General features: G+C 41.1%; 1 protein-coding gene across 1 annotated transcript; it reads right to left on the reverse strand.

The window, feature by feature from the left end:
* Positions 1–1,960: 1,960 nt before the first annotated feature.
* Positions 1,961–60,500, reverse strand: LOC149308926 (kelch-like protein 4). Its single transcript, XM_089536705.1, has 12 exons — positions 60,389–60,500; positions 59,415–59,833; positions 30,033–30,209; positions 27,919–28,055; positions 25,879–26,075; positions 19,837–20,049; positions 16,895–17,081; positions 15,960–16,184; positions 14,960–15,122; positions 12,003–12,215; positions 9,261–9,432; positions 1,961–8,038 (listed from the first exon to the last, which is right to left on the reverse strand). The coding sequence occupies exons 1-12, from the start codon at positions 60,407–60,409 to the stop codon at positions 7,979–7,981; spliced, it is 2,184 nt and encodes a 727-aa protein (XP_089392831.1). The 5' UTR covers positions 60,410–60,500; the 3' UTR covers positions 1,961–7,978.
* Positions 60,501–72,089: the final 11,589 nt, after the last annotated feature.

A 72,089-nucleotide genomic window follows, 5' to 3' on the forward strand; every position in this document is an offset into this window, starting at 1 on the left:
TAGTCCATCCTGGGAGCACCTAAAAGGCATACCTGCCCCCTCTACTTTTTCTGCTGCTGTACTCCTTCTAACCTTTTTAAATGCCTCAGTGGAAAAATAGCACTGGTGGCAGCTCTCTTGCCCTTTCCCTCAATGGGGTGCATCCAGTGTGGTGTAGTGTTTTGAGCTTTGGACCATGACTTTAGAGACCAGAGTCTGAATCCCATTGGAAACCCACTGGGTGATTTTGGGCAAATTACTCTCTCCCCCTTAGAGGATGGCAGTGTCCGAAGTGACTTGAAGGTGCACAACAACAACAAGGAAATGATTAGTGCTTGCAGGGGGACTCCCAGCAAACTCATTGCTCAGTTGCAGTGATGCCATTTTTTAATCCACTATGCAATGCTGGATCTTTAACAAATTCTTTACACCGGGATGGGCAACAGGGAGCCCTGGTGGCGCAGTGGCTAAATGCCAGTACTGCAGCTATTCACAGCCAAAAGGTTGTGAGTTCAATCCAGGCAGGCCTTCAGGGTCCACTCAGCCTGGCATCCTTCCATAGTTGGCTAAAATGAGTACCCAGCTTGTTGGGGACAATTAGCTTACACATTGTAAACCACTTAGGGAGTGCTTAAGTCCACTGATGATGATGATGATGATGATGATGATGATGATGATTATTATTATTATTATTATTATTAACCTTTATTTAGAAAGCACTGTAAATTTACACAGCGCTGTACATACAATCTTTTTAATTAGACGGTTCCCTGCCCTCAGGCTTACAGTCTAAAAAGACATGACACAAAAGGAGAAGGGAGTGGTGGTGGGGAAGGGGATGAGGTCCAACAGTTCTTCTCTACCTCTGAGGCCAGGACCAAGGCAGATGGACTGGAGGGAGGACTTGGCTTCTTGGAGCTAGCCTGCCTCTCTCTCCCTCAAGATGGTGGCTGAAGATAAGCAGTATAGAAATGTATTTGCTATTGCTATAGAAATATGCTTCCTAACTAAAGGGACCCGGGGATCATACTGGCCCTGCAAGGAACCTTGGAGAGACACAGTCTTCCCTATCTCTTTCCCACCCCCACAAAAACCAGATTCACACACACACACCCAAAGAAAACCTTGTGTGCCCTCTAGAAGACATGGGGGTTATTTCTCCATCAGTTTTGTTTTTAAAACAAAACATAAAACTCCTGGTTGCTTTCAGCTGAGGAGAGGCTTATCTCCATTCCCAGCAGGAAGTAAACTAGGGATTATAAAGTCTTTTAGGGGACCTAAAATGGCCTGGCGGCAAAAATATGATTCATTTGCTCCAGAGACAATTTAGGGTTTTGGAGAGCATTGAAGGGAGGAGTTGTTTCTTTTTAAAATGAATGCTGCTTGTAGCATTGAAGCTTCAAAAAACTTGTGTGGGGGCACCGTTTCCCAAGCTCTTGTTTACATCCAGATCTATCTTAAAACATTTATTCTCTGGCACTATGTAGGGTGTTGGTTGGTGGTTGAATAGCAGCAGCAGTGGATGCTAAGGAAAAGAGAATCATTTCAAAACAGAAACAGAAGACTTTATTTCAACCACATGCCATAATTCTATATTATAAATATAAGTTTTGTTTAATCATGTGAATGTAACAGCTGTTTAAAAGTAACAACGCACACCTTTTCCCCATCTCCTTTCTCCCTTAAGAATCTTATGGTCTTCCCAATTATTTTTTCTTATTTAATTTTTTGCAATTTATATAATAGTACAAAGACCATTTTGAAAACTGTGTGTTAGCTAGTCATTAGGTGGGATGTTACAGACTGCCAAAATAAAGCTGCTTCGGGTCTCTTTGGAGGTATGCTATTTAAATGATGCATGGGTCCTAAGAGTCCAGAGGTCGCACCAAAGCCACACTCCATTCCTAAGCACTGGAGGGCAGCTTTGGTGCAGCTTCCGGATTCTTAGGATGCATGCATCATTTAAACAGCATACCTCCAAAGAGACCCAAAGCAGCTTTATTTTGGCAGTCTGTAACAGGCCATACTTATTTTAATTATCTATGTAGCACAATTTTCTTGGCTTTATATTATGTTCATTTGAATGCATCCAAAGTTTTGTGTTCCACAACTGAAGAAATTGACTAGTCATATCAATATAACGCACACGTTTTCACTCTGTAGGTTTCATTCTTCAAATGTGATTATATTAGAGCTTTACTGGCAAAAGGGTCTTAATGGTGATTATTCCAGAAGGAGCCAAATCATTAAAATGCTTCTGACAGATGGTTTTGTGAAGCAAAGACAGTTCCAGGAACCATCAAACACACAGTGTTTGATCTGAGAACAGCAGCAGCATGGTTTGTCATGGTGTAATTTTCCTTAGAATTGCCCCCCCCCCTCCCATTTATTTATTTATTTTATTTTATCTTTAAATTTTTTGCAACTATACAAAAAGGTTATATGCATAAAAACTTATGCAGGAAATCTTACGCAAAGAACTGCAAACAGTATTTCTCTTTAATATATTTTGTTGTCTTCTTATTCCCTCCCCCTTTATCTCCTTATGTCCTTGCTGCAGAATCAAAACTTTTGGTGCAACTTCTTTGACTCCAGAATCAAAATGATTGACAATTTCACATCCATTAAGATGTGTTTCTCCAAAACTTCAGCTGGATTTTTTTGTGAACACCAGGAAAATGTTTCTTCATAAACAAGCAGAATAAATTTATATCTTACTGCAAAAAAGTTGTCATGTTGCATTTCTTTATGCAAAGACCTTAACTTAGATGTCAGCTTCTCAAGTAGAGCAGTATACTATGCCCTGTTAAACTAGGTTCTTAAGCATGGATTGTCTGTAATTCTCTAGTTCTTGGAAATCTACATTCTGGCAGCTGCCAACAACACTGAGATCAGTCATTTATGATACAGAGACACAGTGAGTCCCCTAAAAATGAAAATTTCAATAGTACCTTGCAGTGGAGCACTGTTTGGCTTGTTATTTTAGGGGGAGAAATCTCGATAATCTCTTTCCAGAAGGCTTCAACTTTGGGACAATGAAGCCACATGTGGATGAAAATTACATCCTTTCCAAAACAACAGAGTGACTGAATTATTAATATGTGATAATCTGACAGGTGTTGGATATCACTGCTGGATTATTTTGTAAATGTTCTGTTTGATCATGTGTGATATGGATTTGAAAGGGCAAGAGCTTCAAATGCTACTCCATTGTGTATTTCTTACAATCATATTTAGATCTGATTCCCCTATTGATTTTAGACCTGTTGCCAGGGCATCTGGATATGAATTCAAAAAGAGCCAGTTACAAATTTTTGATTCTGTTCCTCTTGGTGTAAATGTTTCTTCAATGCATATTTCTTCAGAGCACATTGTTGCCCATGGGGGACCATATTTTCTATAAATGGTTTTAATGAAATTACAATTTGTATTTTTAAAACACCAGTTGACTCTTGTCCTCATATCCTGTTGTCCACATTTTCCAAGGTTATTGAGCAGCCTTTCACAAATAGGCCACACACTGTATAATCTGCCATGTCTCCTAAATCAGTAACCTGTTTTAGTTTATCTTTCAAATAGAAGTCTGAATAGCATAAAAAGTGCTGGATTGGGGAAAGCGTGGGTGCAACCCCCACCATTTGGTTGGTATAGATGCTGGATTCTCAAGGACCATTTCCACAGAAACCTCAGATAATCAACCTAAGGATTGTTCATGTGTCCCAGTGAAACGCAAAGCAAAAGAAATGTCCTTGTAGCAAATGGCCCTGCCTTTGATGTGAATTCAGCACATTCTCTGAAAGAGCCCAAGGGAAGCTTCTGGAAAAGGCTTCTGTTGTGCTCCCGCCCTGCCTCATTATTAGAATTTCATAGGGCTTTTCATACCATAGAAAATCCACTGAAGTGGGAAAGGCAGAATCCCTGCAGTGTTGACTGACTGGCAGTACTAGGAGATGTCCATCTGGAAGCACTCCAAGTGCCTAAAAATGAACAGAAACAGGCTCTAGAGGTGGAAGGAAAGATGTTTTAATAGTCAGGGGTCTTGACTGTATGCATACACCAACTGCATGGGATTAGGGCTAGTAGGTATGAATCTGTCCATTTGTCCTTGTATGTTCATTGTAAAATCGAGAAATAAATGTAACTTTTAGCCCTCCAGGTACTCCTGGAATACAACTCCCATTAGCCCTAGCCAGGATAGACTATGGGGAGGAATAAACCAAGTCCAACAACATGGTGATAAATTTCCTCTCCTGGTGTCACATGCAAAAGCCTAGTTCTTTGCATACAAAGCCACACATCTTGCTAAGAGGGGTTTATAGCCAAGTAAGTATACACAGGGTTTCAGCTTCAGTGCTTTTAATTCTGGGGCATCCCTTAATGGAGAAGGTACAAGTATTCCTAGAACCAGGAACAGATGGAAAGTAGAACAAGACCTATAGATAAAACACCATAAACTGCCGGCTATTTTGTTTTTTGTTTTGTTTTGGTTTTGTTGTTGTTGTTGTTGTTGTGTCCCTTTTAAGTCATTTCTGACTTATGGTGACCCTAAGGCAGATTCTTCGGTAGGGGTTTGCCATTGCCATCCACTGAGGCTGATAGTGTGTGACTTGTCCAGGATCAACCAGTGGGTTTGTATATGCTGAGCTAGGATTCAAACCCTTGTCTCCAGAGCCCAATGCTCAAACTACTACACCACATTGGCTCTCATTACTTCCAGTTATTTCAATTGTTCCACTGTAGCATCAATGAAGGCTTCTTCCCACCTCCACACAAAATTAGGCTCCTTAGAATCTGTCTCTGCAGTCATTTAAATGCAAGTTTATATTTTTATATATTATCAGTCTTGAACTGGCAGCATTCAGGTTTGTGTGCTGTGGGAATCAAGATGGCTATTTGATTCTCTTTGACAGAAAGACAGAAGAGGTAGCTTCCTGTGCTGTTTGAGCCTTTCTTGAAAAAAGAGATTCTTCCTGAACATTGGTGTGTTCTTTTACCTGGCCTGCTGGTTTGTCCTCTGACTGTGTCTTGCTCTTCATTCTTGGGGTGTTGTTGTTTTTTTCATGCCTAAATCATTGAACACCAGCACCTATGAGCCAGGATCGATATTTAGATTATATCAGTCATCTAAGGAATGCAGTAGAGAATCACATCCACCCCAAACAATGACATGAAGTTCCATTTTTTTTTTTTTAAGCAGAGCTCCTACAAGTCTATGGGCTTCATGTGTTAATTTCATTACTTGGTACTCTGGTTTCTGGGTACCAGTTAAATGACTCCCTGGTCTTCTCCAAATGGTTCACAACCTTTCCCATCATATTTGCCTTACATGGCCCCAGGACAGTTCCCTGGTCAGCCTTGGAATAACAGAAGACTGGAACATGGAAAAGGAGAAACACAAATACTGGCATTAGCCATGAATTTCTGGCTTTGTGTTGGTCCATGACTAAAATTGGACTGGATTTCTCTTTTCCTCTAGCTCTGATCCTTACTATGATGTTTGTCAGAACGAGAGGGTGGGTCTGGTACTGGTCATGTTTGTTTAATACACTGACCTCTATAAATTGCATGTCACTTGTGCATTAGTGAAGACACCACAAGTGGGGAAAATGCAGGCTATGTGCATGAGTGGTCCACCCAGTCTGGGGTGCAGAATGAAACTCAGTGTCATATAAAACCATATTAGCTGGAGGATAGTGGTAGTCCCAAACTGTCTGTCTCATAAGAGTATAAAAATACTGGGTGCAGTCACACCATGATTTTTGAGCGATGGTTTACAAGCAGTCAGGTTGTTTAGATACGCTATACCAATAGGGTCACTATTTCTGTTGAAGGGGAAGAAAGAGAAATGGAGAAACGAGGACAGATATACATAAAATAAAGATAAAATTGTAACAGTTTGTTGGTTTCAAAAGTCAAATGTGTGCCCCATGTTTGCAGGAGTCTAGTTGCTGAAGGTCATTGCCATAATGCAGGCATTTATCATCTAGCAATCCTAAATGGCAAATTGCACATTTGGGTTGCCCCCAGTTTTTGTAAGCAAAAAACCTCTTTTATCTCTACAGTAATGGTTTTCCCCTCACTTTCTATCTCTGAAACCCTGTGGCAGTGGCTGGATTCCAAGTCAGTGAGTCAATGAATCCACTCCAGATTTTAATCTGAAGTTTAAAAGAGTTTAACCTATTCTGAGGTCTGAGTTAAGCACCTTGGATAAATCCATTAAAGTCAGGACTAAATCCTGGAGCAGATTCCCTGTTACACTACAGCTTCCACTGCTGAAATCTGACAAAGTTTGACACTATTCATGGACAGGAATGGGGAAATCAGTCAGTTCTGCACTCTTCCCCATTCAAATATATCAAATATCAAACTCTTTCAACATTTGATTTTCAAGTTTGGGCAAATTCTTCACAATCAATAGTACTCGCCATTTGTACTAGCCAAATTCATTAGGTACAAATATTGCACCTGCCTGCCATAGAGATGTTAAGCATGAGGTGCTTCTTCAAAAAAGAGGTAGAAACCCTAATTGATATATCTTGAACTTGATGGAGGAATCATTTTGTTTCAATTGCTTTCATATTCTTTTTTTAAAATAAAACTCAAATCTTTTCAAGATGTGAAGAACACTGTATACCTTTATCAAAAATTAACTGAAACAAAATTCTCATACAAACGCTACTCATGTACCAACTCATAATGCCCTACTCATAATTTGGGTTGAGAGTTGGGGTGTGAACTTCCATGTTTCCAGTCCCTGAAAATGAGTGAATGTTTCCAGGAATAGCTCAGAAGTCAAAGGATAGCTCAAAAGCCATTAGACTCAGGTCAGAGGGGCACAAAGCATCCTCAGCGTTTGTATGCCTCTTAGTTTGCTGGGGAGCCTTGTGGAGCATATCTGGCAATATTGCCCTAAGCACATTAGCCTAGATCCACTTCTTTTTGCACAATGAACCAGAATAACATTGTTGTTGTTATTCTTGTTGTTGTTGTTGTTTCTGATTTATGGCAACCCTAAGGTGAAACTATCACAGTGGGTTTCCATGCCCAAGCAAGGAAATGAACCCTGATCTCCAGAGTTGTAGTCCAACACTCAAACTACTACACCACATAAGACTAAATTAAGGCCAGGGCATTGTGAGAAGTGAAAGATATAAATTAGACTCTGCATTGCTTCGAGAGTTGGAATGAGGAGAGGCATCCACAGGGAGCCTTTGCCAGGTGTTTTTCCCAGCCAAGGCCAGATCTAGATCAACTGAGGGCCTAATTTTAAGAGGCTGCTTGGCATTACTCCACAAAGCTGTATTATTGGGGATTGGAAATATGGAGGCATCTGAAAGTCTGAGGCCCATAAGTCACAGTGGTCAAAATGCAACCAAGAGCCACATACAGACCCTCAAGGATGTTCTGAAGTCCCAAATCTCTCCCCCCCCCCCACACACACACACACAGTGCCTACCCTATACTTTAAAAATGTCCAGAATAGATTTTCCAACTCCTGGAGTCCTCCAAACATGGTAGTTTTTCATATGTTTTTGTAAGCACCCCCCAAAAAAGTCCCCCCCAACTTTTCTGAGCCATGTGCACCTTTCTTTTCAATACTGAGCATTACTATACAAGATAAGCAATTAAAGGCAAACATACAGAGTTCATTCCAAGTTGTATTACTGACTGTTCTTGACAGAGAATTGGGCTGACATTCAGTTGACAATTTTGTTCGCTTGCTTTCTTTTTTTTTCTTCAAAGCATAGTGTGTAGCCAGCTCTTCCCTTTGAATGGAGGTTAATGTCACCATGATGACTGAACATCTGTTGAGATTGTCTTTGGAATGCAGGAAAAAATGCTGTTTTCATGCTTACACTCCACTCTGGTTCATCTTTTTCACTTCTTTGTACTTAACGAAACCAATGTGAATGGCTTTCAAGGATACATTTCCTTCGCTTATGCCATGCTGCTTTTGTGGAGCTGTGCTCATGTATTATTTCACACCTGAAAAGGTCTGTCATGGCAACTTTACAACTACAACACAGGTGCCGGCTCTTCCTATGTTGACTGGAACTTCCTATAAAGCACAGAAGATGTTTAGTTAATGCCTTAGAGCATGCAGCTTGTCACTCTGGATGCATCAAGATCACAAGACTACTTTCCTTCTACATTCCTTCTAAATAACATTCTGATAGTGCTAATGGTACATGGAATAGTTTGTTGCATCCAGAATATGGTGAATCCCTGATCTTGAATCATTAGGGCTGCATTGATAATGGGGCTTTGCCAAGTCAAAATTCAAAGATATAGCTGTGTTCATCTGTAGAATCAGTATGTAGAAAGATCTTGTAGCAACTTTGAGACCAACTGAAATAAAGACACTGGCAGTCTACAAAAGCTCATGTTGCCAACTTCTTTCTTAGATAGAATCATAGAATAATAGAGTTGGAAGAGACCGCAAGGGCCATTTAGTCCAACCCCCTGCCATGTAGGAGATCCAAATCAAAGCATCCCCAACCAGCCTCTGTTTAAAGACCTCCAAGGAGGGAGATTCCACTACACTCCGAGGGAGTGTGTTCCACTGTCGGACAGCCCTTTATTTCAGTTAGTCTCAAAAGTGCTACAAGATCTCTCTACATACCATGTCAAAATTGTTACTTCTAACAGATGGTGGAGGATGCTGGCCTGGAAGAATCAAAAACTGTCTCATACTAAATCAGAACATGAGTCCATCAGGTCTAGTACTATCAATTCTGATTGGCAGCAGCTTCCCAGGTTTTCAGGAATCAGTCTTTTCTAACCCTACCTGGAAAATATTTTCTAACCCTACCTGGCACATTGAACCAGTAGTGTTATCTACATGTTGACTTTGAATTTATTCAAAAGGTCTACTGTAACTGATCATATTCCAGGCATAGAAGCCATCTGATGCCAGTCATCTCCTCATAGTGATTAGCAGCATATTAGTATGCACAGAAGCCAGCTTTGAAAGTTTCTCTATCCAAGTCAAGGCTTTTGTCTTGTTTTCTTCTGCCCTATTTTTGATAGATTCCTTGAAACAATAAGTGTCCAGAGTAGTTACTCCTGTTTTACAGTATTAATTCCATGCACTCTAATAGAAAAACAATATCAAATATTGTTACAGGAGGAACATCTGGGTATAAGGAGCATTGGTGTTGAGGGAAGGTGGCTACAGTGAACAGAATAGTACCTGAATGTGGTACAGCTGGAGGAAGGGAGGTAATAGGCAAAGGTATATTAGGTTATTAGAGACTGTAAACAAAGCCAAAAGAAATTACCTCTGTCCATTCATTGTTTTGGGCATCATAAGATTCCACCGTGTCCAGGTAAGTGTGTCCATCATAGCCGCCGACTGCATATAGCCTGTCTCCAAGAGGACAGATTCCCACAGCATCACGTGGAACACTCAGTGGTGCTACAGTAGTCCAGGTGTCTGTTTTTGGATCATACCTAGAATATTTTGGGATAAATTTAACAAAAAAATATTTAGGGTTAGCTTTAAAAATAAAAACAGATTACAGTACTCTTAGGACGCTCTTAGTATACTCAACCTCATAGGGGGCAATGGTGTCATTGGGTGTGTGGGGGGTGTGGGCCACACCGGGTGACACCTTAAGGGAGGATGACACCGCTGTTCCTCAAACACCTACTTTTTAGCAGAAATGGGCTGTGGCATTCATCTGCTTCCCTTTAAAATACTTTAAAAGATGGTGGGAGTGGGGTAAAGCTCAGTGGGAGGAGAAAGGAAAGGCCCCAGAACTTTTTAAAATTCAAATTTCAAAATTTTTAATTTTATTTTTTTTAAAAAATGATTTTTTCAAAAAAATGTTATTTTAAAATTTGCTTTTAAAACCAAATCTGCATTTTAATCAAATCTTCACTATGTGTATGTGAATACATTTAAGTTGTGCATATAATAGTGTAATTTGAAGGTATAATTTTAATTTTACTAGTTGTTTGTCACAACTATTAGCATTACACTCAGTGCTATATGGGAATTACAATTTACCAGTAACATTAGTGCAAAAAAGGATTGCTAAGGATTTCATTCTGTATGGTATGAAATGGGAGGTCAATTGCGGGGGGTGGGGGGGGTGACACTATGAGTTACCGCACCAGGTGACATCAACCCTAGGGATGCCACTGATAGGGGAGGGGGGTAATCTTTATGACCACTATTGGCAAACAGCTCAACTGAATGTGAAGGGAGGAACTACTGTTTCTTCCTTCTGCCCTCAATCTGATGTTATTGCCCTGAAGCCAAATGAGAGAGAAGACAGGAAGGACTGCTCCCTGCTTCTGCCTTTATTCTAATTTGGCTTCAGGGCAAAACAACATTTTCTGCCTAGCTAGAAAGGAATGCACAGAGGTTTGGAGTGGGGGAGGCATGTAGCAGAAATAGAAAGCAGTAGAGTTAGTAGTAACAGCAGCAAAATAAAAGTGTATGATTGATGCCCAGCATTTCCAAAGGTGAACTACTGAAGTTCCTTTAAGGAAGTGTTGATTCATCTTTATTCCAAGTAGAGGGGGGAAATTGGGGCATCTGATAATGCCTTCATGAACCACTAGAGGGATCTCCAGACTCATCATCTAGCTCTGTATCGATGGTTATACTGTCCCCTGTAAAATCACCTGTATATTTTCAATATCCGTGAAGCATGCAGTACTAATATTGTAACAGTCAATCAACCATTCCTGCATATTTTCCCACTTGAAGGACTTCAAGTAAATGTACAACAAAAGGCAAAGCTCTTCTTATATCGTTGCTTTAATTCTTGATAATGCTTTTTGTCTGTTAAACAATTTTAGCTGATCGATCACCCGCCTTTGTAACAAATTCACTGATTAAACTTTGAAAACAGTGTAGGAGCCTCAGGGAAGGATCTTGAAATGAATTTATCATTTATTTCATTGTTAGATGGAAAGACAGGTCATCTGTGTGTTCACATGTTGTATATATGCAAGTGATAAAATGGAAGTAAGCAACAGCATTTGCCTCATACAAGACAATTGGATATTAACTTATGAAATGTGATTTTGGCACAGTATGATTGCTTTGCTATTTTTTTACAGCCAACTATAACAAATTTGCAAGACACTACAGACAAAATTGCTCAGATTCACTCTGGCTTCAGTGCTGCAGTTGAAACAGGTTCATTGCATGTAATCTTGGCACCTACTTGCCCTGTATTATTAGATAGGTATCAATTGGTAGAGTATGAGGATGTGCACAGAATCTTTGGAGAGGTGAGAGCCAACATATATATACTGGATCCCTTCTTGGCTTTTGAAAGCAGCAGCAGGACAAGGGAATGATGAATGGCTCATTACAGCAAGGGATGTTTCCGTCCTACCTAAAAGAGGCTGTGGTGAAGCCATTACTAAGTGACCTCCCTATTCTTACTGGTCACTCTCTAATATGCCATTTTGGTTCTGGAGTATGTGGTGGTCTTCCAGCTCCAGGGTTTCTGGATGAGACAGATTATCCAGATCCATTTCAAGATCCATTTAGATCCAGGCCTCCATCTTCAGGCCTGCTTATGGGATGGAGACACCATGGGTCACCTTGATGGATGGTCCATGCAGAGAACTGAACAGGGTAAGTGGTTCCCTGTTGGTTGTGCTGGACCTCTTGGTGGCTTCTGATAAAATCAACCATGGCATCCTTCTGGGCCAACTCTCTGGGGTGGAACTTGGGGGCAATGAACTCAGACAGTGGTGCTGGGCGACTCCTGTTTAATGTCCTGGCTGCAATTCCGCAGCAAGAAAGAGAGCAAACTTTGTCCTTCCAGCAAGATTGAAATCCCTAACTCACTGTAGATCTGGGAGGACAATAGCTGCATCCAAACAATGTGCCCACAGCATTAAATGGCCAAGATAGCATATTTCATCTCTTTGAAGAAACCTTCCAGTTCCAACCATCTGCAGTAGAATCATGATCAATAAATTGTTGAAACATAAAATTTGTGTTTCAGTACCCAGCAAAGACTGCAAGAATCTAACTCTTTTATTGTCCATACCTTTCCACACAATCAGAAAGACGAGAACAGTGATTAGAAGCAGGTGCATCATGGCCTCCCACAGCATACAGAAACCCATTGTAGGTTGCAACGCCAACACCTCCACGTCGCTTTGACATTGGAGCACACATGCTCCATTTGTTCGTGTGGGGGTCAAAACACTCCATGGATTTCAGGCAAGAGCTGCCATCTCGACCACCAACAGCATACAACCTAAAGTATCAACAAGAAAACAAATGAGTTATGTGTTTTGATTAGTACCACTACATATTGTCTAGGTTTGATCTCCTATATCCATATATTCAACAACTTTTATCAAGTTGTATTAATTGCCACTTTCTCCCACTCCCTTCATAGGCTCTTCTGCATCTTTAACATAGCAGGCAGTATGGAATTGTCCACTGCTCCTCCATTCTAGGAATAATTGTAGATATTGAAGTTTCAGGTGGCTGATGCTTTCCTTTATTTCATTTTTGTTAATAACTCTCCAAAATCTACATCCATCCCTTTCCTAGCTGGCATATACATCCATTCTAGGCAACCAAACAAACATTTCAGTAAAAGGGTGGTGCAAACAAAACCAACAACAACAGCAACAACAAACCTGGAGAAGTTAAATACAAAGGTAAATATGCCTAAGAGGCCATGATCCATGCTCCCAAATTAAATTATGATGACATAATTGATTATAATTTAAATTGCACCATGGCAGTGAAGAAGATGAGGTTCATAGAATCCTAGGACTGGAAGAGATTAAGAGAATCAAGGAAGTTAGATAACATCTCACTTTTCTCTAATAAGCTCAAATCAATGTACCTGACTCTATTTCCTCCTCCTCCCCCCACCCCCCAGCGATCCCTTTGTTGGTGGTGGTGCGTGCCTTCAAGTTGTTTTCAATGTTTTCTGACTTATGCCAACCCTAAGGCAACCTTAGCATGGGGTTTGCTGGCAAGATTTGTTCAGAGGGTGTTTGCCATTGCCTTCCTCTGAGGGACAAGGGAAATTATTGGCAACAGGTTATCCAGTAACTTTCATGGTTCAGTGGAGGCTAGAACCTACATTACATCTCCCAATTCCCTGTTCAACAGTCTGTACCAATCTACCACATTGGCTCTCATTTAATTTCAGCTAAGTTTGATTTAAATTTTAATAACCTCTGGGTTGATTTAGAGACTAAACAGATCATCCAAAAGGGCTGGCCACACACCGCACCCCCGACTCCACCCTCAAGCCACTGTCATGCCACCCGCCCAACTGCACAGTGGGTGGCATTACGGCACTCCTTTGGTATGGCGTTCAGATATCACACGCCAAAAGGATTGTCGGAAAGTTCTGCTGAGGTGGCAAAAATAACTTTTTGCCTGATCCAAAAGGAATAACTTTCTGCCACTTCTTTTGGAGCTAGCAAAACACCGGGTCAGGGCTGTGGTATGTGGTTGTCCAGTGCACAATGGGGCAGTGTGATGCCGCCCCTTTAGGGCATGTCTGTTTAGGCTCTTTGAAAGAAGTAGGATTATTTTAAATCTGGGTGAACATAAGCAGCAACCCACTCCGTTATCAAAAAGTCAAGTGGGGAGAATATTGGCCTTCTTTTAAGATGGCGAAGTATACAATATACTATTTGTATAGTATTCAGAAGTGTATTTCAACTGTATTTGGAGAAATCTTTGACAGGAATAGGGACCATGTTGTCTACCAAATGTTGAACCCCAGTTCCCATCATCCTTTACTACTTGCTGGGCTGGCTATGGCTGATGAGAGTAAGCAGTCCAACAACTCTGGGAAGCTATAGGTTCCCCTCCTTGATCTATACTAACTAGTAGAAGCCTTCACTATCTAAGAATCTTGCCTTGCTCTTTTCAAGTACTATAATCAGAATGGAGACTGCAGTCAAGAAATCAGAAGAAGACTAGGACTTGGAAGGGTAGCTATGAGGAACAAGACAAGGTCCTGAAGTGTGAAGATACATCACTGAATACTAAAGTTAATGTTATCCATGCCATTGTCTTTCTCGTTTCTATGTATGGTTATGAAAGCTGGACAGTGAAGAAAGCTGAGAGAGATTGTCCATACTATCATATTTCCCATTTCTATACAAAAACTGGACAGTGAAGAAAGCTGATAGGAAGAAAAACAACTAATTTGTGATGTGATGCTGCAGAAGAATTCTACGGATACCATGAACTGCTAAAAAGACAAAACAATGGGTCCTGGAGAAAATCAAACCTGAACTCTCCCTAGAAGTCAAAATGATTACAATGGGATTGTCATACTTTGGCCATATCACAAGAAGACATGACTCACTAGAAAAGACAATAATGCTTGGTAAGGTAGAAACCGGTAGGAAAAGAGGAAGACCACATTCTAGATGGATAGACTCAGTCAAAGAAGCCATGGCCATAAGTCCGCAAGATCTGAGCATGATAGTTGTTGATAGGGTGACTTGCAGGTCTCTCAATCATAGGGTAAACATACATCAAAGTCAACAATGGTTAACAACAAACTATAACCATAACTTTTCCTTGCTAATTATCAGGGAGAAAGCAAGCTAACCTTAGAGGGGGGAAATCTATTATTCTATTAGGTGTTGGATGTTGACCAGAAACCATCTTCCACATAGGTAGCAATAGAGAAACTACTCAAGTTACTCGATGCAACACCCCTTTCTTTTACCTAATCTATCTAATGAAGACTTGACTTCATCCCCTCTTTCTCTAGTACAAAAACTCCTAGCTGTAATGATTCAGACTTAGCTCTTTTTTTTTCTTAAAATAGCCTTTACTACTTATTGCAAGCATCAGTTTCCACTAATATCTGACAGTAGGGGCGAATAAAACCTTGTGGTGTTAGTGTGTGTATATCCATGTGTGTATTTCTGTAAGTGAGTGTGAAATTATTTTTTATTGGATTTATATCCCATCTTTCTCTCAAAATGGGAGTTGTTCAGTTATGCATACTTGCTGTTTAGTGCTGCAACACCCACAGTGCTCCTAGGAGTTGCCATGCTTGCCACATAATTCCATTGTCGAGCCTGGGGATCCCATCTTTCAACCGTGTTGAGATAACTCCAGCCATCATGGCCACCAACAGCATACATTGGTCCTTCAAGCATTGCGACACCTGAGTACAAAAAGAGAGTGGGAGGAAAGTTAAAAGATCAAGAAATCAATTTTAGAATATTAATATCATGCTTTTTTAAAAAAAATTGTATCCTCCCTACTCCAATTGATACACAAGGTGTATGAGCACCATATTGTTGTTGTTGTGTACCTTCAAGTTGTTTCTGACAGATGGTGACCCAAAGGTGAATATATAATGGGGTTTTATTGTCAAAATTTGTTAATAATAATAATAATAATAATACCAAATAATGTTACCAATGAAGGCCCACCTAGCCCCTCTCTGGCAGTTTTCCACCATCTTGTGAAGACTTGTCTCATTCTTGACAGCTTAGCAAGATATGCAAAATATTTATTTTAATTATTCTTTTCTGTAACAATCTTCTTAAAGTTGCAAATTTCTGTATACACTGAACAGAAAGAGAGTGAAATTTCAAAATCTGAGTGTGAGGAAAGGAAAGCGGATAGGTTTGCCCATTAGGGCAGAGAGCTCTGATATTCAGCTCTTAAAACTCTGACTTTGAATACTATGTTGTCAACCAAGTCTGTGATGCTGAATTGGGCTTGCCATTTCTGTTTTATGACAAGCTCTGGTTTTTTAACAGCTGCAAGGATGACTGATGTGCTCTGATACTCTCCCCACTGTAAATAACTGTACCTATTGAATTTGCGCAATTTTCTATGAAGTGACCAAAACTGGCACTTCCCTTTGAGATTCAAATGTGTAAAATGGAATTTTTTGGATTTTTAATCTGCTCTCCCTTTCTCTTTCTAACAGCTGGCCTTTCTTTGGTAAGCCATTACTGGCTGGTTGTTTCAAACCATCTGTCATCTTTACCTAATCCATGCCTGTGGGTTGACATTGGGGGCATCACAGTCCAGGCTTTGGTTACTGGATTGAAACATTCAACAGTATTGGATGTTTTCAAGCCATCTCTTCCTCCCACAATGTAGAGCTTGTTGTCAATCACAGCAACTCCAAACTGCAGCCGTCTCCCATTCATGGTTCCAATTTGTATCCAGCTGTTTGTCCTCAAATCATATTTCTCAATAGTTGTCGTGCCTGTTGAAATTAAAGACAGTAAATTGGAGGGTGCCCTATTAATTTCTAAGGCCTGTTGAATGAGGTTTAATTGAGTCAGTAGTGAAATTAGCATATTGGAATATGAGAAAGCCCACTGTTTGAAGACCACTTTCCATGTTCTTAGATGGTCATTGCGGTAAGAGGTGATAGAATGTGTGTTTACACCACTGTAAAACAGGTTTATATAGTAAGCAGTTTCAGTTATGTGTTTGGAGTGATTGGCACCTGTGGAATGACTGTTAGAGAGTTCATATTCATATGTGGATGGGAATAGGCTCAGTTGCAGTGTGAGTTAGGATGCCAGATAGATAGGGACAGGAGAATAAAGAGGACAATTAGGAAGGATAATCATGGTAGATTGGGTTATGAGTTAAAGAGAAAGTATATGTACATAATGGGTTATGAGTAAATGTGAGAGCAAATATATGATAGAATAGACAGTAGTTAAATAGACCTGTAGTAGAATATTGTTTATCTAGCATAACTACTATTCATGCATTTATGTGCTGGACTGGAGGATGGTGAGGCATCCCATTTAACTACATAATATCTTGAGGCTACATTAAAAAGAAAATCAAAACATCATATGAACCGATGGATTTATGGAGCCCAAGTTTACTTTAAAGGCTAATTTATTGTGGCATCAGGTAGCAAAGACCAAGGGATGCTTCATCAGATTATGTGCTTACCTTTGGTGGCATCCATGCCTCCCACAGCGTAAAGAGAGCCAACGGTTGACTTCCTAGGTTTAGTACGTGGGCTTTGCATCATAGACCTCCTTTCTGGTAGGAGATGATACTTCATCGCTTCCATGAGAAGCTTCTGACACTCAAGATCATCGGTAAACATAGGGCTGTTTTCCAGATCTGCTAAGAGCTAAGACATGCAGTGGAATAATCTTTATTATCTTTGCACATCACTCTTCAGTTTTATGGACCATGGAGACAACACAGCTGTCAATGGAAACTTAAGCTCAGTCCTTCTGAGGCTCTTCACACACACACATACACACCTCTTCTTCTCTTCCACCTGAACACCAAGAAGCTGGCTACGAAAGTAACAAAATGTGGTGCAGCAAATAAGCAGGTACCAACCATGATTGAAGCTACATGGACAGGGTATATGCTAGCAGCAAACAGCTAAGCAAAATGACAATGGCTGAGATCCTGCATGGGATACTCTGCCCATATAACCACTTGATGTGCTTAGCCCCTTTGCTAGCAGCACCCAAGACCTGTGCGGCAGCAGTGGATGGTGGTGGTGATGCTGGTCCTGCTATTAAACAGCCACGGAGGGGGTGGTAAGAAGGGAGGTGGAGGAGCAGCAGGTACTCCCTCTCTGTCCACTTGTACTTGTCTACAGGGAGAGGCAGAGAAATGACTATGTTGTTCTCCTCTGTCCAGCCACCTTCCTTTCTCTCTCCTCTTACATAGAAGTGGGTCTGTGGGGCTTGGCTGCTGCAAGGCTGGATTACTTAGAGAATAGCTCTTTGTGCCCCCCATTTTGAAGGAGGATATGCATGTGTGTGAAGTGTGCATATGTCGCCAATGGGGTCCAATACTGGGACCAATTGAGAAATGGCAACATATAAATGAAACAAAATAATATGAAATAAATAAGAGGATGCGAGATAACATCTGACTACTTTTCCAAAGGCTCTATTTCGCAGGATAGTGGTTGATCCCTACAGATGCCCAACAACAAATGCAAATTCCACTCCTGCAGCTGACCTGCTCCACGAATCTTTACAGTGATCCTCTATTGTGCAAACCTGACTAGCTGTGCCCTCTGGTGGATCCTACTAGCCTTGTAACAAGGCTGAATGTTCTGCATTACTAGTCGGCAGCCCTATCCCTTTTGATGTAAAGTGATATCGGGTGCATCGACACTAGAAATAAACCAGCTTGTCACCACTTTAACTGCCGTGACTCCATCCTACAGAATCCTGGGTTCTGTAGTTTTGTGAGGCACCAGCACCCTTTGGCAGAGAAGGCTAAAGACATTGTAAAACTGCAGATTCCCAGGATTCCTTAGGATGGAGCTACAACATTTAATGTAGTGTCAAACAAGGGTTGGCATCACTGGTGCTGTAACTCATGGCTTTTCTAGCTGCTTCATCACACTGTAACTCAGGGGGATCATTCCCACTGCCATTTGCTCAGAAGCGGGATTCAGGGCAAATGACCTTCATTTCCATTTGAAACCGCTTCCAATCCTCATTGGATTGATTCTTTTGCTTTGGAGCTTTTTAAACAGAGGCTGGATAACCATCTGTTGGTAGTGCTTCATTTGTGTATTCCTGCATGGCAGGAGGCTGAACTGGATGGCCCTTGTGGTCTCTTTCAACTTTATGATTCTATAAGGTTTTTAGCCTTCTCTGCCAAAGAGTGCTGGTGCCTCGCAAAACTACAAATCCCAGACTTCTGTAGGATTGAGCACTGGCAAAAAAAGTCATGTCAAACTGTATTATTGCTACAGTGTAGATGTACCCTCAGTCTACAAAGGCTTATGCAACAGTTGGTCTCAAAGATACTACAAGATATCTTTGCATACTGAAACATGGTTATATCTTTGATGAATAGGTTCTTCAGCAGTATTCAAGGAAATTACAGAGGAGTTTGTGAAATCAAACTCCCCCTGTTCTTATTCCAACATTATATGTCAACACACATACAGTAAACAGCAGTAATATATTAGCCACACATGCCACTAGTCACACATGTAAGTCATTATATCTTGACAAAGGTATCATTTTACATGCTAGTTTCACTGAAAACATATCTCATACCTTCTATAAAAGAAATCTGAGAGTAAGCTTATGTCAAAATAAATTACTAGCCTACTCAATAAATTATGGCAAACACAACTTCTTTTAATAAGTGCTCCCACTTATTTCACACAAAACGTCTAAAATGTCATTTTAAATTATTCCTAACTTTTCAAATAATTCATAGAAGAATAGCTGTCTAAATGTTTCATAGGCTGTTCAAAAAATGCATGTAATTCTATCAGAGTGCATGTTCAAGAAGACAACTTATGTAACACAATAATAATAAACACTCAAAACAAAACTCATTATTTATGTGAACAAATACATCAAGCTTCATGTATCTTACAGATTAAGAGTAAATTTTACATTGTTGTTTCTGTTTTAAACCCCACCCCCAGAAAACTATGAAATCCTATAAATCCACACTACATTTTACTACATGAGTGTGAAAATGGAGGCACAACTATTATAGGGAGTAGTTTGTTATATCTGTGCCTGCAATGAAGAGTCATAATGAACAAGGGAAATAGGTTTTTGTGGTACTGGCCTTTTAAAAGTGTAAATGCTGTTGCCTCCAAAATCCAGTTGTGTTTCTTAACATTTAATAAATCATCTAATTTCATTAAATATTATGAAGAAATTACAGCAGCAATGATTCAATCTTCCAAAGGGTAGTTATGTTGAGGTAGTAGTCTCCTTTCTGCAATATCCAAATCCTGCGGCTTAATACTGAAAGCATGAAGTAACATGCATGAAGCATCAAGTGTTTGTGGAAGCATCAGCAAAACATATGTTGATGGAACTGTGAAGCCCCACAATACATCATCACCCCTCTCCCAATGTTGAACATGGGAGCCTCACCTGTGGAGAGAGAAGGGGCAGCCTTATGTAGGACAGCAGCATTCCAAGCTCCCGCTGTCTGTTCTGCAAGTCATGCCGAACCCACAGCATTAACGCCTTGAATATGGACTCTTCATCTGGGACATTGATGTCATCGCTGGACAAGAGTTTGGCAATTTCACTGGCTGGCAGCAAGAGAAATTCCTGATTTTTAATCACTTCCGTGAAGTGTTCCTAAGGATGAAGTAAAAATGAGATTGAACTTCCTAAGGAGGAAGTAAAAGCAATTTGCATGTTATTCATTCTTCACTTATACTTCTCTTTATACCACTTGATCTTAGAGTCTGAGGATGGCATTGGTCCAAAACACACTGCAGAAATAATCCAGTTTGAGACCACTTTAACTGCTCTGGCTCAGTGCTAGGGAATCCTGGGAACTGCAGTTTTGTAAGACATTTAGCCTTCTCTGTCAGAGAGCTCTGATGCCACAATAAACTACAATTCCTAGGATTCCCTAGCATTGAACCAGGGCAGTTAAAGCAGTCTAAAGCTGGGTTGTTTCTGCAATGTATTTTTGACCATTATTATAAATGTATGCATATTACCTGCACAGTGCTGTGATTGAATATATCTCATTTGCATTTAAGTCAAGTGTTCACATTCCAAATTGACTTCTGGAATATGCTAGAGTTCTGCTGGGCCTCCATGGAACAGTTTATGATGCTGCAATGGGGGAATAATGGATCCATCCAGTTGTAAACATCGACTGCATGAAACCTCCCTTTTTATTTGCATAATTTATAATGATATATCTTCTAATCTTATCAGGATAGAAGAGAAGTTTATTTTAAGGAGAGCTTGCACACAATATCTGCCTGCAGCATGTAGTCATAGTTGGTCAGTACATGTGTTCTACATGGCTCTCAATTTATCATGTCAACAGTAAGACCAAAAAACTTTGTCCATTATTCAGTGGGAACTAAATATACAGCACAGGATATTCCTTAGTTACAAGAACCTTCTACACATTTCCTACTCAGTTTGCCCTTGTAGACAGTTTGAACAAAAAGAGTACCCAGATGGGAGGACATTTTAAAAATCATTACTTAGAGGGGGGGACCTTTCATGTGTTATGGTTGTATGAATCCCTGTAAAAGATTAAGTGACAGAGCAAATATGTCATGTCAATTTTTCTATTTACAAATCAAGATGAAAATGAGTGAGTCACATCTATATATGAGTAGGATATCTAGCCAGGAGGCAGGAAGGATTAGTTCTCCTTCAGATGTAATTTTAATCCAAGCCAAAGAAGAACTTGAGGCTCATGCTCCCCAAACAAGAAGTGTGGATTTTCAAACCTTCACAACACATATTTAAACCTTCGGTGGATTATTTCTGCCAGCATTTCTAGGAAAATATAGGGCTGCAACTTTAATCAATTCATAGGTTGTATGAATCATTTTTTAAAAGCCTTGAACTGGTAATAAAGAGCTCTAGTTTAATCAGCTAGGTTATTTCGTTTAATGTGATTTTTAATGCAAGTACTTAAACAAAAATCTGCAGATAACGCAAGGTACATTTCCCACCTCTCAAATAATGACAATATCTCCTTTAAGTTAATGTACACTTATTCATAAATTGAAAATAAAACACAAAAAAACTCTTCAAATTAATTGGCTTCTCTGTTTGTTAAATGTTAAATATAATCAACAGGTATACCAGCTAAAAGTAATATTAACCAATTAATATTTCTTTAATTAAGTTGCAACTCTTAACCAAATTAACTAAGTCTGTAGAAAGAGCTATCTCGCTAGCAACCGTTATAATCTCTGTTACATTGTTTTCTTAAGCCTCTCTGTATTTTGAATGGACATTTGAAAAACAAAGCAAAAAAAATGAAAACTATAAATCTTGGGCTCAATAAAGGAGATGGTGGCCTCGTTCCTTCCTCCTCTTCCTGCTCTTTGTGATATTTAGAAAATAGGAAGATGGAAGAGTCATTGCAAACTTCAAAAATAGACCAAGCTGTTTATAGGAAATGATTTTATCTGTGGAAGCAAGATTACCAGGCAGGAAACTGTTAATAGTCAACATCAATAGCAGCAAAGGTAAAAAAAGAAGGGGAAGTTCCTCACTCTGAACTCATTGGGGCAATATCTGAGCCAGCTCTCAATTTCAGAGTTTCAACTCTTATTATTATGTCTGTTTCCACTTGCATCACATGAGTCAAAGTAGATAACAGCTTGGCAAAATCCTGGATCCAATCCCATAAAGTGGGCCCTTGGTATCTACTGGTACCTCCTCCGTGGATACTACAGATGCTCAAGTTACATTAAATACAGCATAATAAAATGTTGTCCCTTATTAAACATGGCAAAAGCAAAGTCTGCTTTTTAAAATTTGTTAATTTTTTTCTGAATATTTTCAAGCCATGGATGGTTGGATTCATGGATAAAGTATCTGTGGATACAGAGGGCCAGCTATATTTATTGATAGCATTATGGAGAATTGTAGGACTATGGGGCACTTGAAGCAGGACTCTGGCAGACAAAGGGAGTAGAAACATCATCCCTCCTGCCCCTGTTGATTCTGTACTGTAACTGCCTCTACCAAGAGTAATTTTTCTCCCAGGTGGGCATCCTTCTGGTTTCTCTAGCAAGGTAGGGAGAACTACTGTAAAAGTACTTGTGGTCTCTGCAATCCCTTCTGTGGGTCTACATGGCACACAACCAGGGTGCTACTCAGGATAAAACTCACTAACAGGGTTATAAGAAGTCAGTGGTGGAGTGTACCATCCAGATATACCCCTTCTGCTGACTTCATAACCATCACAGTCTTCTCCTTAGCTTCACAGAGCCTTTAGTCTTCTTCTAACAGTGCTTTGGTTTGAACTTTTTCCCATCCTCCCATCCATTCCCTTTGACATGTGGAGCCCAGTAATTGTTCCCTCTTTTATGCATTTGAAGAAGCAGAGTGTGTCTCCCTTAGACCTTCTCCTCTGAAATATTTATACCTTGATAGAGTTTCACAGCAAGCTTTCTTTGCCTATCTGACAGCCTGATTATTCTTTCCTCTGCTTTGAATTAGCAAAGGACTGGTATCTAAGACAACCCTGTGTGTGCTCTCTGGTGCTCTTCAGAGTATTTTTTTTTCTCCTTCTTACTTTCTCCAGTGCCAGATGCCCAACCCACTTGGTGCTTCCTATTTTTGCTCCTCTTCTGCTAATGTACCTGCAATTTCCGTGCCACCAAAAGAATTTAAATCTGTCCAAGATGAACATGAATCTTATTTCTTTTTACTGCAGTCTTTTTATTGGCTAATGAAAGGTGATTCTAGCTGTTTCTTCATCTATCATCTTGAAACAGGGCACTGGAGGAGAAGCCAACCCTTTGCCCTTTGAAGAGAAGGCAAGGAGCAGAAAGCATGCATACTTTTGATTAGTGTGACAAATCGATTAGGTTAGTTGCAGATTCAAATTAAATGGAGTTGAGTAGATGATCTTTTGTTCTCAGCACTTTCTATCTCACCACATTCCTAGGGACTAGTCCAGAAGGCAGAATGGACTCTATCACGTCAAGCACAAGGCTGGGGTATGGTTTTACAGCTTCCTGGGATAAAAAGAAATGCTGACAAATAAAAACACTGAACCTATCAGGAGTGAAAAATGCTGCTGTGCTACTTTTTGTAATGGTAAAAATATGACCCCTTACCTTGTATCATCTGAATGTTGAATGTTTGGGGGAAGGGTCATTTGCCATCCCAGAAGAAGAGAAAGATAAAAATCATGTTTCGCACTGAGGCACAAGGTAGAAGCAGGTGAGTAAGAGGGGTTATAAATCACTGTTCCATCTCACCTCTACTGTCTTTCAATGTTTCTTGGCCCATCCACCTCTTCAGGTCCAGGTAGGAATTTTGTTTCTCCTCACTTTACATTTCTATACCACTTCCTAGTGATCTAAACTCTCTCTGAGTGGTTTACAATGTGTTAGCCTATTGCCCCAAACATTGGGGCACACAACATTGTGGCTGCAGAACTGGCATTTAACCACTGCACCACCAGGCTCATTCAAGGGCTAATTCAACATGGTACTATGGGGAAATTGATGGGGCGGCAGGGAATTCAACATGTTCAGATTCCTGAAAATATATCAGTTGGAGTGAAACTAAATCAATAAACTCAGCTCTAGGGTCAAAGGTGCTTCACTCTTGCCATATTTTAGAGGAAGTAAAATTATAGCCACCTTGAGTACTGGGATGAAGACAGGGTATTAATAAACTTAATAATAATAATAATAATAATAATAATAATAATAATAATAATACCTGCCTCAACATACACTGCACTAAGCAGCCCTGCTGCAGATCAGAATTAAATAGTAAAGTGTACTTTAGGAGATTATCACACCAGCAAAAAAGATGGAAGTATAGCAGTATGCTCCCGACAATATAGCACTATAACATGAAGATAATCACACAACGTCACATGACGTCACAATTATCCTGTGAATAAAGAGGAATTATAGTGCCACTTTTTATTCACTGGGATTTTTCATGAATAAATAGTGGCACTAGAATGCCTCCTTCTTCACAGGATAATCAGGTGAAGATTGTGGAATAATCACAGTGTCATGTGACAATCTTTGTATTATCATGCTAAATTGATGGGAGTATACCACTATGCTCCTGTCTTTTTTGCCGGTGTGATAATCCCCTTAATTTAGCCATTAATTTCGTGTTTCTGTCATTTTATTCCAACTGGGTGGACAATGGGTCTTCTTCTTGTTGTGAAAGTGTAGGAAAGCATTAAAATTTTTAAAACATGGGTGTTCTCCCTTCAATGCAGATTAAAATGACATAGGTTATTCTGCCACTCAGACTAGTCCTTCCATTATACAGAGAGGAGCAACCTCATCCAAATAGACATGAGATTATTGGACTTTGTGTACAACTATGAGTGCCATTGATTGTACAATCTTCTTTGTTGCTGTGGGCCTTCAAGACATTTCTGACTTATGGTGACCTTAAGGTGAGCCTATCATGGGGTTTCTATGGCAAGATTTGTTCAGAAGGGGTTTCCCTTTGCCTTCCTCTAAGGCTGGGATAATATGACATAGCCTAGGTCATCCAGGGGATTTCCATGTCTGGGCAGGGATTCAAATTTTGCTCTCCAGAGCCCTAGTCCAGCACTCATAGAATCATAGAATCATAGAGCTGGAAGAGACCACTAGGGTCATCCAGTCCAACCCCCTGCCATGCAGGAACTCTCCGAGGGAGTGTGTTCTACTGTCAAACAGCCCTTACTGTCAGGAAGTTCCTCCTAATGTTGAGCTGGAATCTCTTTTCCTGTAGCTTGCATCCATTGTTCCAGGTCCTATTCTCTGGAGCAGCAGAAAACAAGCTTGCTCATACCACTCATACCACTACATCTCATAATCCCCTTGCTCCTCACCAAAAAGAAAAACAATAACCATTGTCTGGACACAAGGAGGAGGCATCAACAGATTTGGGGAGACAATCGGCAACAGACAATTGGCAAGGTCTCTAAAAGTACTCTTTTTGAAAAGCCCTAAAGGTGGGAGGGGAGAAACCCCAAACTTTTTAAAGAAGGCTAACCATGTTTATTGGCCACAGGAGGCTAACTAAGGCTGTATCTACACTACATAATCATATAGCAGTTTCATATTACTTTCCCTGTTGGATATTGTTCAACAGAATCCTGGGATTTGTAATTTGGAGGAATATCTAGAATTCTATTCCAGAGAACTCTGTTGTGTTCTCCTGAGCTTCAGCACTAGAACTATCTATTAGATAATATCAAGTCTCTCCCCAAATGACAAATTCCAGGATTTCATAGGATGGAGCCATAACTGCTGTCACTATGTAACACAGATATATGCTCAATGCTGGGCAATAAAAAAGACAACTGGTTAGGAGGTGGGATGAAATGGCATATTCTGGAGGACAGCAATAAAAAAAACCTCTCCACATTGCAATATTTTGTTGCAGTTCTCTTTTCTTCATTTCTAGCGCATATTTCTAGACACTCTGCTTTCTCATCCTCACCATGGTGTACACATGTGCCACGTGCAAGAGGTCTGTGCATCCCTGAGCATCTCCAAAGGATCGGATCCCTAAGCAGTTGGAAGGGTGAAGCTGCTTCATGAGAAAGTTGCAGCAAACTTCAATGACTTGTGAAAGCTGGAGGAGACAAGCTGCAGCCAGTAAGCTTTCAATGGTATCTTCTTTCAGTTCTAAGATACCTGTGTTTATATTAAAAATAACATATATAGACATAAAGAAATTATTATTTTTATGGGGGAGACATGTAACAGATCACATTGTGTTATCTGGTACAAATAGGCAACCTTGTTATACTAAGACTAACTCTTTGAAATTCTCCTTCTCCTCTTCCATTGTCTCAATGAAAACTGCCTTCCCTTAAAACTGTTATTAGGCTGCAAAGAAAAACATTCTTCGACACTAATAGCAACTTCCTTCAACCAAAGTAATAGCAGCTCTGGGGTTTATATGTATTTATTAGGACTGTATACCATGGTTCCAGTAAATATTCACCATCCCATCATTTTCTGTGAACATTGAGAAGGAAAGAGAGATTGTAGCACCTTTTACACTAACTGGGGCTGCATTTGCCACAACAAACTACAATTCCCAGAATCCCATAGCTCTGAGCCATGACAGTTAAGGTGGTGTCAAACTGGATTATTTTTGCAGTGTAAATGAAGCCTGGGAGAAAGATGTTTGTAGCATTAGCTTTCATAGATGGAAGAGTTTATCACACAAGCCCGCCTTTGCAGTGATCACACATGCTCATTTGGGAGCATGTCTCTTCAATAGTGCAACTAGGTCCTTGCGCTCTCTTCCGCATGCCTCCCTAACCCTGCCTTCCTGCCCTATATCCTACCCAGTGTGCCTATTGGTGATTTTTTTAACACAGTTCCAGAGGTATGCTAATATGTTGTTAAAAGGAAGAAAAAAGAAACTTTAAAAAATGTTTTAATAAAGGAAAACAACCTTCTTGGGAATAGCGAAGAGGAGGGGGACAGGAGGAGAGAAGGAGACACTGACACCATGTTGACTGCCCAATACCAGAACTGTAGTGCAAGGAACTTACTATATCTGAGGACTAATGCTACAGTGGCACATTTGGGAGTCTGTTGACAAGTTTTCCCTATCAATGACAAGGTGCACTCTAACAGCAATTGGGGGGAAGGGGCAAGGCAACAACAAGACAGAGATGGTGTTGTGTGATAAATATCACCAAAGGTGCTATTTTTCAACTTTAATAGCAGTTTCAAAAGCCACATGTAATAAAGTCCTGGGTCTGCATCATCAAATGTATCTGATAAAGTAGACTCAGGGCCTGAACAGACAGGCCAAAATAAAGCTGCTTTGGGTCAATTTGGGGGTATGCTGTTTAAATGAAATGCGCATCTTAAGAGGCCAGAAGCTGCACCAAAGCTGCACTCTAGTCCTTAGGACTGGAGCATGGCTTTAGCGCAACTTCCAGCCTCTTAGGGTGCATGCAGCATTTAAATAGCATACCTCCAAAGTAATCCAAAGCAGCTTTATTTTGGCTTGTCCGTTCAGGCCCCCAGTCTATGAAAGCTTACGCTACAAATTTCTTCCTCTGGGTTAGGCTCAAAGGTGCTAAAAGATCCCCCTGCATACTGATCCACAGCTATGAGACAGAGATGATACAGAAATAGGTCAATATGGATGTTACATTTCTATCCCATCTTTCCTCCAATGAGATAAAGTTGGCTTACAAAGCTGTCCTTACAACAATCCATGAGGTAAGTTTGAAAAAAAAAATACTAGCTCATGACCATCCAGTGAATTTCATGGCTCTGTAGGGACTTGCATCGACATCTCCCAAGTTTTAATGCAATCACTACAAGCCAATGAAAAGCACAATACAACTGTAAGTAGTATGTTTAGTGTCACACCCCACTTGGTTCTGAATGTCACCTCCTTCAAATCTCTGCCTGTAGATCTTTAATGAAATAGATGTTAAAAGTCAGTGCTGTGATCCAAACCATACCCTAGAATGCCATCTGCATAAAGAAGGAGACATAATTTTACCTGTGTAGGCATAACGCACAAGGTCTTTCAGTGCATCAGGATCCACACCTTCCATTTTTATTTCTTCTTGTTTTGCCTCACGGACATCATTGGTAAACATTGCAGCAAAATAGTCAGAGGCAGCACTCAAAACTAACCTAGGAAGAGATGGATTTTGTGAGCATCTACATCAGTAGCATCTACATCCTAATACTGAGGAAAGCATTAGCCTTATTGTGTTTCCTGTCTCATTTGTTTTGTTTTTAAAATGGTGCATTGTGCACATGGAATAACATTTCTTTGGTCTATGATTGGAATTGTATGCAGTCACAAAAAAAGAGTGATTAAGTAATTTAATATTCTCCCAGAGAGCTGTTTTGCTTCACTGGCAACATGAAATCTTTCTTACCAGTTCAACCTTCCTATTTTGAGTAAGCAGTGCAAATATATTTTTGAAACAGATGACTGGTAGGATCAGCTGGAAAAAAATTCAACTCATTTTTGCATAGGAATTTTCCAACACCCACAAATTTCTTCATAAAGTAAATGCAAATTATTTGAGAATAGCAAAGGCGAAATCAAAATTTCATCCATCCAGGCAGAGGACTTTGAATGCTTACGTCTTAAGAGTCTGGAATTGAATTTCTGTTCATAAACCATGTCATTTTGTGGTGTTGAATTAGTTTGCTGCCTCTTTTTTTATACAAAGCTCCTCACCTTTTACGAGCTATAGCTAAATTAGGTTAGTGCAAATTGGTGGAAATTTCGTTCCATTTGTTTTATAAATAATTTAACAAGAACGTACAAAGTACAAAGCAGTGAGATGGAAAATAGTTTTAAAAACCACGTCATGATCTTGCAACAACAGCACTGGTTTCCAGTTTATTTATTATTATTATTATTATTGAATTACTTTTTATTTCAGTTTTTTTAGAAAAAATAATTTAAAATTTCATATACAAACAATACGTGGATACGCATAGATGTTTGAAGTGGCTTCCAGTTTATTTCTGAGCAAAACTCAAAATGCTGGCTTTGCTCTACAAAGTCCTAAACAGCTTGGGCCAGGATATCAGAAAGATTTCTCCTCCCATATCACCCTGACTGACATTAGATATCTTCATGCACCTTGCTGCGTGTCTCATCATCTGTTGTGGTGTTCTGAAACACAAAGGCCACCATGCTATGGTTCTCTGGGTCCCCCTCCACTCCTGATCATTTGGATGTGACCCTTTTGAGACATCTACATCGGCACTACATTGAGGCATCTACATTGTAGAAATAATGCAGTTTGACACTGCTTTAACTGCCATGGCTCCATCCTATCGAATCCTGGGATTTGTCATTTTGTGAGGCACCAACACCCTTTGGCAGAGAAGGTTAAAAACTTTGTAAAACTACAAACCCCAGGATTCCATAGAATGGAGTTACAGCACCTGAAGTAGGGTCAAACTGCATTATTTCTACAGTGCAGATGCACCCCTGAATCATCAACACAGGCATGGGAATTTACTCCTGCCCAGGGACATAGCCAAGGGGGGGGGTTCTTGGAGTCTGGACCCCCCCTTCCATTAGAAAAATGAATGGTGTGTGTTGCTGTGCCGCCGCACCCAAGCCCCATTATAATGGTGGCACTTAGTCTGGACCCCCCCTTCCTAAAATCCTAGCTACGTCCCTGTCCTGCCTATATCAGGGACTCCTGGGACATTTTTAAAGAACACTTCCTGCCCTGGGTTTTTTAAGTCTCAGCTAGTCCTAGAAAATCATGAGAAAATAGACTGAGACAGGAGGTGGATCATTATGCATATTTTTTTAAAAATCCCAATAAGTACAGTTACATCCACCTGCCAAATCCCAGGTTCTTTAGTCAGTTTGGATGAGCCCTTATTTCCATGCTGTCCATGGCAGGTAATATGCTTTATGTGCTTTAAAAACCACATTTCATGTTCTTGCAAGAACCACACTGGTTTTCAATTTGTTTCTGAGCAAAATTGAAGATGCTGACTTTGACCTACAAAGCTCTAAATGACTTGGGCCAGGATTTGTGAAAGACTGCATCCTCCCACAGATTTTTTTTTTTGGGGGGGTGGGGGGGGAGACAAAAACACTATGTAACTGGTCAAAAAAGCACTTACCTGTGAGCAGGAATCTTGTGATCTCCAGCAATGAGGAGAACATCACAGAGTTGTTTCTGCTGAAGATAATTCTCCATCTTGCGGAACGTTTGCTCTGCATGATTTGCAGAATGGAAATATTCATCAGATCCATTGTTATTCACTTCTGTAGGAGGGCAGCAGCTGCTTATTGATAGCCTGTGGGAGATGAAATGAGTTCACTTGCATGGTAAGAACCGGTCTATGGAAATGACAAAGTGCCCAAAAAGTCTGAGAATAAAGAAAGCAAATGAATGAAATTCAACTAGAACTAATGCAGGGGTTGGTGTGGAGGGGGTGTTTGCTTGCTTGTTTCTATGTTGGATCACACTTCTGGGATTTCTGCCAAATGATGCTTCATTCCTGTCTTTAGAATTTAACATGTGCGCAATATAGTGGGGTTTTAAAAATGAATTAAAAAGCTTTATCAAGCTGAGATGTCATGAAATTAGGCCAAGAGTTTAGTCAAGTATATCATATAGGACACTGCAGTCTCCAGGTTTGTGTAATGATCATCACTTTTCAGTGATGTGAAGGTGTTGTGCTTGTACCACCATCTCCAATTGTGATACCTGGCTATGCAAAAATTATAAACTTGGAAGACACCAGTGCATTCTTCATCATATTTTAAAACCCTTTTGAAGCTTTCAATGTCAAATTAGCCAGACCACATGCTGGTTCTCAGCAGTTTAAATAATGTCACCATCCCATTCCCCTGTACCAGATTTGAAGCAGCCATAGACTAAATAGACTTTCCCAATCCTAACATGCTTCCTCATTTATGTTTCTTCGGTTATGAAATTTCCGGTGCTGGGTCAGGACTAATCCTAAGAGGAAAATCAATCCAGGGTGCAGTAAAGAAATCATCATATGTACACAGCCAGAAGGATTTGCTTTAGTTGGCTAAGAAAGCATGACTACCATTTCCATTTCCTTTCCTATTTTCAGTCAAAATGAGTTATCTTCAGTGCCAGCATTGCAATGCCCTGTGCATTTCAAGCCAAGCCGCCAACTAGGCTGCTGCATTAAAAGATAAATATGGGCAACAGAGCTCAAAAACTGGAACTATTAGGCAAATAACTTTACAAATTACTGGCACTGCGTTTCAGGCAGAAGATGACAGTGTGCTAGTCGCAGAATTCATCCAGAAGACAGAAATGTCTCAGGAGTGACCTCCATAATCCAGTTTGGTGCGATTATTTTTAAAAATTGAGTCAAAATGACTCTGTTCCATCTGGTGAGTTTTTTGTGGGTTTTTTTTCTGATGGTTTGCTATGTTCTTGTCCTGTGGCAAAACTTTCCAAAATGATTATTGGCTTGCTTTACTTGGAGAATCATGACAAGCTGATCTGTTTCTGGACCACTTTGTATTCTCATGTTCCCATTTTTGTGCCCAAAACTGCTGCCTCCCTTCTGTTCACTGATTCATCATCTTTTCTCTGTTCCAATCAGTGTGCCAGTCTACACATGTCTATTCAGAGGTAAGCCTTCTTGCTTGCAATGGGACTTATTTTTTAAAAGTAAAATAAATAAATTGTGTTACAAATGGAAAATAATTTTGCGGGGTTTGATGTTCTCAGTGAAAGTGGACTTTTGATATCTCCTGAGACTTTTTGTAAGAAGACATGCATCTTTCCAAGAAAATTTGCACATTTCCAAGGCATGTCAGGCATTTCAGAGGAATGAACTGAGTAGAAATCAATGTGCACTTTATCAAATGCAAATAAAAATACACACAATCATATTTGTATCAAGGGGGAAATGCATGCATTAGGGACAATGTGTAAATGAATATGCACAGCAGGAAAAACGCATTAACATGTGCATAATATTTCATGCAAAAAAGAACCAAAATATTAAAAATAGAAGAACACACAAGTAAACAAGTAAAAACCTCAGCAGAATTAATTCATCAGCTGAATCGAATCAGACTGTTACAGTAGGGGCTCTGCAGACAGCCCCAAAGGAGCAGCCTCCAGACCAGGGCCACAGCAACCACATGCCGCAGCCCCAATCTGGCCTTTCCAGGGCGCAATAGCCATGGCTTTGCAGCACTCCTTTGGTGCTGTGTCATGCAAATTCAGTGCGTCGTGCAGTGCAGAGCGTGGTGTCATGCCACCTAGGGGCAGAGCTGGAATGTACTAGTCTTTAAGGCCGGTCTGCACAGGGCCATAATGGGATGTTAAGAGCCAGCAATAAAACTTAACATAAAAGTAAAACAAACATTAAGTCCTGGATGCCCACCAGAAGAAGATGCTATCAACCTGGCATCAAGCTTTTATTAATGGTGAGGATTTCCCTTGAGAGAGAATTCCACAGCCAAAGGAGCAGCACTACAGCCAAAGTTTTCCTCTTCACATGATTGTGAGCATAGCACCCAGAGAAGACAATCTGAAAATCTTAAATCTTCATGCTGGAAAACAATAACTTACTCCAAGGTAATGTGTATCAGACTGCAGTCTTTGGTCCTCAGCCTTTCACAAATCTTTCTCTAAGTCTGCATCTACACTGCAGAAATGATGCAGTTTGACACCGAACTGCCATGGCTCAATGCTATGAAATTCTGAGATTTCTAGTTTAGTCTTCTCTGTCAGAGAGCTCTAGTGCTACAACAAACTACAAATCCCAGGATTCTACAGGATAGAGCCATGACAGTTAAGGTAGTGTCAAACAGCATTAGTTTTGCAGGGTGGCAGCAGTCTGAGAGGGTACAGACCAGGCATTAAGGTCGGCCTGGGGGCGGAGTTGGTGTGTGGTGTCTACACTACACACTCCCCAACTCCCCTCTCAGGCCAGTGTGATGCTCCCCGCTGCACCACATGGTGAATGGTGTCACAGCACTCCTCTGGCACTGCATCTAGATGACGCAGTGCCAAAGGAGCACTGAAAAGCCGCAACACCAGGAGCTATGGCACTCTTTCTGCAGCTCAAAAAGGAGTCGCTTTTTGTGGCTCCTTTTTGCACCATGGAAAGGCGAGATCAGGGCTGTGGCATGCGGTTGCTGGCATCAAGGACAGTTAAAATATATTAAAGGGGTATTTAACTTACAGGAAACTGGTGAAATGAAGATATTTACATTTATAAAAAATATAGTGTATCACTAATGTTGTTCACCAGCTGTAGATAAAAACGAATTGTGCCTCCTTTCTGGAAGACTGTTTAAAAAAAAAAAGACCCAAAAAACATTTCTGATGCTGGTGAAAATGTCCTCTGCGGGAGATATTGATGTGTCTCCAATATAATGGGAAACTCATGCAACATTAATAGAAAGCAGTATGATGTTAGGTCTGGAGAACCATTTTCATTTTTCATCAGTCAGTTATTTTTATGAGTTTGAGATTTAAATGAGCCAATTTTTGCCTCTGCTAGCTCTCATGTTGCATTGTTCAGAAAACAGGAAACCTGTTTGTATTTATGAAGCAAGAGGAATACCAAGAGACCTACAGAGAAGAGGGAAAGCATGCCGCTTTGTGCTGGGTAGTTCTTTAGCTACCACTGCAATCCAAGGATAATACATGCCCTCTTTGCTATTACACACACACAAGAAAATGTTATACCTCCAAACTGTTAAGACATATCCAGCCTTTATTAGAAAGTCATGAAACATTAAAATCCATTGTTGGATTTCTCACCAGCTTCCTGTATGCTAACAATAACATTTATTTCTCATGGAAATAGTATTGGGCAAATGCTACTTGCTTTTGAACCCTGTGACATGCATACAATCCTATTTTGTTCTTATTTGTAATAAATATATGCTATATTTTAAAAGCTCAAAATGCATAAATAGCTAGATTACTACTTATTTAAGTGTACATTTTCCTCTAAAAACATTATCTAAGTGTGTTTTGATTCCCAAGATATGTATTTAGAATGTGAATTCTGAACTATTAAAACAGCATTTTAGAAAATGAAGTAGAATCTGCATTCAAGGCTCTTGGGAGAAATAAATCACCAGGACCAGATGGCATGCCACCAGAGCTGCTTCTGGCTACAGAAACAGAGCCTACTCTAGTTCAAATGAAAATCTGTCAACAAATACGATAAACAATAGTCACAGATTGGAAACACTCAATATACATTCCTGTCGCCAAGAAAGGGGGCACCAATGATTGTGGTAACAATAGGGCCCTTGCATTAATATCCCATGCAAGTAAAGTGATGCTCAAAATTCTACAGCAAAGAACTCTTATCATATATGGAATAAGAAATGTGAGATATTTGAGCTGAGTTCAGGAAAGGAAGAGGCATAAGAAATCATATTGCAAACATATGTTGGATATTGGAATGCACCAAAGATTTTCAGAAGAAACACAGTTTGGGCTTTATAGATTAAAGCAAAACCTATTATTTATGTAGATCAAGAAAAACTTTGGATCACTCTTAAAGAAATGAATGTGTCACAATATTTGATTGTCCTGAAATATAAACTGTCCTTCAGGACAGAATACAAATAAACTGAATGGTTTCCAGATGGCAAGAGAGTCAGGCAAAGCTGCATTTTATTAGTGTTTTATCAGTTAGATGACAAAATTTATTAGTTTTTATCAGTGTTTAACTTGTACACTGAACATATAATCTGTAAAGACAGATTAGACTCAGAGGACGGAAACATGAGAACTGGAGGAAAGAACATGAACAATAGGCAGATGACACCATATTCCTCGCAGAAAATAGCAAAGACTAGTGAAGAAAGTCAAGGAAGAAGTGCAAAGGTAGGGTTGCATTGAACATTAAGAAAGCAAAAATAATGACCACAGATGATATGCATAACATTAAAGCAGACAATGAAGACATTGAAATAGTCTGAGATTTCCTATATTTCCTATACAGTTAATCCAAATCAGGAGTGCAGACAAGAAATCAGAAGATTAGGGCTTTACCTACAAAGTAGAATTCATACAGTTTGACATCGCTTTAACTGCCATGGCTCAATGCTATGGAATTCTGGGATATGTAGTTTTGTCAGTGATTTAGCCTTCTCTGTCAGAGAGCTCTAGTGACACAATAAACTACAAATCACAGGGTTCCATGGGATGGAGCCATTACAGTAAAGCAGTGTGATGTTGCATTAAATCTACAATGTGACAGCGGCCTAGGAATGGGAAGGCCAGCTATGAAGAAACTAGTCAAGTTCTGCTCTGGTGCCACAACAAGCTACAGTTCCCAGAATTCCATAGCATTGAGCCATGGCAATTAAATCAGTATCAAACTGGATTATTTCAGCAGTGTAGATGCAGCCAGATTTAAGCTCTTCTTTTGTTTTGACCCTGGATGACAAATTTTGAGAACATCCCTGTAAGACAGCTCTTCTGAAATATTTGAAATCATTTGGTTGCTGTGACCTAATAAAGAATATTCTCATTATGCACCCAAAGCTCCCACAAGATGCACTTTCACATATGTGACAATACATTAAAACATGAACATTGCTCTTGCAATACTAATAACCTGTTCAGCTTGTCAAGTAGATAGCCAATTATGGCTTGATTAGTTGTCCAGCTCCAGCGGCTACAAAATGCAGATGAATTACTCTAACAGGGGATTGACTCCACAAATCCTGAAGAGGAAGAGCTGGCGCCTGTGGATCTGATTTATTTGCAGCAGTCATGTGCTGCTAGCCTAATTTGCTAGATTCAGTAATTGTTCACCCAGCTGCTCTATAATAATTGCTTTTGCAATTAATCTTATTTACTTTGCAATTGCTTATACATTTTAATATCTGTTTTAGGTAAGACTGATGGCAGTAGAAATGACTTGCTGAACACATGACATTATGAGGACTAGAATAATGACAAGAAAATAAATTTTCAAACTCACTTGCATGTTCCCCTTTCCTCTTCTGCAAATATACTTCTTAGGAGACACATATGGGATTGCACTGTGGTGTTGTAGCTTGAGCACTGAACTACGAATCTGAAGATCAGGGTTCAAATACCCATTGGGTGACTTTAGGCAAGCCACACTCTCTCAGCCTCAGAGGATGGCAATGGCAACCCCCCCTTTGAAGAAACTTGCCAAGAAAACCCTGTGATAAGTTTGCCTTAGGGCTGTCATAAGTTAGAAACTACTTGAAGGCACAGCAACAACAACAAATTAAAATTTTAAAATGTAAAATAGGAAGTGTCTTCTAGCAAGTCATGGATCAGTCTAGTCCAATATTGTCAACTGGGACAGGCAGTGGATCCCCAGACCTTCTGGCACAATTCCTTCCTATTCCCATCTGGAGATCCAAGATATTTCCTGGTGCCCCCCCCCCCCATCCAACCATTAGGCCAGGCTGACCATGCTTAGCAGCCAAAATCAGATGGAGGGCACATCCAGAATGAATGAAAAGTCCTAGATATTGTTCCTGCTCTTTCTGATTTTATACTGGGTTAAAATAAACTGATGTGAAAATCTGGTATAAAAAGACTCTGACAGAAAATATTCTAGGATAAAGAAAATGTGTGTGGATCCCAAAATAAAATAAGAAAGAACAGGAAGAAAAAAGACTTTCTGGTCTGTTTAATCAGTTAGGATTATTATTATTATTATTATTTATAGAGCGCTGTAGATTTGCACAGCGCTGTACATAAAAACAATAAATATAAAAGAGTAAACCTGCCTATGGCATACAATCTAAGAAATAATAGAATAATACATATAAAATACATAGCAATACAGGAAATGGTTCAATAAAACAGGCAACAAAAAAGAACATCAAATAGCAAGTGACAATCATGCAATGCCTGGGAATGCTTTTGAAGCTGGTTAAAGAAGTGATGGCCCTTGTGTCTCGTGGGGGAAGAAGGTTCCAGGAGTGAGGGGCAGCAAGTGAAAAGGGGCGGTATTGTACTTATTTATTGTTGCACTGGAAAATGGGGTACATTTTGATAGCCATGAAATATCTTGCAATATTTCAGTGATCATCTATATTTTCCCCACTCAGTTAAATTTAAAGGCATTTTGCGATGGACTCTCCTTTGGTGGAGGTTTTTAAGCAAAGGTAAGAAGGCACATCTCAATAGTGCTTTAGCTGTGGATTCTTCAGAGGCAGAGGGTTGGACTAAGTGGCCCTTGATGGAATAGCCCTTCTATCTCTATCATTCTATAAAAGGCGGCTGCCCGAATCCCCCGGGCTGGCCGCGTTGCTGCTGGGGGCCAGGCGCCGCAAGCCTCGGCGTGCCCCAGCATGCTTTGCTGGGGCGCGCTGGCTTCTAATTGGCCGGCCGGGGGGGAGGAGGGACTTCCGCCTTCTGCGGGGATGCTCTGGGAGTCAGAGGCCCCTCTCTATGGATGCCCTGGTCCTCCAAGGCAGCCAATTGGCTGGCTGCTCTTGGGGGCGGGGTGACTCCCCTCCCGGCCCCCACCTGCATACTTGGCCTATATAAAGGCCATGCAGCGTCCACACAGCGCCATTCTAGCTCGACTCTCCCATCCGCTCTCCCTAGGGTGCGTGGTTGTTGTCACAACTTTGGGGTGGCAGCAGAGGTTCTGGATCTGGTAGGCATGGTCTATAAGGTTGCGTAGCACTGTATCAGAAGTCCCTATGGGACACGGGAGTGATGAGGGCATGCATTGTGGCCATTGTGGGGGCCATAATGTCACACCGCTTCCTGGTGACTAGGGGCTTGGTTTCAAATGCAATCAGCAGGTTGCATGGTTCCGAGGGGGCGTTAGATCATCTCCTAGCTCATCCCAATGCCTTGCTCTATATGACATGCCATTATCTTACAACGGCAGGTTGTACGATGATCCAGACCTCATGCTTTTGGCCAACCCTACCTTTGGTTGCTGGTTTTGCGTAAATAAAGTTGTGGCCTTTCCTCCACATGTGGCTTTTGTTATTATTGTGGTGCCACCCTCACAGGCAATGGCTAACCCTCCAAATAGGTACTATTGAAATATTAAAAACTAAATATGTAAGGATGTAAGATGGACCCAGCTCGGGCTCATTACTTATCAAGTCCAGGCCAGGTATGCATTACCTGAAGCAAAGGAAAATATGTTACTTTCAGATGATCTGGGATTTAAAAAGGACCGTAGATGGATGAAGGAGAAAACTATCAAAGAGGAATAGAAACAAATGACCAGTACTGGTAGGGAGGAAGTTAGAAAAGCTAAAGTTCAGAATGAGTTCAGGCTTGCTAGAGATGTTATAAATCATTAAAGCGGGGAGCAAGAGGAAGAACAACAGTAAGGCTCCTTTGTGAAGAAGATGATACTAGGGGACATAGAGAACACAACATTCCTTGTTTTATTCTTCTCCCAAAAGGAAAATAGAATTCAACCTGACAAAAACAGAACAATGATACATCAATCTGCCATGCAAAATAGGTAAATAAAATCTAGTACAGGCACATCTAACTACTCCAAACAAATCCAGGTCTCCAGTGCTGGATGTTAGAGTTAACTTAGGGAGTACAAGGCAAGGACCTCTTTGGTTTTATCTTCCGATGTATTGTTGCCATTTTCCAGAATCTGCACATGAGGCAACTACTTCATTCTGCCTAATGCTAACACCACCTTGGTCCACAATCCTGCTTCCCACAGCAGTCAGCCAGATACCTTAGGGAAGCTCTCGAGAAATGCTTGAAAGCAATATTCCTTTCTTAATCCCTTTGCATTTAATGTAGTGGTTTCCAATCCCTAGATTTTGTTGGACTTCGGGTCCCAGAATCCCTGACCATTGGCTGTGGTGACAGAAGCCTCTGAGAGTTTGTCCAGTAACATCAGAGACCCAGGTTTGGAGACTACTGTGTAGTTTGAAACTATCTCTCAATATGAAAGTTCTGTATAGTAGCTGTTGACAGAATTGTCTCCTGTTAAATGTCACCTAAATTAATGGCCATCATAGTGTCTTAAGGGAATTAATTCCATTAATTTGTTTATTGACTGAAGAAGTATTTTGATCTGTCTTGAAGTGACTGCCAATCAATTTCATTCAGTATCCTTGTGTCCCAGTACAGTAGGCCAACCACATCGCTGCATTTAGGGATGTAGGACCACCATGAAAGTAGGAAAAAATGCAAATAAAAAACGTATCTTTTTTTTTTACTTGAGAGAACTCTTCTCTAGGAATCTCTAGGTCCTGCAACATAATGTCTGGTGAAACTTGGCCATAGACCTAGAGGATCTAGAGATTCCTAGACAGATCATATTAATCAAGTCTGTAAATAATCAAATCCAGACAAGTCAAAGGCACAGATGTAGAGGGCCGACTGTATTATGACAAAGAAAAAGACAATCTTTTCTCTATCAATTTCCTATGAGCCAAAGAGATCAATAATTTCGGAAGGAAAGATCGTCTTTAATCTTTTACATTACATTGCATATGGCTACCCCATTCTTGTTGTTAACTGCTGTGGAGTCAGCTTCAACCCATAGTGATGCTATGAATGAGTAACTGTTAGCCATAGTGCATTTCTCTAAATTTTGTTGTGTATGGCATTCCACATGACCCCAGATGGACCCCACCAGGCTGTCTGCCATTATCTCCAAAGTGGCAGGACATGTACGGATAGCCATCTGTGATTTTGATTTCCCTACAGTGCCCAAGGATACCTGGTGTGATGCTGTTCTGGAACACTGCAAAAAAGTAAAGGGGCAAATGACTACTTAGATTCAACCTCTGCCATCAAAGAAGCCAAAGACAGGGAGAAAGTCCCATTCCAGAAGTTGCTGGACTTCATTTCTCAGTATTTTGTGACCAAAGGCTATGCTGGCTGGCACTAATGGGCACTGTGGTCCAAACAGCATCAGTGCAACATTATATGCTCTTTTAAGCAGAACAGCAAATGCCTTTTTGCATCAACCCAGATAAAGGTGCACAGTGTCCAAAGCCAAAGAAGTTGAGTATACGAAGAAATAAATCCCAAATCACTTGTCCTTCCTGACAATAAAAATACAATAACAAAGCTGATAACAATTTGATGCCCTTTGGAGATGCATGGAATGTGCTGCCTGAGGCAGTTGCCTCACTCTGTTTTATAGAAGGGCCAATCCTGACTCCTGGAGGGCCACAAGTTCTGCAATGCTAAAGTAAGCCCACTGAAAGAAAAGCAGGCAGGCAAGTAGGCCGCCAAAGGACTTACTGATGTAGAGGGAAACTATCCCAGAGCACTCTGCTGTAGATGGCCAAACGCCAGGTGTATTACTGAGACAGACACTCTCCACATGCAATTGTGTAGCATTCCCAGCTGAGGCCTCTTAATGGGAACCTGTCCTGAGCAGAACAAAGCCCAAGAAAACAATTGCTGTGGACACTAATAATTGAGCACCTGCGAGCTAGTGAAGGTTCAGTTAACGGATGCTGGGAGCATGTGTGACATGGTGCTCTGCTCTCAAGCAATGTGCTATTTCACATCATCTGTCAGAAAGGACTGCCATAATTAGAAACGGTCGTTTCCCTAGAAACAACATAATCGGGGAAGCAAGCCCGATGTCCCCATGATACCTTTCTAAGTGTTCTCCCAGTGATGCAGAAGATAGTTGGTATCAAAAGAGGATGACAAAATATATAGGGGAGTGGAGAGGGTAGTGGAAAAGGTTGTCAGCTGAACTAGGGGATGCAAGTGAGAAAGCAAAAAAGAGCTACATATTTTAATAAGAGAGCCAGCAGGATGTAATGTTTTACATGTTGGACTATGACTCTGGAGACCAGGGTTAGAATCCCTGCTCAGTTGTAGTAAACCACTGAGTGACCTTGGACAAGCCAAACTCAGAGAGGGCAATGGTGAACCCTCTCTGAATGAATCTTGCCAAGAAAACCCCCATGATAGGTTCACCTGAGGGCCACCATCAGTAGGAAATGACTTAAAAATGCACAACAACAAAAACAACAACATTCAGAAGGACATAGCAATAGCAAGCACATTTAGCAAGCACAATAATAATAATAATAATAATAATAATAATAATAATAGGATTTATTTATATGCCACCCAACCACTGTACTAAGTGGTTCACAATGTGTAAGCTAGTTGCCCCCAACAAGCTGGGTGTTCATTTTAGTGACTTCAGAGGATGCCAAGCTCAATCAATCCAGAGCCCCTAACTGGTGTTGAACTTACAACCTTGTGGTTATTGAGTGGCTTCAGAACAGACATTTAACCACTGCATGACCAAGGTACATGTCAGTAATTTCTGCAACATAGGCAAGTCCGTGGCTAGCCAAGTGTATGTACCAGATCTTGGAACATAACATGTTTTAAAGAAATCTGTTGCCCCATCAAGAATTTATTCAATATTTTACTCATTCTGAGAGGGGATACAGTAACACATTACCCTGCAACTGCATTGCTGTGATATTGCCCATTACTGGAGCTGTTGGCTGCTAGTAAGAGGCACTTACATCTTCTTAACTATATGAGGGGTAGGAAGTGTAATCTATTTTTTACCTTCCATCAAGGATTCTGTCCTACTCAGATGAGCACAGAATGCTCCTTCTCCTTGTTTCCATTCCCTCTGGTTCAAAATAATATTCAGAGTGATGCAATACAGCAGGAAACAGGGCAGCTGCTTCACTTATCTGAGCAGCCCAGGACCTTGTTGAATGGTAAACATTGCAACCTCATATAATTAATATAATAAGACATTTTAAAAAAAAACAACTCCTTTGACGAGACAACATCCCATCTCAAATAATGCCTAATGGGGTAAATGTATTAGTCCCCTGGCAAGTAATATCTGGCAAGATATTGGCTGGAATCTGTTAGCATTACAGGCAGACCTAACATCATATTATGCTTGCTTGCATCCCTTAATAATCATTGCAGGAGGAGATATCTACAGCCTCCTTCACAGATCTCCAGCCATCGCAAAGTGTGCAGGAGTGAAAGAGTGTGATGACTAGGCAGTCCAGATGCATTTCTACAGCTAGATGCACAAAGAAAACATCCTATTGGATTTCAAAAGAAGCACATGAGCTTCTGGAGGTTGCCTTTTCCTTTATCCATCCAGCTGTAGAAACATAGTGGGGTGCTACCTGGCCTCCCCGCCCTTCCCCATCTGTTAAATGGCATGGAAGAACTGATAGCAGAGAGGTGGGTTCACAGTGCAGGTAGGGTGACCACATGTCCTCCTTTTTCAGGACCTGTCCTCCATTTCAACCTTCTGTCCAGGAGGAATTCCAAAATGTCCTCCATTTTGAGCATGACTAAGCAGCATGAATTTATGTTTATATTAGTGTTTTTTTAGCTTTTCTGTTGCAATGTCCTATATTTTTCTTGCATGTACTACATCTTGCAGCACCTTGTCCTCCTTTGAGGTTAGGCTATTGGGTCCCCAAATAGTACGAGGAGAAGGGAAGGAGGAGAAGTTCTGTCTGACAAAGCTTTACAATCTGTCAATCCATGTAGGATTTCATCCCTTCTTATACTACTTGAAGAAAGGGACAAGATATTGGCCTTGTGAACTGGAAAAGTAACTCATTGCACATATCCTCATTACCTGCAATGTTACTTCCAAGCTCTAGTGGATACCAAAGAGAATCATCCTCCACATAGTCAAAAGCAGCTTCTTCTTAATGATTCTTGTACATGAGATATGAAAGCAGCTTTCAGGAGCTAAGTCCTAGCATGTACGAAAGTCATTCAAAATGTAGAGATCTCATTTTGAAAACTCACCACAAAGGAGGATCTCAAAATAGTTATTCTCCACCACACACACACTTGGGAGTTTATACATTTGAACAGTTCACACACTAGCTTGCAGTCAGTGTGGAGGGCCAGATTCTGAAGATGCTGTGAGGCTTTTATTCTGATTGAAATGAATATGGCTTGACAGTTTTCAGCACAGGGGAACAGGGGATTGAGCACACAAATGCTAATATAAAATGCCAGGAATCCATACCGCAGCATGATTTAATTTTGGAATATGATTTCTACACTGTCACAAAATATGAATTTTTGCCACCTCAGTGTGAATCAAGTGTGTATTCTTCTCCTGTTTTCCTTGCTCTGTCTCTTATTAAAATTAGAAGAATATTCCATTTTAGAGCTGCAATGTGGGATCAGTTGTTATTTAATTATTTAATTAAAGGTGGCCTGATTAGTTGAGTACTAGATGTTTAAAATTATTAAACTCTTGTTTTTCACACAAAGGCTGCAATCCTGTTAGTGTCATACACATGCGTACATCCCTCAACACATCCTAACCAGCGGTTTGCTGGGATAAATCCTAGCTTGGCCATTCTATAGATTGAAGTTTGCTTTCTTTGGACTATGCCACCAAAGACCAAGAAAGGCCAGGAACAGCCACACACACCCCAACAACCAGGGGTCAAGCAGGCCAACTCCGTAAATCCTGGTCAGACTTGACCCCTTGAAGAAGCAAAAGAGGCCGTCCAATATGGCGACTCAAGAGGCCGCACAGCCAAAAGTGAAAAGCAGCCAATTTTGCCCACTTTCTGCACAGCTTAATGTTGGGTTAATGCTCAATTAGCCCAACATCATCTGAAAACTCGCGGATTTAAATCCCATTTATCAACGGGATTTGGCTGCTTCTCTTCCATGTGATAAGGTCCAGAAAGAAGTTTCAATCCTGTTTGTCACATGAAACCTGTTTGAAGACAGCTACAGGGTATGTGCCATCTTTAAAAGAGACATTCATCTTCACTTACATAGAGGAGTGAATGCCTCTTTGAAATGATGGTCGCAATACAAGCACATTGATAAAAGAAGCATCTCTCTTCATACTGATTACAATGATTACTATTTAGCCTTCATCCAACAATTGCACACTTCAGATTCCCACAGAGGGAATCCTTCTAAAAGAATGCTTGCTCCGACACATGCACCACCTTTTAAAAATGGATTTAAAAATACAAAACCATGATTTTCTTCATATGTAAATGCATGCAAATTTGTTGCTTTATAAACTAAAATTCAAATAATTATTTGACAAAGATTTCTTTAACTGGTGCTGCTTCTCATGAATCCACTGAATATTTCAGCTTTTTGTTTTAATTTTCTTTCAAAGACATCTTTAAAGTGTATGGGGACCTCTCTTTCATGATAGATGGTTGATAACATGGGGGGGAATGCAGAATGACAATACTGTTTTGTAATTGAATGGTACTTTTGCTGATCTTATGACATGTTCCTTAGAGACAGACATTAGCTTCATGGTTTAAGGATTCGGGCTGGTGGATAATGTGTGCCCACACATCCACTTTGGCTTAATAGCATATAATATGGATAACTTTCCAAATGTAAAACACGCTCCACTGATGGTCTGTGCTGATCTCATAAATAGTTTCGAAGTCAATGATTCAGCCATAAAATAACCTTTAATTGTCCATTAGCTCTAAAATGCTTTTACACTGCATTTCTATAAACTCAGCAATTGTTTTTTTATGACCTTCTAAAAATGCACATACTGTGATGCAATTTCCTGTTGAATCCATGGCCTTATACCTTCCCTCTTTATGAAAACAATCAAAGCACTGCCTTAATAAGCCTGATCCATCTCATCTGGGTTGAATTGCCTTTTCACACACTATCAGCACACACACAGGTTTTGAAGAGCCTTTTTCACAAGACTAATCAAGGGTTGCTTTAAACAATTTACTAACTATAATTGGAAAGAATAAAATGTACTTTCTCATGATAAGGAAAGAGGAATGTTGTTAAACTAAGCAGATGAGATTGTTGCTATTCAGGCTGTCTGTCTTTTTTTTCTTTTTCTTTTTTTGGCAAGAGAGTTCACAACTAGTTACTGCTGTTAACTGCTGTCAAGTCAGTTCCAACTTATGGTGGCCCAATGAATGAGAGATCTCCAAGTCACATTATCATCAACAGCACTGCTCAAGTTATCTGAAACTGAGAGGTTTATCATACGACACTTGGAGAACGGGAATGGATCGGGAGGGAAACATAGAATCATAAAGTTGGAAGAGACCACAAGGGCCACCCAGTCCAACCCCCTGCCATGCAGGAACTCTCATTCAAAGCATCCCTGACAGATGGCCATCCAGCCTCTGTTTAAGGACCTCCAAGGAAGGAGACTCCATCACTCTTGCAGGAAGTGTATTCCACTGTCAAAAATGTGTGTTATCAGTTCTAATCCGTACCGCGTTCAGTGACCTTGGACCAGTCCATTCTTGCTACACCACCCCCCCCCCCCAAAAAAAAAGATCTAGGAAGCAGCTGAAAAAGTAAACACTCAAAATAAAAGAACTACACCAAAAGGTTGTGGGTTTTTAAAAAACAATTCCATATTCCACTCCCCAAGCAAACAAACAAAAAGGGGGAAGACCTGCTTAGGGTTTTTAAGGCATTCAAGATATTCATCCTTGCTTTTCTAGGGTTCCTTTGAGAAAGAGCTTCTGGTATCGAAATGTGTTGGGAATTTCAAAAAGGAGTTATGTTATGAATACAGTGCTGCAGCTTGTCATGCGTTGTCCCAGATTAACCTTCCTCTTGGTGTTGCTGTGATAATAAGAAGATGAAAACCCATGCATACAAGTCTGTTCTGCTTGGAAGAAAGATGGGTTATAAACAGTACTACAGACTGAAAACTGGAGATCACTCCAGTATATTTAATGGTTATACCAAAGAGGACATTTGAGCATGTCTTCCTTGTCATGACACCAGGTAACAAACATTCCTCTGTACGAACATGAATGGTACAGGAGCCTTCTCAAGTTTTCTCTCTGGCAATCCGATCTTATCAATCCAATAAATAAAATGAGATGTATATATTACACTTCTGTTTTTATATGAGGGTTTACAACTGGTGACGGTTTTTTATCAGGACTGGCTCTAGAATTGGAGGGGGGGGGCTGGACAAGGTTACCTCTAATGCCCCCTCTTACTTCAGTGTTTCCTGTTGCACTTATTTGGCAACCACAGAAGTGCTCCAAGAGTTGCCACGTGTTCACATTTTAATTTCCCACAATGCCCTGGAGCCCCTGATATCACTGTTGGAAATTCAGGCTCCAGCCATTTTGCTGGCCTGGCTGGAACACTGAGGGACCAGCAGCTATTCTAAGATGGCTTGGAAATGATATTTAACCTGATATTAGGGCTTATTAGGTCAAGGTAATATTAGGTCAGAGTTACACCCCCATAATGAATGAACAGGATGCTGTTGCTGTAATCCTATGGGAAACATATAATGGGGTTTTCTTGGCAAAAAGAAAGCTCCCATCTTTTGGAGAAGCCAACAAGTCACTCTTTTGAAGTCTGCAAATTAATGGCTGGTTCCATTCATCCGATGAGAAGTCTGCTCTATTGTTAGTTCTTCTTGCCTATCATGGAGGCTTGCTTGGGATCAACTGTGCATGCATGCACAGCTTGCAAAGTGAGCTGAGATGGGGGAAAGGCCTCAAGGCAACTGAGAGACTTCAAGCAGCGCATGTACAGAGGCATGTGGGAGCACACAGGGAGTCCTAAGCAAGACCCAGTCATTTCTTCATGTTCCCTAAATGGATTCTGCTTTCCAACCAATTCTGGTTTCTGACACTACTGCAGATCCTAACCTGCTGGATAAGCTTCTTGTATTTCTGTTAACACAATCTTTAATTGCATTAGCTCTTTTTGCTGTCAGGTCAGACAGAAAATAGAGACCGTCCTTGGTAAGCAGAATGTGCTGGAATATAACATGAGTGAAAGTCCAGGCATCTGCTGCAGGGAGACTCTGTCCTCCAATGTATCATTGCATCAAACAATTTAGATGGAACTGTGAGCACATACAGCATAGATAAATTCCACTCTTGTGTGTTTCTGGCATCAAAGGTAAGCTAGAAAGCTTGTTATGGACTTGTTAACGATTTCTCTTAATGCCACTGCATTTCACAGAATTGTGTATAACCTTTACTTAAAGGCCACATCTATGCTTCTAACATGGCTATCGTTGCTCCCATGGGTACTGGCTACAGCCAGTTTTTGCTATCTATAATGAGATACAATAATATATAATTTAGGTTGCTTTCAAAATGTTGCCTCTACTGACTGTAATGCGATTAAATGGCAAACCTGATTCATAGTGCAGGGGCTTTCAAGCAGAAAGCTTGAAAGCTTGTAGCATTCTATCTGTTATCCATTGTTTCTTATCTTTCTTTTTGGCCATTGATAGAGTTTTCCTGCATTCTTCCTTGACTATGTCCCTGGCTTCTGACCATAGTTCTTCTGGTTTCCAGTTGATTGTTTCCTTATAAACTACTGACAGCAGGAGTTGCCTAGACTTGAAGTTTGTGTCTCTCTGCTGTCCTACATTTTATTATCTAGCTGATTTTGTGTGGCTGAATTTTGCAACCTGTCATGACCATCTACGGGTAGTGCATTTACACTGTAGAAATAATGCAGTTTGACAGAGCAGGACGGAGCCATGGCAGTTAAAGTTGTGTCAAACTGCATTGTTTCTACAGTGCAGATTCACCCATGAACACATCTTGAGAGCAACCACCATCTTTATAAAGGAGTTTCTTACACAAATCTAATAATGCCTTTCTGGAGTGCTCTCATAACAACAATAATATTGTCCCCAAATAGCAATAGCAATTTCCCAATTATCTGTCTGACTCCTGCACTTCCTCTTGCATTGTCTTCCTTCTTGTTTCACTCTATTTTTATTTCATAAAGTCAAATTTATCTGGCTGGAAACAAGACCAGAAGTTAAATAATTTTATTATAAGTACTAAACCTTACGAGCAATGGGTAGTGGGAATATGCATAGGGGTCTCTTTCTCACTGACAGTTTTGCTCACAAAAGTGTGGGGCAACTTTAACCTTCCAGGTGTTTCCCCCTAACTTCATTATAGCCTTTTTCTATGCTGTTAGTACACACTCCTATTCTTATAGGTAACATTGTGATAAAGAAGTCACTTAATGATACTGAAAGTGGAGAGACCTAATCTAATCCTACCATGGCTCTCCAACAATCTTTTTGAAAGGCAAGGCATGTGCACCTCACCTTGTCAATCTTACACCCTTCTGCTGCAGCCTCGGAGGCAGCTTAATGATTTTCTCTACACCCGACCCTGACCTTATTTGGGTGACATTGATTGGAAGTCATTGTGCGAGCTTGAAATAAGCTTACGCTGCTATTAGTTACTGGCCCAGTTCAATGTCATCTGCATAGAAAGTGCCGATGTGACTTGAAATTTAAATGTCTAAATTTGCAGACAGCAAATATCTCACAATGGTCTACCAGAGAGATTCTTGAGTTCCAGGGAACAACCCAAAATATTTCACTATCAAAGGTGAAGGACAAAACAGTGGTTCCCCTGATACAGAAGCCAGTTAGTTTGGCAATTCATTTTTACTTGAATAGTGGAAACAGGAGAGTGTCCTGCAATATATCCAGGGCATCAGGTTAATTTGGACAAGCCCAGGACAATTTCTCAGGCAGAGGAGAAAAAGCTGTGGAATCCAGGGACAGCTGTCAATGTAGTTTATAGAATACTGCAGACTCCTCTAACTGAGGAGTCAGGAGGCTGCCAGTGCGATTCCTCAGAATCTTCACCCCAAGGCAATCGCCTGACTCTGTCTCATAGGAAAGAGCAGGTGGGCCTTCTTGGGACACAATTCTTCACTAAAACAAGGTGTCCATTCCCAGCACTGTTTGTTTGGGTGTTGTTAGGATCAGGAAGCTGCAGAGGGAGAAACAGACTCTATCAACTGCAGGCTGAAGGTGCTAGGACCTGTGGAGCAAAGACAGGTCAGGGAGTCTTTGAGGTGTTCTTCAAGGCTAGAAGCCAAGAGGAGAGCTAATAGGTTTCAACTGAAAGAAGCAGAGGCCTTTTAAAAGACCTCCAGCTGCAGAGATTCTTTGCAGCCAACAACCAGTCTTGCAGCATTGTTATTCCTGTATCCCTTGCTCTTTGATTCAAGACTGGTTTTCTGACCTCTGCCTTGTGACTACACTCTTGCCTCTGCCCTTTGCTGTGACTGACTGATATTGTGTGACCTTTGGACTGGACTCTGGATTATTCCTTTGTACACTCCCCTGCTGTGTTGCCATCAGTAGAGGTAAGCAGGACACTGGCAAGATGCTGTCAGTTTGTTTGACTCCAGTCCTCAGCAACTCAACCATCCCCCTACAGCAGGAGTTGTCTGAGTCCTCCATCCCTTCCAGGACCCTCGGCAATTGGATCCATTCAGATACAGTATCTCCTTGTCAGCTTTATTCTATTCCCTTTCAACACCTTTGATTTTCCTTAGTCCTTGTGAGAGAGTGTGGTTGAGTGTTGTGTATGATTGTTGTGTATGATAGTTGATATCTCCTTTTTAAAATTAAATTCATTACTTGTTTGAAAACCTGCCTCTGGAATTCTTAGAGTCTCTGGACTTGGTATACATAGGGATATGGTCCTAAGGCTAAGTAACCCATGGTCCTAAGGCTAAGTAACCCAGCTGCTAGGCATTACTACCTTTGACCTAATTCATAATTCCCCAAAGCTTACATTGGTACTTGAGTGTCCTTTTTGGACAGGTGTACAACCCAGAGTTACAGTCCAAAAACATGCTTTGATAAAACTGTATGCACAGTTTCCCACAACTAGTTGTTACCACACCATCAAATTGAATTATACTACCATATGTGTGTAGCCTCACCATGATCTAGGATCATAAAGTTGATCCTTTGATCTACACAAGTTGCTCTCCTTGCAGGAAAAGGTCAAAGGAGAATCAACATCAGGGCATTCTCCTCTAAAGTGTCACTAGATGTGTTCATTTTATTTGTGTTAAATTTGGTGTATAGTGATTGATTGATAATATATTTGACATGACATGGCAAGGACAAATTAGTGGAAATCTCAGTCCTCCTCTAATCTTGCATGGGTAGAACCTATCTTCCATTTTCACTTTGCCTACATTTTTAGGTGTACCATCCAAATTCATACATGCCAGATTAATAAATGGATCAGAACATAGTAATACTTCAGATTTTCTATTTCTCCAAATGTTGTGTTTAGTTCTTGGCTCAAAAATGCATACAGGATACATATTTTAGGGGAGATTGCACAGAAAAGTGCATATCCCCCTATTTTTGGGATGATTCAAAGACTGGATGTATTTACGACTGGAAATATGTAAAAAGGATATGGACGGTTGATTCATACAGCTCGAATTATAACATGTTTGGTTCAAAGTCTCAGATGAAGAGACTTCCCAGGTGTTTTTGGACTGCAGCTCCCATCATCCTTCATCACTGGTTAGGCACACTCAAGTTGATGGAAGTTGCACTCCAGTAACACTCCATCTGGAGGGACACACCTTCCCTACTCCACCACAGGAGAGAGAAATAAAATAAGTTGGACAATTCAATTGTTGTAATGCCAAACATGTTTCCCAGGCATTTTGGAGACAAGGACACAATGTGATAATGAAAACATAATAATTTAAGAGGACATGAAAAACACAACACCTAGTCAATCCTGACATCCACAGTTCTTTGACAGAAAGAGGTTCTGACTCAAGAATATTCACACTTGATGAGTCTATAGTTCATCTATGTGTCATTCTGCAAAGTTCCTGAAAAATAATATACATTTGTCATCATGATCCCAAAAGGAATGTAGTTGATGAAACGTGTTACATAATGACACTTGATTGTTAGGTACTGGAATTTCAAACATGTCCTTCACTTCCTAGCCACCTTGACCCTGGACGTTGCAGTAAAACAACAACAGCAGTTTTTAATACATCATATGACATTAAAACAGAATATCACACAATAACATGAAACCACAGATAGACTGTTTGCATTTTATGACATTTGACCCCACTGTTTTAATGCTTCCCATTCATGAGTGTGTACGATAAAACTTTATTCCTCTAATGAAGCAAATCCAATACATAAAATTGGAACTTTTGAATGGGTGCTATAGCTCTTGGCTGACCTTTAAAAAATCTCAACATTTCTGAACTGTCAGCTCCATGATGATGTTTTGCAACATCTTCTGGATTAAGTAATAACATTGGGATGCATTCCCTGTAATTTCAGATTATAATTAAACTCCTCAAAATTTAGGGGAAAAAAAACATAACTGGATGCTTTTTAGGTCAGACTAAACATTCACCTTGTATAGGCTTCCCCTACCTTTTGATGACTCGCTTTCTGATGCCTGACTTCTTTAACATTTACAAGACAAGTTCCATTAATTCTACTATTTCAGCAGTTTTTCCTGTTTGTGAGGCTTCCTTGGGACCAAATATGCACATAATCCCAAAGCCTGCCTACAGAGAGTGTGTACTCCTCCTTGAATTAATGGAACTTTTTTTGGTGATTTCAAAGAGTGGGAATGTCATCAGTTCTTCTTCCTAAGGAGGCTCATTTTGGTGCATTTGCATACATGTGCATGCTACTTACAAAGCAAGTTGAGAAGAGGGAAAAGACACCAATTCAGCTATTGAGGCTCACTTGCAACTGGGTGCTGCTTGACGCCTTTGTTCCCCTCTCTCTATGACTGCCCACCATCTCCTCCTCCAACCTCTGTTCAGTCACTGGTGCTTCTGAAACTGTTGGGTAGTGTTTCTCCTACAGCATTAGCTGTATCATATGTATGCTTATAATACAGTATATAGTAGAATATATATACAATATACAATAATATACTGAGAGCAGGTCATTAAAGGTAACCCTTTGTTCATTTTACTTTTATGTTTGTGTGTGTGTGTGTATTATTTAGCTTTTATGTGCATTCAAAAGTGATATACAGCGCATCCAAAATGTATTTTCAAGCTAAAATAAACTGGGTTCCAGTTTTCAACCAAGTCCCCACTCTGACAATCCTCTGGTCCCTAATCCATCAGACAAATGAGGGCTTCCTGTACAGAACTCAGAAAGCTACATTTGAAAAATAATCCGTTGTGTAATTCCTTGGAGAATTCTCTCCCTCATAACTTGTAATCATAAACACTGCACAAAAAATGTGTTATGTACCTCATTCCTAATTTGAGGTCTGGATGGGGGGATCATTTAAAAGTAAGAAAGCCAAAAATCTTTTTAAATCCCTACAAAATGTCATCCTAGCAGATCATTGCTCAAGTAATGAGAGAAAGGTGAATGCAAGCAACTGCTGGAAGAGCATTTGGGGAAATGTTTGAATGTTCCCTGGAGGAGATGAAGGAAAGAATGCCATCTCCATGGCTGTCAAGGGAAGGCCCGCCATCACCACCCATCCACTCCTGGACAGCTGCCTGACTGGCCAGTGCTAACAAGGTCCACAAAAACAGGCTAGGGCCTCTTGGAAAGGAACTGGTCAGCCAAGAGGAAGGAAAATGGCAACTGCCCATTCTCACACTGCTTCGCCTACCCACAAACAAGTTGACCAGTAAGTCAGGAGGTCCCAAGAAAAAAAAAGATACATCATTACCATCATTACATCAGTGAACAGGTACTATCTTAAGATCAAAAGTTACATTGCAAGTAATGCCATTATTTGAGATGTTGATTCAATGGATTAAGCTGCTAAACTGTGCTGTGCTTTGTACACTCCCAAAAACTTGTCTCTGGGAAATCCAAGAGCATGAAAAGGATTGGGTCAATGACATTCTCCTGTTACTGCTTCTCATTCTCTGATATTAAATAACAGATTATCCCTGAACCAGCAGTTTCGATGGAGCCATCCAAAGACACCCCTAACACTGGATCACAGGATAACAGATTGGGGCCACACAGTTTCAAGGGATCCCAAGTGATAGCACTGGTGGCTGCAAATTAAGAGAGCAGGGTAAAAAAACCCAACTCTAGCAGATACTAGAAACACTTTGTAGCAAAGATCCAATCACATCTACATTATTCCAAGGATCATTTATATCTCAGAGGGCCCCCATAGGACTCTCCATCTTCTGCCTAGTAAGGAGTGGAGAGTAATGGTGAGAGAAGAAACTGGGGAGGAAAGGAATAAGTGGGTCACCTTTCCCATTGTTCCTGAAAAATATTTTTGCTGAGGTTGCCAGATACATTGAAGCTTTCCAAATCAATATGTGTAAGGGGGGGGGGAGGGAATGGGAGAAGAGGGTATGCTATATCAGGAGTCCCTGGCAGTGAACTGGTCAGGGTGAAAGAGTATGCTGTAGAGTATCTTGCCTAGAGACTTCTCAAACCTGGGAGCACCACAGTAGCTATCATGACTGATGGCCAATAACTGACTTATTCTCCACAAAGCAATGGTGCAGCCATAAATTTTGAAATCCAGGCATTCAATGCCATAGCCCTGTTAGTCTGGAAAACCAGTACGTAAAGTATGCAGCATTTCTGAGACTACCTAAAGGATAGAAGTTGACAGCCTGAAAAACCCACAAAAATCTACTCATGCTATGTGGCCATGTTCTAGCAAAGTTTCTTTCTGATGTTTCGCCAGCACCTGTGGCTAGCATCTTCAGAGAAAGATGCCAACCACAGATGCTGGAGAAACGTCAGGAAGAAACTCTGCTAGAACATGGCCACATAGCCCGAAAAACCCACAAAAAACTATGGATGCCAGCCATGAAAGCCTTCGACTTTACATTGATAGCATGAGCTTTTGTAGACTTGAGCCTACTTGCCAAATGCATCTAAGGAAGTAGTCTCAAGTCTACAAATGCTTATGCTACCAACTTCTGTCTTTCAGTTAGTCTCAGAGGTGCTGCAAGATTCTTTTGCATTCAGGCCTTCATCATGATAGTCATAATATGCCCCTGGCACAAAAGAATTTTTTTAAAATGCTGAATCATGTCAACAAACCAGTTGTACCCTGTTTTTATCTCCATCAGGAGATTGTCTTCACTGAAGCTAATGAATCTTTGAGTTTTATCCCACAGGACATGTAAATCACAATTACACCAGGATAATAGTTTCTTCAATTGCACTTATCAGATGATGCAATTCCTCTTCTGTTGTTCTCCATTTTGAAAGCATTTATTTTTATTAACACAAAAATACATTAATGGCCTCCTTTCCTCCTACTGTTCTGCTATGACTTGCAATGCAAACTTTCACTTCAATGCTGATTTTGGGTGGTCAATGGGTGTTTAGTGGGAATGGTTTGGGTGTGGCTTAGATGCCCTGTGATCAGGTGAGAGGGAGAAGGAGTGGAAATTTCCATTTGATTGCCTTTCCATTTGCAAAGTAACAGAAATTTGTAAAAAAAAATTCTCTATAGAAAAAAATTGGCAAATTATCCCCATACGTGGCTTTGGCTTCAGAGAAGCCAAAACTGTTTACTGCCTCCCGTCTCATAGCTCCATTCTGGGGTCTCTCCCTCCCTTCCTCTCTATTTTTCACACACACACACACACACACACCTCTCGAAATGTAAGTGGAAAAGCTTATTTCCAAGCTAGCAATGGGATTTGTCCTTGTCTGTCTAAAACCCAAATTCGCTTTTGACCCACTTTCTTGCCAAATTAATATGCTTTTAAATCCTTGTTGTGCTCCGTGTGTGATAAGCATTAGTGAGTTTGCTTGCTTTTCCAGGATGCCAACACTTTAACCATTTTGGGGATGGAAGCACATAGGTCACCATGTGAAAAAGTCCTTACAGTTTAAAAAAGCATTTATTTCATTAACCCTCTGCTTCTTTCTGGCTGTTTGTTCTAGCTTCAGATTTAACTAATCACTGGCAGATGAAAACAAGAATTGGAATAGACCAGAAACACAGATCAGTAGCAGACAACTTTCATTTGTTAGTGTTTAGTTTAGTATTTAGCTAAGTCTGGAGCTAGAAATCTGATTTATCCTGATCAGGAAGACTCTCCTCAATGGGAAAAAACCCTTTTTATATGTAAGACTGCTTTTATTTCTATTTGGGGGGGGGGTAAGGATTTGTGTGTGTGCGTGTGTGTGCGTGTGTGCGTACATGTGTGCCAAGCTAGGAAAAGAGGCAGGGGTTATATGTTGGAGGAGGTATTGAGTGGGCAGTCCTAAATGTTGCATGTGATAAGCTTTTAGCACAAAGGTTGCAATCCTGGGAAGGTTCTCTAAACTGCAATAAGAAATACAATATATTAATTGCACAGCATTTTAGAAACAACATTATTTTAGCAAGAGGATAGCCTCATGTGATAAAGTCAGTTCAAGATCAAGCTACTCCACAACCCTGAATGACAACAGGAGTGACTCAAAGCAATATACTATTGCTGGGAATTTCTGTTCCCTACTCCCACTCCCATATTCATCTACTGTGAGGATTGTGAGTAAGCTCAAACAGGACAAGATAATGTCGTCCCACCTAACCAGAAATCACAGGACTTTGATTCTCTTTCTTTTTAAAATGGAAAACCAGAGTTTCAAAACAAGCCCTGTGGTATCAACTTGTTGATTACATATGTTAAAAGCCAGCCTTTCTCTTGTACATGTTAAATTTGCAAGAATCCTATTTCCACCATTATAACTGCCAAGGCGAAGTGCTATGGGATCTTAGGATTTGTAGTTTGTTGTGGCATCAGAGCTCTCTGACAGAGAAGGCTAACTGTCTCACAAAACTAAAATTCCCAAGATTCCGTTGCATTGAGCCATGGCAATTAAAGTGGTGTTAAACTGGGTTATTTCTGCAGTGCAAATGCAGCCTAGAATACACTCTTCCAACATACATACATACATACATACATATGAGATAAAAATGTTATAATGAAGCATCTTGATGAACATTTCTCTTCCAGATGAAGTCTTCTCTATCTCAAAAATGAGTATGGGAAGCCACACAAAATCTGTTTTCAAAAACAAAAAAACATGCATACAAAACCTATTTGAATAGTAGGGTTTCTTTCTTGACCACCAACTGACAGTGGTCTTTATTTTGATCCCAGGTTGAACACCCCTAGTTAGGAAGCTTATAACTATTTTCTTCTCTCTGTATTAAGTATGTTGTAGGGATGGGACACATACTAGTCTACTGTTGACATCCTGCGGCTGCCAGTTGTGTGGAGGGACCATAAATCTATGACACAGCACATGTTTTATGTGCAAAAAGTTCGGCGTTTAATGTGTAGCATCTCCAGTGAAAAAGATCAAATAACAGTTGATGGAGAAGACTTTATCTGATATTCTGGGTAACTGCTTGGAAGGGCTACAGTCAGAGGTGAAGCTATGAGGGACAAAATGAGGAGATTCCCATGCCCCCCCCCCAAATGAGAATTCTGCCTCCCAAATGAAATTTCCCTTCAGTCTCCAAATTTCTAGCATTGCAGGAAGTGGGAGATTGAAAATCATTCATACCATATTCTTGTATTGCCTGTGTTTGCAGTCCCGTGAGAACTTTTCCTGCCCCTTTCCTTTGGATGCCTAAACTATATTTCCAAATGCTCAGCTCATGTTTTATGCTACTGCAATGCTAGAAATTTGAGGACTGAAGGGAAATTGGGGGAGTAGAATTCTTTCGGTGAGCCAATGCCCTCACTTTGCTACCCCTTTGGTATTTACACTTATGGCTAATGCTCTGTTGTAAACAGCATGTTTTACAGGCAAACAACCTCAACTTTAGAATCATAGAATTGTGGAGTTGGAAGAGACCCCAAGGGCCATCCAGTCCAACCTCCTGCCATGCAGGAAATGTAAATCAAAGCATCCCCGACAGATGGACATCCAGCCTCTGCTTAAAAGACCCCCAAAGAAGAAGACTCCACCACACTCTTAGGGAGCATGTTCCACTTTAATCCATACCTAGCATCTACAGTTTTAGAAGATCAGAAAGCAGGTAATGAGAAAGGTCTCTGTCTTGAGACTACTGGACTGGATGGACGTAGTAGTGTGATATGGTGCTAGTGGCAGAAAAAAAATTACTTTCTCCTTCTGGACAAGAAAGAGTGACATGGCAGATTAGGACATCCTGATGTTTAAATGGTCAACAGCCACAATTTTTTTTATGCATTTGGATTTTTGTGTGTGTTAAAAAATTGTTCAGAAAAACTTCCATTTTTCTTCAGAAAGATATGTTTCACCCAACATTTATTGGTTTTTGCACAAAACCACTTTTTTGCACAAGCAGTTTTCTCATTCCAAATGTGAAAAATCATTCTAAAATGTACAAAAACTTTTGGAATCTTACCTAGCTGGAGCAGGGGGACAATTTTTTGAAACTGTCATTCTTGCATGCTACAAGGTTTATCTCCCTATGTGGCATGAGCTAGTTTCCTAATGTTCCCATACTGTTCCATAAAATTTTGAGGTGCTTGGCACATGGTGCTGCCTTCACATTCTGACTTTCTATATCCCTTTTCTACATTCAAGGCAGTTTCTGGATAATGACAACAACTGCATGACTGAATTCCAGACAATTTCCATGGTACTGACCTGTTAAGATATGATTTTTTGGAATGGGATTCTGCTAGCATATCTTTTGTTGTTCAGATCAAGTTAGCTCTTGAACTTACACTCTTGGGCCCACTTCCTTGGAAATTAACCCAACTGGTCTGAATTTACTCTTCAGTAAAAAGGCATAGGACCAGAGTTGTTGTTGTTGTTGTTGTTGTTATTCCATGCTTTCAGGTTGTTTTCCACTTATGGCAACCCTAAGCCAAATGGCATTGGGTTTTTTGGCAAGTTTCTTCAGAAGGGGTTTGCTTTTGCTATCATCTGAGGTTGAGAGAGTGTGAATGGTCTAAGGTCACCCAGAGGGTTTCATAGGTGAGCCAGCATTTGAACCCTGGTCTCCAGAGTTCTAGTCCAATGCTCAAACCACTACCCCACGCTGGCTCTTTTGTGTAGCCCAGACTACACAAGAATAATTTGTTTACCAAGTTATGTATTCTTTCTGAAACCAACTCAAAATCTGTTTGAATCACTCAGACATCGGTTTTGAGGAGTCACTGCAGAAGTAATAACAGATTGTCAGCCATATTTGCTGCTCAAACAACTTCTCAAACTTACATTTAAATTGTTTGTAGTGTGATTAATATTGCAACAAATACTTTTCCAGCCTGATCAAATGAAAGGTAAAAGGTGTGCTTGATGTGATATGGCTGTTCCCTTTCTTCACAATCTAGCCTTAGATACACTGCTCTGCTTATTTTATCTAGCTTTCTTTTGAAGTGGTGGGGGATCCATTCATGCGAAGAGTGAAATTGAAATATGAGGTTCCAATTAAACATGATTAAAACATTTTGGAATTAGAGTTCCAGGTGCATCCAATCCGTATTGCAGTATCTCATTTGAATTATGACCTTACTGCTTATTTTTTTCCATTATTTACTCAGCTCACAGGAAGGTCCTTGCACCATGATGGTGTAGCTATCCCATTTATTTTCAGTGACATTTACTTCCACATAAACCTGCAACCCTATGCACTGACAAAGAATGCAGCAGGGATTCTGAGTATGCATCATAAGTTTGGGCTATATGTGTGTTTCAGACTGCAGGCTTAGTAGCCTACCTTCAGCATACAGGTGCACTCGAGTCCAATGGGACTTGCTCCCAAGTAAATAAGCAAACCTGCATAGGACTGCAGGCTTAGATTCTTCTTCCAGTTGCAATAAGACAAGCCTTGGGGATGGATCTGAAAATAAACCTTTGACAATCTTTCTGGTTTTCTCATGTAGTTCAAGGTTAATTATATTTCTCAAGGAGTAAATGGTAGCAACAAGAATGCCAAGAGGCTTTGTCTGTGTATGTTTCTGTGGACACATACAAACGGAACCCAGTGTAGTGTAGTAGTTTGAGCACTGAACTACAATGCTAGAGACCTGGGTTCGAATTCCCACTCAGCCTTGGTGTCTTTGGTCAAATCACATTCTCTCAGCTGCAGAGGAAGGCAAAGGCAAGCCCCTCTGAAAAAAATATCATTAACATGTTTAAAAGAGCTATGAAAATGTTGAGGGGGAGGGTGGCAAAATCAGGTGAAGTGTGAAAGATTTGATTCCTTTGGGGAATGCATGTCACAAATAGGAAACGCCAGGCACAAAACAGATCCAGATTTTACACCACACGATTAGTGTTAATTTGAGAAGGAAAATTCATCAACATACAATCGAAAGCTCTGGCTTTTTCTGTTCTATTCTTTTTTTTGCATGTTTCTGACAATCTGAACTGAATATTCTGCAATTCCAAGACATAAGAGGTAGAATATTTTTCATCAAACAACATCAACAACAAGAGAGTATCTTGAGCCAAAAGCTACTTTTATGTCTGGCTACTGTCACAACTCCTTAATCCTATGCTTTACTATAATCTCATACTCTATTGGCGTGGATAGAAATACTTCAGATTCTCCTATTTACAACTGTTTCCCTTGCTTTTTCTCTGTTCTTTCTCAGTGTGAAATTTTAACCCCATGCTTCTTGGAGCACAGATTTGTCATCTCAGACACTGTAAAGGACTATGCAAAGTGATGACAACATAGCATTGATAATGACGTTAATAAATATAAGCCTAGGAATAATATTAAAACAGCTCCCAACACCACAACATAATGATTTTGTTTTGCTTTTTCTTAATGCTTCCATGTAAAACACTCACCTCTCAACTGCCTCCTCGCTGTTCTCTTCTGTGGTTATTTGTGGTTCATGTGTATTTTTGTTGGTCTCTTCTTTATCACAGTTCTCCTTGGTACCAGGTTTTGGCATCTCCTCTGACACCTGAAGATGCTCGATGAAGTCTTCTTGCCAGGTCTGGATGGGACGGTGGGACGCCGGGGTCGGTCCAGGCACTGGCGCCAAGATGTTGTGATGGATGGGACTATTGTTTTTCTTCAACCCATTTCTGTCCCGTGAGTGGCTTTTCAGCCTGCCCTGGACGGGCGTCCCTCTATGCTCATATCCTTCCTGCTGGATGCAACCTCCGGTGCCAGTGGAACTCTGCGAGGGATGGCTGAACCACCTCCAGCGAAGCCTCAAGATCTGTTTCACATCAAATTCCTTCTTTCCAGAGACTGACATCTTTGCAAAATATGTGAGGAAAGGGGGAAGAAAAACCAGCAACAATCACAAAACAAAAATCCAGTTGTTCTAGAAGCCAAATGAACCCTGCTATCCCCGATGCTTTTCAGTGTCTTCCCTTCATCCACAAAAAAGGCATGTGCTCCCTCCTAGTAGTCTTTTTCTTCTCCTTTCACTGTGTACCTGAAACCCTTCAGTTAAGATCTTCCTAATTGTAGAGGTGGGAGCCCATCCTGACAAAATGATGAGGTCAGATCTTAAACAAGTAAATCAGCTTAGCTCAGGCAAGCATCTGCTATTACACTCCCCAGCTGCTAGCCTGAAATACACAGGCACACTCACAGGCGCACACAGAGCAGTAGAGAGCTGCACTCTCCAATATATAACCTAGCCAGCTATCATCCTTGGGGATCTTACCCTGCAACTTCAGCTGCATATTAAGAAAAGATAGTCTTCATAGTTTCTTCCTCCCACCCCCAAGCTGACCAGGAATTCACCTGGCTCATAAAGGCCACCTCTTTGCATCTGATGGGCTCTGCTCCTGGGTGGACTTACCTGGAAGTAAGTCCCTGCCATAGGATGTGGCTGCCTGGATCCAACCTGAAGCCTTTGTGCTCCAAAGCAATCCCCTTACTGATTACCAATGTTTGTTTTTCCTGTCAATGGGGACACAGATAGGAAACAAGGTTTTAGAGAGAGGGCTGAAAAGGAAAGGGCTTTTTAATGTTTGATTCCATACAGACCCATTTCCTCCTCCCCTCTCTTTCCAGCCCCCCCCCCCCCAGCAATTCAATTTTTCCTCAAGGATCTTTCATGGATTCTGGAAACCTCTTTGTAAAATATGAACTAGCTGGAAATAGGTGTCCGTAAGCATCACATCATTTCACCTTAAATAACAGAGACAGCCTTTAAAATATGTGGTAGGGTTTTGCCTAAAGTCACTTTCTCTTTTTCTCCCTCCCTCCCTCCCTCTCTCTTTTACCCCATCCATCCCTGCCCCCCCTTACCCAGTTTCTATGAGTACCATTTTGCAAAATGTACTTTCGCTACATAAAGGGATGTGAGAGAAGCCCGCAACAATCAAATGATGCCCTTCCTAAAGGAGCATATCTACAGAAAACACAACACAGTTTTCTGGCTAAGTGCCTGTGTAAATATCCTCATGCCATCCGGCTCATTTCTCTCTCTCTCTCTCTCTCTCACACACACACACACACACACACACACACACACACACCACATAAAGCAAGGGTGACAAATCTTTTTTCTTCCCTATAAAAACTGCTTTCCCTCAAGCAAGAACCTGAGACTAGGCTATCTGAAGGACTGTTTCTCCCTTTATGAGTCTGATTTGGCTCAATTGCCAGAATCGGGGGTGTAGAAAAATGTAGCATGCAGCTCAGATGTACTCTTGGACATAGCTTTTGCCACCCCTTAGGGTAAAAATTGCCCCCCACATCATACCCAAAGAACCTCAAATGCACATATGCAAAGAAACCCTTCCCAAACTTCTGGATACCTTTTTATTCTTCCATTGCCCCTCCTAAATGGTGACCTGAAGTTCCATGGCATCACTTCTAGCTGACATTTTAGAGGGGAAACCAAGGGAAAAGAACATATTTTGGTATGTTTTGTACCCTTTGTGGCAACAGGGAAAAACTGGGGCCCACAGACAGTTGCACCCCAGTTGCTGCTCCCAGCTACCTACGGAGTCAACAGCTGAAACATCAGCACTTAAGCAAATCCCATTGATTCAGTGAATCTACTCTTGTTGGGACCTGCAACTGGATTTAGGTCTAAGACTACAAGAGAGCCTCTTTTCTCAGTCCCATTCCCATTAGATGCACCATCGGTGGGGACTCAAGAGAAGGCTTTATCAGTAGTTGCTTCTAGTCCCTGGAACCCACTGCTCAAGGTAAGCTAGGCTGATTTTAGGTGAGAGTTTAGTGCTTGCTTAACAGTCTTTTAATGGCACTGATTGAACTGCCAAGGGTTAAATGGTAGCTGAGCTTTACCTTCTCTATTTCTTTGAGAACTCTGCCCCTTTCTAATTCAGAGGGCCATGCCAATTCTATAGAGCAAGGAACAGTGATTTCAGTGTATATTTGTATGCACACACACACACACCAACACAATACTTTGAGGAAAAATGAGTTGTGAAATTTCTCAGGGTGCATCTGCACTGTAGAAATAATGAGGTTTGGCATTTATTTAAATGATATAGCTCCATACTGTGGAATCCTGGGATTTGTAGTTTTACAAGGTCTTCGGCCTTCTCTGCCAAAGTGTTCTGGTGCCTCACAAAACTACAAATCACAGAATTCTGTAGGATGGAGCCATAGCTGTTAACGTGGTGTTAAGCTGCATTATTTCTACAGAGTGCATGCACCTAAATGTCTCCCAATGTGTTTCACTGATTCATTTTGTTCATTTATCAGCATGTTAATTTGAAAGTAAGTGCCAATGAATTAGACTTTGCATAAATATGTATACATTTGCATTGTTGATCTTGAACCACTTCCCCCTAAAATCAGTAAATACAGCATTTAAAATCTTTATATTTGTTTCCAAATATGACAATGTTCTGTTTTTCCAAGACAGTTTTACTTATTTTAACATCTTGCTGAAAAACATGACAAACTGTGAGCAAAACAGCTTCAAACTATAATTTCAAGCTTGCCCAAACACCTTCCATGTATATCACATAACTAATATTTTCTTCATGTCAGGCATGGTATGTTTTTACAAAATAAAACAACAGGAAAAAAGAACATGGGACTTCTAAGATTATACACTGTACTGAGTTCTAGCTGTTGTGATATCCATAATTCCCTGTATTATTATTTCTTTCCAGCCCCATTTTTAGTCGGTTGTTGATAACGTGCATTTGTCAGCAGATTTTTCTTTTAAAATCATCTACAACAAACTGGAAAAACCACAGTTTAGCAAACTTAAATTGATCCTGATGGGACACTAACAGCATATTACCTGAATCTTGCTTAAGTATGAGGTTGTGCGGAGGTGTTCCTGTTTTGTAGCATGCTCAGCATGCTTTTCGTCAACTCAGCACTGTTCTGGACTGATGAAAAGTATGTCATATGGGTATTAACAATGTATTTGCAAAAATGAACTGTGACTAAAGAGTCTGCCTATTTAGGGGTGTCCCCTCAGTGTATGACATCTATTTGTTCAGTCCTAGAGGATGCTCAGAGGAAAAAATCAGGTTGCCTTGCGGAGGGTGAGGGCGACTATGGGGCGAAGCAGACCACCCTTTTGCACTGGCTTGGGGGCAGTGTCAGAGCATAGCATTTAGACACTGCACTCTTTGAAGCTGCCCCCAAGCTGGCGTCATACCACCTGCCTGACCACACAGTGGGCAGCTTTGCGGTGCTCCGGCGACACAGCATTTATATGCTGCCTACCACCAGAATACGCAAAGCCGCAGCAGCAACAGAAAAGCCAGCTTTTTGCCAACTTAAAAGGGAGAGGCATTTTGCTGCTTCTTTTTGTGCCAGCAAAAAGCTGGGTTGAGGGCATGGAGTGCAGTTGCTGCAGCCCCAACCATCTGTTTCAGCCCTATGTTTTCTGTATTAGACTAAAGTTGCTATGCTACCTGTGTTTCAATTAGAATCTAGAAATGCCACCCAGTGCCCAGTTGAACCATAATCTGGCCCACACTCCAAGATTATTAATTTAAAGTAAGTTTCTACCCCTTATACAAGCTAGTGGCATAACTAGGGTTCATGTGCCCAGAAAAGGTTCCGGGGGGCACTGCTCCTCTCTCTCTGCCCTCCTGCTTCTTCAACTTGCCTGACCCCAGCCTGCCAGTTACTGCCCAGCCAGACCTGAAAAGGGCTGGCAAGGAGTCATTTGGGCAGCCAGACAAGCAAAGCAGCAGGAGGGGATGGAAGGGAGTTGGGGCTTCTTGTTCAGACATCTTCACTGCTTTGGCTTCATTGCCTGAGAGAGCCACAAGAGTGGAGAAGTTGGAATGGGCATGCACCTGCCACTTCTTCTGCAGCCTCACAACAGTATCTGTGCCAGATCCAGAATGGAAGGCACTACACCTATCACCAGCAGCCACTGATGGATGGGGTGCTGTGCTGTGGTCCTCCAACAGCCCATTCCATTTCTAATGTGGCTGCTTGCCTAGCAACCATGCCAGACCAGGAATGAAAGGCACCACACACACCCCACCAGCAACTGCTCTTAGGTGGGTGTGTGCAGACTTTTGATGGCGCATACCAATTCTTGATGGCGCATTCTGGTTCTATGCCAGTGATGAGTGGCAGTGCTGCAGCCTTCTGACAGCCCATTCCAATAGCAATAGCAATAGCAGCTTCATTTATATACCGCTTCATACTGCACTGAGCAGTCTCCAAGCCATTTACAACTGTTTGGATTACTGCCACTGCAACTTGGGTAATAACTAAATGGGGTACATCAAGCTGGGAACTCATTTTAGCAACCTCATAAGGATGTAAGGCTGAGTCGACCCTGAGCCTCTTGCTGGGATTGAACTCACAGCCTTGTGGTTTGTGAGTGAGTGGCTGTAGTGCTGGCATTTAACCACTGCATCACTAGGGTTCCTTTACCTGGCATTCCAGACCTGACATGGCTGCTGGATAATAAATAATAAATAAATAAAAGTTTTATTTTTATACCGCCCTTCTTGCAATCAGGGCGGTGCACAACATATCAAACAATCACAGATACAATAAAAATACAATTAAAACCCACATTAAAAACCCGTTCTGGCCAGCTTGCCACTGCTGTCGGGGGGGGGGGGGAGACTAAATGGAACTTGTGTGAGAAAGGGAAGTGACACCATTTTTACTTGCCCAGTAATTGCACCAGTCCCATCAAGTGTAGCACCTCACCAGATGTACATCCCTGCAAGGTTTCAAAGGTGAAGTCCACATACCTTGCATCCCCTTAATGACGCATCTGGTACAAGCCAAGATATGAGGGAGAATATGTAGATACTCTTCTGCCAAACTGTTTTTCCAGAAATAATTCCACCTCTGTACTATTCTGTCTAACCACTATACCACACTGGCTATCAGATATGTAATATATAAACATGGTGAGAACTTCGTCAAAGCTGATTAGATATCTAAACTAGTTAAAGTATATCTGGCCCTGCCCATGTCCAAACTTAATATTGTAAAAAGTGTCCATGAAGCCTCCTGTTCTCCTAATTCCACCTACTTTTTAACCTCTCCCTTCTTTTGACCAGCAGTAACTCAAGGACCCTCTCTCTTTTTCCTATTCCCAATTTTAACCTCATGTGCCTTAGTGCCTTAGTGCCCTCCCTTTCTTGCGGCATCAGAAATCTTAATAGCAGTGCCTCAGAGAGCCCTCTCCTGTTTTTAGTTGTTAAAAAAGTACTAACATGTTATGGTAGCCCTCTCTTCTTTTTCTTCTAGGAAGCCAGTTTGGATTACTGCCACTGCAACTTGGGTAATAACTAAAATCTACTGAAATTATAAATACTCTAAAGGTACCAGATACCATTTGATCCTGGAAGCTAAGCAAGATCAGCCTTTGTTAGTACTTGGATGGGAGACCATGAATTAACACAAAGTGCTGTCGGTTATACATCAGAGGAAGGAACTGAAAAAATGTCCTCTGAGTATTCCTTTCCTAAGGAAATTCTATTAAATTCATCAGGTTGCCATAAGTCAATGGGGTCTTGAAGGCACACAAGCACATTGAATTTTGAGGCATCTACCATTATGTCGTTTCAAAAAAGTAGACATGTTATTCTATTGCAGCATAAAAAAGAGGAAGGCAGGGGGAGATTTTGACATGTTCACTACAATGCCCTGCTGTAAACAGACAGATGAACACACAAAGACAAATTCATTTTTATTTTGTATATAAATGTTCAACTATGGGTCTGTAGCCAGTTGAAAACGCAGCTAGAAAAGAGTCTCCTTGTTGCTCACTTGATTTGGAAGTTTTGATCAGGCCCAGACTATTTGGCAGACCATACCTCCCTGTATGATCCACCTGGGCTCTGAGCTCAACAGGAGAGGCCATTCTCTCAGCCCCATCACCACTGCAAGCACAGTTGGTGGAGACACAAGAGAGGGCCTTCTTGGTGACTGTCCCAAGATTCTGGAATTCTTTTACCAGGGAGGCCAGAATGGGCCTTCCCTTGGTTTCCCTTCCATTGGTAGCTAAAACCTTTATATTCAGACAGGCTTTTAAAACAGACTGTTTTTAAAGAATGCGCTAGAAGGTGCTGTACTGTTTTAATTGTAGTGTTAACTTTTTGGACTTCTTTTTATATGTCATCAAGTCATTTCAAACTTATGGAAACTCTAAGATGAACCTATCAAGGGTTTTTCTTGCCAAAATTAGTCCAGAGGGGGGTTGCCTTTGCCTTTCTCTGAGGCTGAGAGTATGCCTTGCCCAAGCTCACCCGATGAGTTTCCATGGCCTAGCTGGAATTCAAACCCTGTTCTCCAGAGTCCTAGTCCATCACTTAAACCCTAACCATGCTGGCTCTCTCAAATTCCCCAGTACCCTGGCTGCTAAACACACTAGCTGGGGAATTTGGTGAAATAGAATCAAAAAGTAACAGCACTTTGGGGAAGTCGTTGCTGGGTAAAAGTGGCATGCTGATGAAAGACTGAACACCCCTCTCCCTCATCACTTCTCTGCTCTATGTAAATCATACCTACTTCTTTGCAGGTTCAGCAGCAGCCTGAATTCTAAGACCTCAGTATGCAGTCAACCATGTCATTCATTCAAAATACAACCATGTATTTTGCAAGTTGCCATCTCAGCAGGGTAGCCCATAGCATTAAGGACAGGTTCGTTTTTCAGCTATTAAGCACTATACCCACAATATTTCAAAGTGCCTGGGAAAAAAGCGTAAAAAGGGCCTTTTGTTAGAAATGAAGTGCCAGTGCTCTCTAATGGGGAAGTGTGTGTGTGTGTGTGTGTGTGTGTAGCCTGAGGATTAAAAAGTGGGAGAAAGTGGTAGAAAGAAGAGAGCATTCAATTTTAGATACTTGTATCATAGCACACAGGGAACCAATGTCGCTTCCATCTTTTTGCAGACTTGCCACTTAACTTGCTCATTAAGGAAGAAGCAGCTGCACAAAAGCCAGGTAAGCAGATTGCCAAATTGCAGTTGGATTCCAGGTATTAAAGTTCTAAAATTTTCAGCATTTTTAAAATTCTGATATAGCCTTCAAATCCTTGTTAACTTTAAAATATAGCAAATTGTGATGATCTAGGGTCCTCTGGGGCAGTAGCATCACTAGGAGGTGCAGGGGGGTACAGCCCGCACCAAGTGACACTTCCATGACCCAATAGTGCAGTAGACCCAGAGGGACTGACATAGCTACTGGGTGAGCTAAAAAGGCACTTTCCCACTCACCCAGCAGCTGCCCCAGGCCCTGAACAGGCCCTCCAGAGACCACAACAGTGCCCCACTCAGTAGCAGCAGTTGCTAGGGACTGATGGTTAACCCTGAAGACATTTACAATGAGGGACAGTTACCAAGGTGTTCCAGATCTGGCATGGCTGCAGCCGCACCAGTCCCTGAATGCCTTTCCATTTTGGTCATGTCACAGGCTGTAGTACTACAGCACAGTCCCCTCAGCAGGGGTCTGTGCAAGTGGGCAGGCAGCCAGCAGGGGTGGAGGCAATAGCAATAGAAATATCAAGTACATTTCTATACCACTTATCAGGCACTTAAGCACTCCTTAAGTGGCTTAAAATGTGTAAGCTAATTGCCCCCAACAAGCTAAGTACTCGTTTTCGTGACCTACAGAAGGATGCCAGGCTGAGTCAACCCTGGAATCCTGGAGTCGAACTCACAACCTTGTGACTGTGAATGGCTGCACCTTTTGACTTGGAGGGGTGTCCTGGTGCTGCAGTGTTTAAATGCAGTACAAGCATTTAACCACTGTGGCACCAGGACATCCCTCCAAGTCAAAAGTTGAGGCTGTCCATCATCACCATCACCCCACTCAAGTGTCACTAACCTTAGCAACACCACTGCTCTGGGGAGATGGTACTTGAAACCTGAGGACATGCCTCCAAGTCAGAAAAATGATGAAATGTGGCCATACAGCTCCAGCAAAGACAAGTTCCTAAAAGTACAGACTCTGTCATCTGTTAGAAATACAAGTACCTGCTTGATTAAGAAGGCCTGTGTCTATGTAGAGGAAGCACATTTCCTGGGTAGCCATGTTGGTTATGCAGCAAAATGAAACAAAATCCAAAATCCACAAAAGAGTGATACCTTTATTGGCCAACCAGAATTCAGAAAGTACATCATATAAGCCTTCAAAACTTCACAGGCTTCTTCATCAGGCATTTCTATGTAGAGGTAGAATTCAAAGATGTAGGCATGTTAGTCTGTAGAATCAGTATGTAGAGAGATCTTGTAGCACCTTTGAGACTAACTGAAAGAAAGAAATTGGCAGCACGAGCTTTCATAGACTTCAGGCTACTTCCAAATGCATCTGAAGAGGTAGACTGAAGTCTATTAAAGCCCATGCTTCTATGTGGAGGGTTATTCTTGAGTATGACACCCCACACATGTAGCTCTATTGTGCCAGTGATGCTGATGCCATGCTGGTGTACTCTGGGTGGCATTCTCAGGGATCAGACTTAAAAGCTTTCAGTTCCAGTCACTGAGTGATGGAATAATCTCTTTACAACAATTGGCTGACTGTCTACCTACCTGGTTACTGGAACATCACCACCACCATCACCCAATGTTTGGACTGCTTTCTAACCTTCCTTTCTATGCAGATTCCCTGTTCTGGAACCACCTTCAGACTCCTAATTTGCAGGTGTTTTATTGTTATGAATATAACTGGAGGTGTTAATTCACATGACAATGGAAGCTTTCTTTTGTCACTTTCTTTTATTTCCTTCTCCTCCTCCTTCCTCTTCTTTTAGTAACTCACATCCCCATAACTCCAGAATTGTGTTACAATTTTTTTTTAAAAAAAGGAAAGAAGGAAGAAAAGTACACTGGGTAGAGCATAGGGCAGGATAGTGATGTTGAGGAAGAATGAGGAAGAGAGAGAGAGGGACCATTGATGGCACCAAGCACTCCCAATATGCTGTTGAAGAGCGGTGTGATAATCAAAGCTCCAAATCTGATACATTTCTGTTCCTTTTAAATGATACAATTGCAGCAAGACTGAGTTGAGGCTGATGTGATAAAGTCCGCTGTGTGTTCATACTGGAACCAAAGAACTGATCTTTGGAGTCTGCCTCCAAAGACTGTTAGAAAATCTCACACACTCTGTCCATATCCATGCAGGATGTACACATTTGGTCCAATGCAAAGATCAACATCCAGGTAGTCCCCCAGAGAAATATTGAGATAAATATCTACCTACTGCCCAAAAACTAAGGTGGGATAAAAAGCTCACATTAAGGTATGACAACAGCTGAAGTTCATTTGGGAATCCTATCTGATGCATTATCCTGTCTTTTGATGCACTTTCCAATTGTTCTTTAGATTTTTCGCACTGTAATAAACTATTCATTAAAAGTATTGGAAGGAGCAGCAGTATTCAATCTAACCCGTGATACTCATCCTATTTAGTCAACCTCCTGAATCAACAGATGCTACCTAAGACAGACTTACTAAGATCCTATTAAATCAATGGGCCAGTTCTAACTTTGAGCTAAATTTACTCTAGGACAGACTGAAAAGTCTGGGAAACAGAAAATGCAATTCCCCTTTGTCTCTGTGATTCTCAGGAGATGTCTTGCAAAGTTTGAGTTCCCAAATCCAGATATCTTCCAGGAGGGTGGAAGTATACTTGCCAAACAGGGTTGCTGTTGACCAGGGTGACCAGATAGTATAACCGCAAAGGAGGGCAAGGTACCCCAAAATGTAGGACGTTCAAGACAAATGCAAGACATTACCAAATAAAATAAATTCATTTCATATGGTCTCTTTATAGCTATATTACACTGCATTTTATTATGTACGCAAACATATTTTTCTGATGAACTTATCTTTGTTAAAATGCCTTGTTGGCTTGCAATATAATTATAGAACTCTGAGCAAGACAAATGCTTAAAATTGTACTTTACTAGCAACAACCCCTTGACTGAATCTACATTTAAATTACTCCTCTCATTTGTCCATTTTGCTGAAATGAAGTGGCGGGGAGACCCTTTCAACAGTTGCATTGCACCCTCAAGCAGCCCATTGCCTTTGCTGTACTTTTCCCCTCCAAAAAGCAAATGCACCCTGAGATCTGGGTACAATTCTTGTCTGCTTCTGCACCTTGGAAAAAGAAGTTCAGAAATGTCCTTCCTATCCCCTTATTAACAGTGGGGACCGGTTGCCAAGTAGACACATTTCTGGAGGGGAACAGCAAACTAAGGCGCGTTACAGACCGCCTGTTTGGGGCGGCCTGTATCTGGCCCTTTCCCCGCTGGATCAGGGCCTCAGCTGCCACAGCGGCAGCCTCTGAGGGCCCGATCTGCCGCTTTCCAGGCTGCGGGGAAGCGGCAAAAGGCCGCTTCCCCGCAGCCTGGAATGGGTTGTCCATGGGGCTTCATGCCCCAAGGACACCCGACGGTGGTGGGGATGCAGAGAAAGGGGCCGCTCGGCCCCTTTCTCATTTGTGTCACTGGCGCAGCCATGTAGAGGCTGCGCCAGTGATGCAAATCATGGAAGGAGCTCCGAAATGGAGCTCCTTCCGGGGCCGCCAAAAGAGCAGCCAGGCGCTCTCGCGCGGTGCAAGGACGTCACTTCCGCACCACTCCATTTGGAGGTGGCGCGGTGGTGATGTCCCCATGGCGGCGGCCGTGTGCATAGGGTGGCGCCATTTTGTACGGACTCAGTCTGTACTAGGGTTAGGGGCATCAGGAAGTGACGCCCCTTTCTAACCCTAATACGGCCCTTCCTAACCCTAGTACGCAGTATAGGCGTGTCTGTAACGCACCAGAGTGAGCTTCTTCCTCAAGCTCAAAATAGAGGACATTTTGGAATTCCTCCTGGACAGAAGATTTAATGTAGGATGTGTCCTGAAAAAGGAGGACATCTAGTCACACTGATCTTAAGCCTTTTAATCAGTTTGTTGTGGTCTTGGGGAACTGTGAGCTGTTGTGACTGGTTTACCAGGGGAGGACTACTGTGTGGTTTTTTTTTTGCCACCTGTGCCCAAACTGGCTGTAATTCTGCCTGCCTGCCTTGTTGGAAGATTATTGCATTCTCTTTCCCCTCCTTAGATAGGGATTTCCTACATGCAAACTCTGCTCTCTCTTGCTCTCACTCTCGCTCTCATTCAAACTAACCATGGAATTTAGGTCACTCTCCCTTTTGGGACTCTCACACACTAAAAAGATTTTCTCCTGGCCTGTTGGGTCCTCCATCTTCCTTCTCTATCAACTTTCTTTGGAAAGATGGTGAGATAAATATTTCTTCTTAACCTGAACTATTCACTAGCTAGATTAGGATATAGTCTCTGTGTATACATAGATTAAAGCCATAAGTACGCTTTTGTTTGAACTTCAAGCTGCTTGTGTTGTTTTTGAGTCAGTCTCAATTCTTAGGGAAGTAGAGTTAGACAAGGGCACTTTTTCTGCTACTCTGCTGATTTAAAGCTAGACCCTAACAAGCTTGACTTTGATATTTTTGCTGTTTAAATATTTTTGTTTCCTATCCAAAGGCTGAAGCCTTAGGAAACTTAAATTACTCAACATACCTGCACCCGCTAACTCCCTTAAAAGGACCCACATGGGAACTAATGGGCTTGCAGCCCTATTTTCACCCACCCTAATTGCCTCTTGCCCTATGCCAGACAGCCCTCAAGTTGTGAAAAAAAGAAACATGGGCATAGGACAGACCACCCAAAAACGGGTGGCCTGCCAGCGGCCTAATTTCCTCTGGAGGGAAGCCACAGCTTCCAAATCACATGGTTTCCCTCTGCAGGAAAAAGAACCCGGTAAAACGGGTTCTTTTTGCACCGCAGGGCCGACGTAACGACTCGTTATGTAAGTGCTATGCAGTGACGTACATACACTGCGATGTGCTAAGGTTAGGGACCGTATGGTTGCAGCGCAGGTCCCTAACCCTAAAATCAGCACCAGCACAGCGCATTTGCACAGTCTGTACTATGCCAATATTAACAACCAATAACCACAGAGTGAGCAGCTGGGAAGGCAGTTGAAGCTGAAATGCCTTGAAGAACAGGGAACCTCTGAATAAAAACCTCTTGGCCAGATATCTGACTGAAGCCTGTGACTTCAGTAT

This window comes from Sceloporus occidentalis, unplaced genomic scaffold, assembly GCF_023333645.1.
Source record: "Sceloporus occidentalis isolate IW3139 unplaced genomic scaffold, rSceOcc1.0.p SCAF_8, whole genome shotgun sequence".
Classification (NCBI taxonomy): Eukaryota; Metazoa; Chordata; class Lepidosauria; order Squamata; family Phrynosomatidae; genus Sceloporus; species Sceloporus occidentalis.

Bases quoted from the DNA above. Each gene is read 5' to 3' on its own strand.
- LOC149308926 (XM_089536705.1), bottom strand. From the start codon at position 60,409: ATGGCAGGGACTTACTTCCAG. The intron at 59,834-60,388 runs GTAAGTCCACCC...TATTTTGCAAAG, and splicing joins TGGCAGGGACTTACTTCCAG to ATGTCAGTCTCTGGAAAGAA. The intron at 15,123-15,959 runs GTAAAGATGACA...TTTTGTACTCAG, and splicing joins AACCCACAGGCATGGATTAG to GTGTCGCAATGCTTGAAGGA.